Source organism: Myotis yumanensis, unplaced genomic scaffold (genome assembly GCF_028538775.1).
Source record: "Myotis yumanensis isolate MYYU_CA2020_CCGP unplaced genomic scaffold, mMyoYum1.0.hap1 SCAF_7, whole genome shotgun sequence".
NCBI lineage: Eukaryota > Metazoa > Chordata > Mammalia > Chiroptera > Vespertilionidae > Myotis > Myotis yumanensis.
Genome location: NW_027223758.1, coordinates 70,415,469 through 70,485,943, shown reverse-complemented (window position 1 = coordinate 70,485,943; position 70,475 = coordinate 70,415,469). Strand labels below are relative to the sequence as shown.

Below are 70,475 nucleotides of genomic sequence, written 5' to 3'. Positions count from 1 at the left end.
GGATGTGACATACAGAGCGAAACAGCCTACTACCAAGCTACGGACTCAGGAGCTGGATTACTTGGGTTCAAGTCCCTTTTTTCACTAGCCTCTCCCCGTAGGCCCATATTCCCACTGGCTTCGTAGCAGAAATGCATGGGGATACCACGGGTTATCATAAATATTCAAGAGAAACATGGAGATACCTGTTGGTCCCACAAACTACAGCTCATGTTAATCACACTTTTAACATTAATTTGGGCTACATTCTTTCTGGTGACATCACATTTTTGCAAAGCTGGGTTTTCAGTGGTTGCAGTGATAAAAAGCAAAAAGCAAAAAAAAAAAAAGCAAAAAGCATGTAAAATCAGTGTAGAGCACGAAATGAGGATGGCAATGTCTCATCTGACTCTATGCTTTGAGAAGCTGCGCAGTGCCCAATAGACACACACATCCCAGTATCACGTAATTCTGGTTATTTAAGGTGGAATGATGTTTTTCTTTTAATTTATGTGAGTTATTTTTTCAAATGACTACTAAGTTAGGACATAAATACTTATATGTTGTTTGGACTAACTACCTAATAAACAAAACTACTAAGTATTTATTTAGGCCTTCAGGCATTATGAAAAAAATACTGAGCTACTAAGGGTACTGGGACCAGAGAAATTGTGGGAATCTCTGTTTTAGGCATTTTGCTCCATCTCTCTGGGCCTGTTTCCCTAAGGATAAATTGGGAATGACAATATATCATAAGGTTGTTGACAGGATTGAGTGAGGCTATATGCAGTATTTAGGACTGTATACATGTTATTACATAGAGAGGTCAAATCAGAAGATGGCAACATTACAGGGAAATAGACATGTCTAAAACACAGCAGAGAACAGTTTTCTAACATTTTCTCCTTTTACTAACACTGTAACTACTACCATATACCAAGTGGTTTATAAAGAGCATTGGACTGGGAGTCATGGGGATGTGTGTTCTAGCCATGGCTCAGCTTTGGAACCTTGAGCAAGGCACCCACCCCCCAATCCCATCTCTCTAAGCCTCAGTTTCCACATCTGTATGTTACACATTCAATTGTGACTGTGGAGTTGGGAGGGAGAGAATTAAGACTTTTCCTATGTGCACATACCAACAGGGATGTAATCACAGATAGGATAGTGCCTCCTATACCAGGAACAGTGCAGACAACAGGAAGTGGGTGATTAATATTATGCAATTGATATGCTAATTACAAACCATCTTTATCAGCTTGTGGCTGCAACTTCTCCAGGCTCCGGAGGCCATAATCTGAAAGAATGAGACTCTGGGCTTAGTCTGTGTTGAAGGTAATTAAGCACGTCAGAGTTACAAAACCACATGCTTCAAACTGATTCAGACCTTTCACTAAATTAGAACATCTAGGAATGTGTCGGAATAGTGAGGTTTTGCCAGCTGTATAATCAGTTCCGTATTCAATTCCTTAAATAGAGATTAGTTGATAACCAACCTACTGTTTTTAAAATGTAGTTTTGTCTTCGAAAAGAAAATAATAAAGCTTTCCTTTAAAAAGATCTCAGTTTTCATCAAATCAAATTTCCTTTGCCTTTTGCCTCTAGGGTTCCTAGGGACTCTGATTTTTTTTAATGCTGAGTTATTCCTTTATTAGATAGTCATTGAAATCGACCTCATTCCCATAGAGGGGTGATTATGGGCACAGAAAATGCATTCATTCCTTTTACAAGGCCGGTGGCTGACAGAAGTGATTCTGCTGGTAGCTTCAACAGAAATGTGGCATTTTATACAATGAACACTGAGTTGTTATAAAGCTGATTTTGGCATGTTTTCCTAAATGTAAAAAAAAAAAAAGAAGAAGAAGAAAAAGGAAAATGGAAAAAATGGTGTCTCTCGGATGAAGGACTCTATCAGTAGAGATAGGACTCCCTGGTCTAAATGCCCTCCCCTCCCTGCCCAGCCAGTGTGGCTCAGTGATTGAGCATCAACCTTGAACCTGGAGGTCAGGGCTCAATTCCGGGGCAGGGCACATGTTATGGGCTTGATCCCCAGTGTGGGGCCTGCAGGAAGCAGCCAATCAATGATTCTCTCTCATCACTGATGTTTCTATCTCTCTCTCCCTCTCCCTTCCTCTCTGAAATCAATAAAAAAATATATATTTTTTTTATATATGTATAACATAATTTTATTGCTTCTGAATATTTTTCTCTAGAGTTTACACATTTTCAAAAAAAATCTATGAAAATTAAAGGTTTTAATTATTATACTCTAGGTGTTTTGAAATTGCTCATTTATGAATGATTTTTGTTTATTTAGATTTAATATAACCTCATCCATCTGTTACACAAGGGTACTTTCAGGCATTCTCTGAGGGTTAATAATGTTAATAAAAACTTATGTTATAGGAGGTTAAGTACTCTCCACATCTCTTCCATGTCACAAGTTAGGCTTAGTTGAGAAAAGTAATTGCAGACAAGGCTGGACACCTCTTACTATTCCAAGGATTCCACAGATCTCCCTACTGTGGTGTGCTATGAATCCTTACTGCAGTGAGCACTGGGACGCTGGGTAGAGTTTGAGATGTCAGATTATTTTGTCCTGTCCAATGGCAGGAAGGACCCCATCACTAGTGGCCAGCGGAGTATTGATAGCCCTGTCAGGCTGTTGTATTGCAGTTATTAAGCCTTTCACCTGGGGGTGAACTGAGATAAAACAGTTGGAAAGGGATGCACTGCCTTGTGCAAGCTCTTTGGCCTCTGCTGGGGTCCAGCCCCAGCAGGTCCAGGGGTCCCCAAAGGTGTGGACGGAGTCGGCGAAGAATGAGTGACATGGAGGCTACGTCAGTTGATCAGCATAGCAAGGTTCTCCCACCAGAGGTTCTGTAGCCAAGTTGTGGTGCCATGTTCTCTCGCTAGGTTCTCCAGCCAGGTTCTCCAGGTAGGTTCAGTCACCAGGTTCTTTAGCCAGGTTCTATCCAGGTTCTTTTGCCATGTTCTGTCTAGGTTCTCCAGTGAAGTTCTGTAGCCAGGTTCTGTCCAGGATCTTTTGCCATGTTCTCTCCCTAGGTTCTGTCTCTCTCGCTAGGTTCTGATTAGGATCTGATCATATATTCTAAAATATAAATAAATAGCCCGGCCGTTGTGGCTCAGTGATTGAGCATTGACCCTAGTCACTAGTTCAATTCCTGGTCAGGACACATGCCTAGGTTGCAGGCTTGATCCCCAGTAGGTGGCGTGCAGGAGGCAGCCTATGGATGATGTTTCTCTCTCATCCATGTTCCTATCTCTCTTCCCTCTCACTTCCTCTCTCTCTAAAGATGAATTTTAAAAAATTAAAAATAAGTAAATGTCCTCCCCTCCCTTACCAACTAATGAAAGAAGATGGATGTCACTCTCTGACCTCATCCCAGGTCTGTCTTCGAATCTGCAGCAGAAAACAGACCTACCAACCCATGGTGCCCAGATCCTCCCTGTGGGCACATGGCATTTAGACATTGTGACTTAAGAATGTTTAGACTGGCCCCAGCCGTAGGCAGCTGCCCAGGTAGCCTCGTACCTAGGTAAGTGTTACACTGCTGGGAGAACAGCAGCCGGAAGCTGGCTGGCATCCTGGGCCTGGTTCCTGCCAACTCTGTTGTTAACTATACCAGGATGCCCGCATAATTAGAAAAGAAAAGAGAGACGTGAGAGCTCAGTGTTTAAAGTGCAAGGTCTGTACACACGGGGATTTCTCAATGTCCTCATCTTTGTCATTTTGTCTGCCTTAGCGTGTGGTAGGGAAAATTAAATGAAATAATGCATGCAAAGCACCACTGTGCTGGTGGCTGGTGGTGATTGTTAGATGGGTACATAATCTAACCCACCAGAGGCAGTGGGGAAAGTGAACTAGAAGGGGTTATGCCTGAATTGTTTAAAAAAAAACCCACAAAGTATGTATGTTCTAAGTGCCTTAGACAGTAACTTAGGAAAAGAAAAAGTGTTGAGGAAAATTGCCAGCAAGAATTGCTATTCTCATTTTTAATTTGCTACTCTCATTTTAAATGGGGGAAGGGTAAATTAAGACTTTAAAATATATTCAATTCAATGAGTAAACATTAAACCAACCCTCCCGCCCCCCAAGAGCAGGAACTTTACCTTAGTAATATCACCTGTACTCATTTTAAGGCCTAATATTTTAAGCACAGTATCGTTAAAAAGTAGTGTTGGGTGGGTAAAGAAAAAAAGGGAACAGCTTATAATCCCCCAAATCTGAGACTTCCGGTATTAGATTCCTGAAAATTCATGACCATCCCCTTTTGTATTCTCTATACTATGCTACTCAGGGTCAAAAATACAAAAGAAAAATAAGCCATAATGTTTTCTTCCCAACAGAAGAAAGAAAAAAAAAAAAAAAGAATGTTTAGACTGAACAAAACAATTATCCTTTTGGCTTTTAAAAATCACCTTACCCCACCCTTTAGATTGACCACCATGACCTCACAGATACCTCTGGTAGAAGGGAACCCCTCCCACAGTTAGAGAGGGGTGGAGTCAGGACCAAGAGCATCCTTCCTTGACATTCGCCCCCCTGCCCCCCCACCACGCCGGCCTCCCCTACCCCCCAGTGAAAAAAAAGGAGACATATGTAATACTCTTTGTAATACTTTAAGCAATAAAACAAAATTTAAAAAAATAAATAAATAAATGTGAAAGAAAGAAAAAAAAAGAGCATCCTTCCCACAAAGCGGCTAGAGCCATATGGTCCAGCTTCAAATCCTGGCCCTACCACTTACGAGTTATGTGACTCTGAGCAAGTCACTTAAACTTTCTGTACTTTGCTCTTCTCATCTGCAAAGTAACAAGTGAGAATCAGTTGTTGACTTAATAATAAAGTGCCTGGAATAGAGGCTGAACATATTATTTGATGAGAGCAAGCTGCTGGGGTTTTGTCTTGTGTGTCTGCCGACGGACGGTCCGCCTTTACTCCAGCACTGTCAGCATGCCTGCAGCTCAGGATGTCTACTGCCCCGTGAGCCTCCTGCTCACTTTCTAACTCTTGGGCGCTCCTGCCTTCTGCTCCAGACAAAAGTCTGCCAGGTCTGATGCTGCTCAATAACCCTCTGATTTGCCCCAGTGTGTCGGTCCTCCTGCCTTCTCCAGGAGACTGTTTGAGACCTGCCTCTCCCACCAAACCCCTGATCTTCACTCTCAACCCATCTCTCCTTCTTAATGAAAATAATGCCAACAGAACCCCCTCAAGCTCCTTCCACATCCCTCAATCTGCCCTACTCCCAGCCACACACCCTCACTGCCCCCTCCTCCTTCCTGCCAGGGTGGAGAAGTTGCCATCCCTTTGCCACCTGAGGCTGGTTCTCATCCCTGGAGGGGCCTGCAGTGCAGTTGGGCATGCTGTGCATTGCACATGGGCCTCTAGCCAAGGTGTCAGTGGGAACAGAAATCCAATCCATCTTTGTTTTCCAAGTCCTACACCCAAACATGAGATGCCCAGACAGGCATGCATTTTCTAATTCATCCACCCAGATTGGCCCATTTTTCAAATTTGAACGAAAGTATCTTCTAGACAAGTGTGAACCGTGGCCCCTGAGCACAAAACCTCAGACACCCCTGCTCTTTCAGAGCCCTTTCTCCCTCAGTCACCTCTTGCTTAGCCTCTCCTTCTCTACCAGGTTCCACCATCTCTACTGATGTCCTACAGCGAGCATGGGCAGAAGACAGCATTAAGGAAAACTGGCCAACAATTGGCAATGGGGCAAAGAAATGACTGTGCCCCTTCAGTGTTGGGTGTGCCAAGCACCCATGATCTGATTCTCTAGGAACTATGGTGTCCACTCTGGTAGCCATTAGCCTCATGTGGCTACTGTGCACTTGAACTGAGATGTGCTGTAAATGTAAAATACATATGGATTTTAGGGACCTAGTAAGAGAGTAGGAGTGTCAAATATCTCATCAATACAACATTACACGTTGCATTAGGATCCTAGAGCTGCCATACCAAAGTGCCACAAATTGGGGGCCTTAAAACAATAGAAATGTATTGTCTCACAGTCCTAGAGGCTAGAAGTGCAGAATCAAGGTGTCAGCAGAACCATGCTCCTTCGGAAACCGGAAGGGGAGAGCCCTTCCTTGACTATTCCCAGCTGATGGTGGTGGCTGCCAATCCTTAGCATTCCTCGGTTCCAGTCTCTGCCTCTGTTGTGACATGGCATCCTCCTCTCTTATAAGGACACCAGCCATATTTACTTAGGGGCCCGCGCTACTTCATTATGCCCTCATCTTAGCTAATCACATCTACAAGGAACCTATTTCCACATAAGGTCGCATACCGAAGTACTCGGGGGTTAGAACTTCAACATGTCTTTTGGGGGGACACAATTCAACCCATAACCCATGTTCAAATGATACTATTTCGAATAGATTGAGGTAAATAAATCATCGAATCGATTTGAGGGCTCACAGAGTATTTCTATTACGCTGGGTACGCACTGCATTTACTACAGATTGGGTTACTTTAAAGCACAGACATTAACCCTAGAAAACCAACAGTGAACAATGAATTTTATCCTTTAGGGATGTAAATGAAAAAGATTATAACACAAAGCTTATAGATTTCTTTTATCCATTCTTTAGCAATAGTATTGTAATATTCGTCTTTTAAGTGTCTATCAATATTTCTGTCTTTCTGAAACTTTTTTTAACTCTCCTTACCATCTTGCTGGTTTCCTCATTAAGGAGTTAATTAAATCTTTGACACATGCTCACTTTATGGAAAGTTAAGTTTTTAACATTCTGGAAATAATACATTGTCCTGGGATTCTGAAAACAATGGAGCCTGAACGGAATCCTCTTTTCTTCCTATCCCCATTTCAAACTATTGCCTTTTCTAAGCAAGAGCTGGTTCCCAAAGAAATCCCCCCTGTGGTGCTCCCTTATTCCTGGACAATTACCTAGTGAGCAGTGCAGAGGTAAGAACCAAAAGTGGCCAATCCCAGGAAAGCTGGGCTTTTGAAGGCCCCGCGTGAGCTGCTGAGCCTTCCTGACCTTTTTCTTAAAGCCAGGAAGTTGCTGACAGGGGCTAAGTTACTTACCTCAAGGATGGGAGAGTTCAGAGAGCCCAAGGAGCAAAGAAGCCTCCTTTGGGTGCCTAAGCAGGGGGCTGACAGCCTCCCATGAACCACAGGTACTCAGGGCCAGAGACCCTGCTCCTCTGCCCATCTTTAAGGATACTTCTCAGCCACATCCACACCCAAGAAATAGACAGCAAAAGACGCCAGAGGAGGATGAGGTCAAAGGGACAGGACGCATGGTCACTTAACAGAACTGCAGCTGGAAGAGAGCAATTAACACATGAATTTTTAAAATGAGAGCAAGTGTGGCCGGTGAGGCTCAGTGGTTGAGTGTCCAGCCATAAACCAAGAGGTCACCAGTTCAATTACTGGTCAGGCTCAATCCCCAGTAGGTGGTGTGCAGGAGGCAGCCAGTCAATGTTTCTCTTTCTTTCTCCCTTTCCTTTCCTCTCTCTCTAAAAATCAATAAAAACATATCTTTAAAATAATAAAAATGACAGCAGGCTATAAGACAAGCCAAACTCATCACAAAAAGAATATCTGAAGCTTAAAAACAAAAACTCTGAGCTTTAAAAAAAAAAACAGTAGACGAATTAAAGGAAAGGATGACATTTTTCAACCCTGAATCAGAAACCTGGAAGATCAAGTATGAGAAATATCTTAAAGCTTAGAGAAGAAAGACAACAAGATAAAAGTCATGAGGGAAAAGATAAAAGATTGAGAAGAAAGATCCAGGAATCCTAACATGCACAGAATAGAAGTTCCAGACGGAGACAAATAAGAGTAGGAAGAGAGGCAACAAATAGTTAAACTCATACCAGAAGAAAATTTCCCTGAACTGAGCAAAGATCTGAGCCTATTCACGTCCACAGAGACAAAAGGACTGCCTGGCTAAGAAATTATTCATGTGATAGGATGGAAGAAAGACACACAAGGATATTCAAGAACTCAAAGGTGAGCCAGCAGACAGACAACGATGTGTCTGAGCTACAAAATGGTTGCTTCTTCTGCCCTCCAAATCTCCCATAAGAAACTCTCTTTTGTGGTGTTGGGAAAATTGGACAGATATATGCAAGAAAATGAAACTAGACCACCAACTTACACCATACACAAGAATAAACTCAAAATGGATAAAGGACTTAAATGTACGACAGGAAACCATAAAAATTCTAGAAGAATACAAAGGCAACAAAATCTCAGACATATGCCAAAGCAATTTCTTCACTGATACAGCTCCTAGGGCACTTGAAACTAAAGAGAAAATGAACAAATGGGACTACATCAAAATAAAAAGCTTCTGCACAGCAAAAGAAACCATCAACAAAACAACAAGAAAACCCACTTCATGGGAAAACATATTTGCCAACGTCATATCTGATAAGGGCTTAATCTCCAAAATTTATAGGGAACTCATACAACTTAACAAAAAGAAGATAAACAATCCAATCAAAAAATGGGCAAAGGATCTAAATAGACACCTTTCAAAAGAGGACATTCAGAAAGCCAAGAGACATATGAAAACATGCTCAAAGTCACTAATCACCCGAGAGATGCAAATCAAAACAACAATGAGGTACCATCTCACACCTGTCAGAATGGCCATCATCAACAAATCAACAAACGACAAGTGCTGGAGAGGATGTGGAGAAAAAGGAACACTTGTGCACTGCTGGTGGGAATGCGGACTGGTGCAGCCACTATGGAAGACAGTATGGAGTTTCCTCAAAAAACTGGAAATGGAACTCCCATTTGACCCTGTGATCCCACTTCTAGGAATATATCCCAAGAAACCAGAAACACCGATCAGAAAGGATATATGCACCCCTATGTTCATAGCAGCACAATTCACCATAGCTAAGATCTGGAAACAGCCTAAGTGCCCATCAGTAGATGAATGGATTAGAAAACTGTGGTACATCTACACGATGGAATACTATGCTGCTGTAAAAAAGAAGGAACTCGTACCATTTGCAACAGCATGGATGGAACTGGAGAGCATTATGCTAAGTGAAACAAGCCAGTCAATGAAGGAAAAATACCACATGATCTCACTCATTCATGGATAATAAAGACCATTACAAACTTTTGAACAATAATAGATACAGAGGCAGAGCTGCCTCAAACTGATTGTCAAACTGCAGTGGGAAGGCCAGGGAGGGTTGGGGGACAGGAGGGAGGGGAGTAAGAGATCAACCAAAGGACTTGTATGCATGCATATAAGCATAACTAATGGACATAAGACACTGGGGGTAAGGGAGGGTAGAGGATTGTCAAGGGCGGGGCGGGGGGGGCGGGGAAGGACACTTATGTAATACCCTTTGTAATACTTTTAGCAAAAATAAAAAATAAAAATAAAAAAAATAAAAAACAAAGAAACTCTCTTTTGCCCTAACCGGTTTGGCTCAGTAGATAGAGCGTCAGCCTGCAGACTCAAGGGTCCCAGGTTCGATTCCCATCCCCAATGTTTCTAACTCTCTATCCCTTTCCCTTCCTCTCTGTAAAAAAATGAATAAAAAATATTTTAAAAAAGAAAGAAAGAAACTCTCTTTTGTGGCTCGCTTTAACAAGAATATATTAGTAAGGGAATTTGTGGAATGCGGTTTAGCCTAGCCAAGTTCATATATTGCAAAGCCACCAGACCCATCCAAGGCTAAAAGAACTGAATAGATATAATTAGTCCCATCTTGCCTGGGTGGCTTTTAGTCAATGAATGACTGGCAAGGTAGTGGCCATTTCTGCCCAACAGGGGATTCCCCGAATAGGCAATTGTTGCTTCCAAGTTCCCCTGTCAAGCTGGTAAAGACAGTATTAAAATTACATCCTCATGTGATGGATCAACCTGGTCAATCCTACTTACTCCAACTTCCATTCACAGGTGCTACTCCACAATAAGTATTTTGTACTACTAATTTTGTCTCAAGAGTTTCATCTCAGAAATGCCAATCCATATAATATAATTTTAAAGCAGGTATTAAACTATGTTCAAGGACTTAAATGAAAATATGCTTCAAAAAATGAACAAATAAAAATTTTAACAGATAAGTTAAAACTATAGAAATGAACATTCTAGAACTAAAAATAAAATATCTGGAATTTTATTTAAAAGTTCGCTGAGTGGACTTAACAACAGACTGTTGACAGAAGGGTCAATAAACTAAAGTTACCCAATCTGAAGAACAGAAAGAAAAAGACCAAAAAACAAAACAAAACAATTGTAAGAAAATCTTACTTATCTGTAGAGTAATATGAAAAGGTTTAGCATATGTATAAGTGGAGTTCAAAAAGACAAGGAAGAATGAAATAAAAAAAAATTTTTTTGAAGAAATAGTGGCCAAATTTTCTCATTTTGGTGAAAGTTAAAAATTCACAATTTCAAGAAGCTCAACAAACCCCAAGCAGGAAAAAATACAAAGAAAACCACATATAGATACATCATACTAAATTCCTGAAAACCAAAGATAAAGAAAATATGTGGCCCTGACTGGTTTGGCTCAGCGGATAGAGCGTTGGCCTGCGGACTGAAGGGTCCCAGGTTCGATTCCGGTCAAGAGCATGTACCTTGGTGTTTCTCTCTCATCGATGTTTCTAACTCTCTATCCCTCTCCCTTCCTCTCTGTCAAAAAATCAATAAAATATATATTTTAAAAAAAAGAAAGTATGTGAAAGCAGCCAGAGAAAAAACACACATTGCATACGAGGGAACAAAGATTTGAATGACTTCTGACATCACATCAGAAATATATAATGGAGGGCAAAAGACAATAAAATAACATCTTCAGAGTGATAAAAGAATAAATGTCAATGCAGAATTCTAAAGTCAGTTAATACTTCAAAAATGACTATATTTGCTGCATAAAAAATTACTACAGCCTGGCCAGTGTGGTTCAGTGGTTGAGTGTTGACATATGAACCAAGAGGTTGCTGGTTTGATTCCTGATTAAGGCACATGCCTGGGTTATGGGCTTGATCCCCACTAGGGGGGTGGGAGGGTTGCAAGAGCCAGCTGATCAATGATTCTCTTTCATCATTGATGTTTCTATCTCTCCCTCTCTCTTCCTTTCAGAAATCAATAAAAATATTTTTTAAAAGAAAAAAAATTACTACAAACTTAGTTGCTTAAAAAAACACAACATTTATTATCCCATAGTTCCTGTGGATCAGAAATCAGAGGATGGCTTGGCTGGGTCCTCTGCAAGGCTGCAGTCAAGGTGTTGGCCGGGGCCCAGTTCTTACATGGAAACTCAATTAACAACAATGAATCCTCTTACAAACTCACTCAGGTAAGAGGAAGAATTCATTTCTTTGAGGCTATAAGATTGAGGCCATCCTCAACAACTAGACACTGCTTTCAATCTCTTGCCCTGTGGGGTCCAATTGTTTCAGGTCATCTTGCTTGCTTGCTCAGAATCATAAAATGAAAGAGAAACTCTAGAGTGAGCTATCAAGACACAGTTTTATCTCATAGCAAAACCATGGGAGTGCCATGCCATCACTTTGCCGTATTCTACTGGTTAGAAGCAAGTCCCAGTCCCGGGGGGGGGGGAGGGGGGGGGGGGCGTTATTAAAAGGCATGAACACCACAAGGTCGGTCATTAGGAGTCACCTCAAAGTCTGTCCACCCCAATGAAGGTGAAATAAGAAACAGATGAAAACTAAGAGAATTCATTGTTGGCAGACCTGCACTACAAGGAATACTAAATCAAGTTCATCGAGTGAAGGAGAATGGCATAGACAGAAACTCTTCAAAAAGGAATGATAATCCCTGAAAATGTTAAATATGTAAATAAATATAATTAAAGTAATCTTAATTTCCAGGAAGAATGCATCTGACTAAAGTAAAAATTATGACACTGTATTGTAGGGTGTATAAAATATGTAAATGTAATATACATGGTAAATGTAGCATGAAGGTTGGGGTGAGGGAATAAATTGACCTATATGGATATAAGGTTCATAAATTTTGTATGAAGTGGTAAAGTATTAAATCTAAGTAAAATGTGGGGAAAGTTAAGAATAAATAGTGTAGCCCTAGCTGGTTTGGCTCAGTGGATAGAGCGTTGACCTGCAGACTAAAGGGTCCCAGGTTTGATTCCAGTCAAGGGCACATGCCCGGGTTGCGGGCTTGATCCCCAGTGGGGCCTGTGTAGGAGGCAGCCAATCAAGGATTCTCTCTCATCATTGATGTTTCTATCTCTCTGTCCCTCTTCCTTCCTCTCTAACATTAATAAAAATATATTTTAAAAATAAAAAAAGAGAATAAATAGTGTAATCACTAAGCAACTACTGTGAAAAATGCAAAGATGTATAGCTAAAAAGCCAATTTAAGATAAAATTCATGTGGTGAAGGCCTGGGACGGGTGGGTGTGAGATGGAGGGGGTCAATGGGGAAAAAAAAGGGAGGACATCTGTAATACTTTCAACAATAAAGATAAATTTAAATAAATAAATATTAAGATAAAGTTCTAAAAATTATTTATTTAACCCAAAAGAAAACAGAAAAAAGGAACAGAGAAACAAAAATATGTGACAAATAATAAAATGATAGGCCCATATCAAATAATATCTATAATTACAGCATCTGTAAGTGGACTAAACACTGACTAAAAGGCAGAGAACGTCAAAATGGATTTTTTCAAAAACAAAAAAAGAACAGGCTATCTTCTGACTACAAGACACACTTTAATATAACAATACAGTAGGTGAAAGGAAATGGATGAGAAAAGATCTATCATACAACATAAAATCAGGGTATAAGACAGCTGGAATGAAGGCTATGTTATTTCAAATAAAAAAGACTTCAAGACAGAGAGTATTAGAAGAAATAAAAAGGAACACTTCATGATGGTAAAATGGTCCATTTTCATCAGGAAGACATAAAAATTATACTTACACTAATGATAATGAACAAAAATTGAAAAAAATCTAACACTCCTCTCTAGAGATTGCTAGAACTAGATATTTTTAATCATTAAAAATATAAAAAATGTGGATAATGCCATAAACCACCTTGATCTAGTTTACGTATTTATAGAACATTACTATACCCAACAATAGAATACACATTTTTTTCAAATTCTCATGGTACATTCATAAGATGAGCCATAAAATAAATCTCAGTAACATTAAAGTAATACAGAGTACATTTTCTGACCATGGCAGAATTAAATTTAAAATCATTAGCAATTGGATATGTAGAGAAAAACAAATTATTTGGATATTAGGCAAACATTTTATAAATAATCATTGAGTCAATGAAGAAATCACAAAGGAAATTTTAAACCATGCTCTGTGAATAATAAAAATACAATATGTAAAATTTTGTGGGATGCAGTTAAAGTAATGCTTAGAGAGAACTTTGTAATTTAAACTTTTATATTAGAAAATAAAAGAGATGCAAAATAAATGACCCAAATTTCTACCTTAAGAAGCTAGAAAAAAAGAGCCAAGCACACCCAAAGGTAGTAGAAATAAGGTATTTTTTTAAAGAGTATAAATCATCTAAATGAAAATAAACAACAGAGGAAAATAACAAAGCCAAACGTTTGTTATTTGCAAAAGATTAATAAAATTAATAAACCCCACACTCAACTGACCAAGAAGAGAAAGAACAGAAATTACCAATAACAGAAACAAAGGAGACAGATTTACAAATCCTACAGCTATTAAAAGAATAACAGAATACTATAAATAACTTTTTACTAAAAAATTATTTAGACAACATTGAAAAATGGACAATTCCTTGAAAACTACAACTTATCAAAATTCACATAAAATAAATCTAAAAAGCCATATACTTTAGTATTTATATTTAAATCTTACAATTAACCCTGGCCAGCATTTCTCAGTGGTTAGAGCGTGGCCCATGTACACTGAAGGGTCTCGGGTTCAATTCCCAGTCAAGGCACAAGTTTATATTTCTCTCTTTCTCTCTTCTGTCTCTCTCTTTCCCTCCCCGCTCCCTTCTACTCTCTTTAAAAATCAATGGAAAAAATATCCTCAGATGAAGATTAACAAAAAACAACACACGCACAAAAAAACGTACAACTCAATAATTTTTTAAAAGCAGATTTTAAATGGTGAAAGGTTTTAAGAAACATTTCACAAGAGAAAATATATGAGTGTCCCATATGCACATGAAAAAGTGTTCATCATCATCAGGGAAAAGTAAACTAAAATCACATGAGAAACCTTTACATATTCACCAGAATGGCTACACTTAAAGACTGACACCAACTGTTGTTAAGAATGTTAGTGTGACCGGAACGCACACGTTTTTGAGAGGAGTGTAAAATGGTACAATCACTTTAGGAAAAGATCTGACCAATCCTTATAAAGCTAAACATACTAGTACACCCACCCTATGACCAGCAATCCCACTCCTAGGTATCTACCCAAGAGCAAGGAAAGCACGTGCCTACAGAAACACATGTACACACGCGTTCAGAGCAGCTTTTTCACAATAATCAAACGTAATAATCTCACGCAGTCTGTTAACTCCTCTCTCTATCCACTGCTTCCCACTCATTCCCCACAGAAGCACAAATCTGACCACATCACTGACATAGTTAAAACCCCTTGAGGGTTCCCCATTGCTCGTAAGACCAAGATCCAACTTTTAATCTGGACTGTGGGTGGAAGGAGATGCGCAGCCTCCCCGAACACATCGCCTCCACCCCTTGCCTTTGCAGGAATTGCTGTGGGCCAGGCCCAAGGTCTAGGGCACTAAGCTGCTTTGTGGCACACACTGAGAGCTGGCACACTTAGCAGGGTTGGTGGCTTCCCGGCATCAGCGAACTACTTTCCAGGTGGCTGAAGGAGATGGGGAGTCTGCTTCTCACTGCAGTGGTCGGCAAACTCATCAGTCAACAGAGCCAAATATCAACAGTACAACGACTGAAATTTCTTTTGAGAGCCAAATTTTTTAAACATAAACTATATAGGTAGGTACATTGTTATTAACTTAATTAGGGTACTCCTAAGGCTTAGGAAGAGCCACACTCAAGGGGCCAAAGAGCCGCATGTGGCTCGCGAGCCGCAGTTTGCCGACCACTGTCCTAGGGTGACAGCCTGCGCTCATCACTCATCCCTCTGACTCTGTCCCTCTCAAGAGGTTAGGGATTGGGCTGGTTGGAGGCTACTGACCACAGAGGGGGAAAGCCTGGCTTGGAGGTGAAGCCCACTTTTCTTTAGCTTTAGGGAGGTTTCGCTCTGCCTTTAGAGTCCCCTATTTTAATTCCTGACTCCTCAATAGCAGAGCTTGGGACCAAGCCAAGGGTTCCTTTGCTAGTGATTGTCCTCTACACATACATACATGGTATGGCTCTAGGTACAAAGAACTGTTCTATTTCAGCTTATTAATGGGGTATATATTCATCTCCCCTCACCACCAAGCTCCCAAGCCAGATGATGAGCCTGAATAGGCTGAACAAAACTTTAGTAAGGAGAAAGGAGTGTGTAAGGCTGCTGATGTGAGGGGCCACTGCCCCTTAGAGGAGCCCCAGAAAGTGGCCGCACTCTGCATCTGGGCCCACCTTTGGCTTTACGTGCTGCTGGTCCTGCATGTCACTCCCTGTGTGACCCTGGCGTCAGTCTCCCCGTGGGTAAAGACAAGGCGACATACCCGGAGCATGGCAGAGGGGCGATGGGGACGCTGCTGCTTTCCAGAAGGTTCCAAAGGGAATGCTTCCTGGAGAACACTCGACTCAACTGGGTGACTCCCACATTTACATATAAATTGCTGCCTAATGGCTCTGCCCTTCTGTATCTTAGCTCCAGGTCCTAATGAGCTGGGAAAATGGTCCTGTGTGAGGAACATGAAGCTTCCAGGCTGAGGAAGGGAGACAGTGCGGTGCTTCCCTCACTGCGCCCTGGGGAAGGGAAGGAGAGGGGACATGAAGCCCCCTCCCTACGGGGACACCTGTCTCAATGTCTCAGAGAAATGGGGGGAGAAAACATTTTTGTAATAGTTTGAAATAGATGGAAACTCAAGCATGAAAGTATGTGAAATGGACTACACAGTTTGTGAGAAGTGACTCATAATTCTATTTGTTCTGCCCGGCATACACAAGGCAAATTTCTCATCCAGACAGAAACTAAAAATAAAGATGAACCAGGAGCGCCATCTGGGGTGAGAACTGTCACTACCTCTGCCGCTCAGAATCAGAGATCTTTGCAGACAACTGGAGGTATGGGATGCATGATATCAAGACACACGCACACATGCGCACACATGCACACGCACACTACTGGCTGCCAGGCCCCTCTTCAAGCATTTTACATCCTTCTATTTAATTTTCACAACCTGTGATGTTCTGATTCCCATTTAGGAGTTGAGAAAATTAAGACTTGCCCAGCTAAACAACTGGAAGGCTTGGGATTGAAGCTTAGGTCTGATTCTAAGGCCCAGATGCATTTACACTAAACCACTGAATATCTCCATGATAGCAGCAGTTCTTCGCTGAGGCCTGTGGATAGAATTCAGGGGGTTTGTGAACAGGGGAAAAAATGCATCTTTATTTTCTCCTAACTTCTAACTGAAATTTAGCATTTCCTTTCCATCTGACTGTGAGCAACAAACCAGTACCTGGGAATTTATCAATAATAGAAATCACTGATATTTTCATATCCTATTACAGTTGTTGCTGATATCTCAAAATGTCATTTATGTTCATCACTATTTCAACATGTCAGTAGCTATTAGACCCACCACAAGATATTGTCATTTGATGTGTTAATAAAGCAGCACTGTGGCAGCCAGGTAGCTCCCCGAGAAGAAAGCTCTGCTATGCAGCATTTGCTGATTCCCGTGGTGTAAATGCTACCATTGCCAACTTCAAGGATGGCTATGTTTAACAACTAGTTTTTAGATTTCCTGAAAATTTAACAACCAGTGCTTGGAAGCAGGGACGAGATGACTCCAGCACACACACCATTAGCACAAGAGCCGTTTCCGGGATCTGCCTGCCCTGTGTTCACCTCTCTTTCCTGAAACTCTCTGTGGCCTTCAGTATAATTATGTTAAACAAAACAAAAATAGATTTTAAATATATATATATATATATATATATATATATATATATATATTCCTTAACATGCCAAGCACATTAATAATACTTCACATGACCTGTATCTTTTCATCTACCAGTGATGCTAACATAAGGCAGGAATCATCGGAATGGCTCTCACTGGGGAGCAGAGGGGAATGGGAGTTCACCCTGCGGACATCTGGCATTGTCTGGAGACATTCTTGACTGTGTCATTGGGCTTGCTACAGGCATCTCATGAGCAGATGCTGCTAACCACCCTACAATGCACAGGACATCCACACCACCCAACAAAGAATCACCTACCCCCAAATGTCAATAGTGCTGAGGTTGAGAAATCCTGTCTTACTATTAGACCATTTCAGAGATGGGAAAACTTCCACCCAGAGAGGTTATTCTGCCAAGTTCACAGAGCTATCGTGTAGTAAGTTCTCAGGGAAGACTAGTTCCTGCTCCCTGATTTCCCCTCACCAGATAGAAGAGCTTTTGAGAAGAAAAGCAGCCTGCTGGGTGAGTCTTGGCAATGCGTGTCTCATGGAGGTTGAGGCATCACATGTTGGAGGATCCAATCCCAGCTGCTTCTAAAGAGGAGACTTGCCCCCAGAAATGATTCTCAAGGTGGGTCATCCATGAGCCATTGGGCTGCCTACAAAATTCATTTAAGGTAATGAAGTGGAAGGGGGGTGAGGACCACTCTTCCACAGATATTAAACACCTACTCGGTGCCAGTATGACTCCAGATGATGGGGATAGCGTAGGGAACAAAACAAAATGCCTCTTGCCCTCATGAAGTGTACAATCTGGTGGCGGGGACAAAAAAAGCAAATTTTAAAATGGGTTAAAATAGGTGATGTGAAGGAAGCAAGTGAGGTGCTGTGATAAATACTTTTGGGGGACTTTCTCTAGACACTGTGGTCAGGGGAGACTTCCCTGAAGACATGCCATGTGGGCCTGAAGGGGAGACGCCAGCCACAGGACAGGAGAGAAGGAGCAATGACACAGAGACGGGCAGGTGACAGGGCTCTGCAGAGGGAAAGAGAATGACCTGTTCTATCATCAAGAGCAGGTCATTGTGCCCGATCTGTGTGGCTCAGTGGTTGAGTAAGACCTATGAACTAGAAGGTCATGGTTCAATTCACGGTCAGGACACATGCCCAGGTTGCAGGCTCGATCCCCAATGGGAGGCAGCAGGATGCTGGAGGCAGACAATCAATGATTCTCTCTCATCATTGATGTTTCTATCTCTCTCTCCCTCTCCTCTCCTCTCTGAAATCAATAAAATATATATATTTAGAAAAGAAGCAGGTCATTGTCACTGGCGCGCACAGGACAGAGGGGAAGGGAAATTCAGAACCTAAGAGTAAAGGGGTCAGCTGGGGTCACTCCACCCTGGGCTTTGTAGGACTGTCCCACAAGCCTGTGTGCTCAATACTCAGATCAGGTGTGACACCAAGGCGATGAGGCTGGACAAGGAAACCTGGGGGGGGGGGGGGGGGGTATAGTCACCAAGATGGATTTCTGGCCTCTTTTTTGCTCCCCTACCCACCTCCATTAACCCAACACCTCTGCTGACCCAAGATTCCCAAATGCCACCAGAACACATGTGAGAGTGTGTGAGTATACAATAATGTTGATGATCAAATAATCAAATGGTATTGGGGAAATCTTCAGCTCCAAGGTCAATCACAGCACTAGGGAACCAACTCACCCGGCTCTTCTACTCTTCGCTGAGAAGGTTGCATTAATAATTAGTCATCAGGTGGCTGCAGCCCACGTATGCCTAATCACTGCACTGTTCAACGGCAGCAGGAAGGGCTGGTGCTCCAGAGCTGGATTAGCTTTGCTGAGCAGGTTAACAAATTCGGTACCAAGCGCTGCTTACAGAAGCCCAGAATTCTGAAACAGGGGGCTCGGCTCAGAGGGCAGAGGATGGCAGGCGATTGAGGAAGCAGGAAGGTAGAGACGGAGTTGGGGGGGAGGGGGGGCGAACACAGATACGTGGCACTCAGTCTGAGTCTGCAGCTATGCGAAGCTTCACATATACCCATTATGTTGTTTAATCCTTCCAACAGCCCATGTGGGGGTACTATTTTCCCCATTTTCCACTCAGGGACTTTAGACCCAACAGGCCCAGGACTGGAATCCAGATCTCCCCTTTCCTCCCTGAAATTCCCACCCAAAGTTTGGATTTCACCACCAGTAATTCAAAGGGCTTCTTTATCCACTCAGAACTTAAGTGAGCAGGGGAGCCACCCATGTAGCCCAGACAAATACAGCCGATGTGGAGAGGTAGTGCTAACCAGGAGAACCTGCTGGAACTCTACAGAAATAGTGGATGCCCAGGGGGTGAGCAAAGGTATTGGGAACGTGTGGACCCATCTAACTGTACAAAGGGGAGAATGTGTTAGAAATGATCAAATGGACCCGTCTGTTTTTGCATCCCCATGAATCGCGGTACTCTGTGTCCCTTCACCTCACCACTCCCTCCCTCCCTGTTGAATCAAGGACATTTGCTACCTTAAGAGGCATTCAGACACCACCTGCATATGGAGGCTATAGTCTGGTTCTGAGTCTAACTGGAGGCCATCGTCTTAAGACCTGGCCTTGGGAGGAAAGGGAAAAAGCGAGTTTCTTAATTCCAGAACCTGCCGTATCAGGTTCGGGCTGGCACAGCTGGGTGGACACGTACACTCTACACAAGATGGGGGAGAAGGGCGAGGGAAGAGAAGAGCCAGGACTAGGGTGAGACTCGTGAGGTACAAAATACGTGTGTGCCAAGAAAGTCAGTATTCAAGATAAAGACTGTTTAATGCAAGAATATTTTTAAAATAAAAATGAATGCCAAAAAAATCTATGGTGAACAAGGTCAGTGTTACTGTTTTTTCCTTTTGCGTCAGGCTTCAGTCTGGCTCAGCTCACTCTTACTAGTACTGATCCTGTCTTGATTTAAAATTCCACTATTTTATCCATCATGGACCTTTTGCATGCACTTGTTTTTTTTTCAAATATCACATGAAGATGTTATCGGACTGCTGTGGGTTTCAGTGCCCCATTAAATGCTGCGCTGGGCAGGGGGGCTTCACTCCCCCAGCCCCAGCGCTGAGGAGTAGGTGTGAGGGGAGGAGGTTCACTAGAATTCAGCCTTGGGCAGTGCCCTCGGCTCTGTCTCTTGCTTTAACAGTGTTAGGATGGAACAGGCCCAGGGAGGCCCCTTCTTCCAGCCTCCAGCCTCTCTCCTGTGTCTCATCCAGTCACCACCTTCAGAACCTCCTCCGGGACCAGCCAACACACCGGGTTTTTTCCTACCTTAACTCCCTATTGCCAAACAACCATGAGCTCCCAAACTCGTCAGAATTATTCCACCGAGTGGAGGCTGCGGTCAACCGCCTGGCCAGCCTGCATCTGCGGGCGCCTGCACCTACCTCTCTCTGGGCTTCTGTTTCAACCCAGACGATGTGGCTCTCGAGGGCGGGGGCCACTTCTTCTGCGAGCTGGGGGAGAAGCTTAAAGCTACAAAACCAGCATGATGGCCACCTTCTCTTCCAGGACACGCTGAAGCCTCCCCAAGATGAGTGGGCAAAAGTCAGGACGCCATGGCAACCGCCTGGCCTTGGAGAGGCACCTGAGCCAGGCCTTTGGGAGCTGCAGGCCCTGGGTTCTACCCGCGCAGCCCCTCCTCCTGTGGCTCCTGGAGAACCACTTCAGGGTGAGGAGGTGAAACTCATCAAGAAGATGGGCAACACCTGACTCACCACTGCAGGCTGCCGGTCCCAGGCTGGGCTCACCCTCCAGCACGACCAGGAGCCTTTGGAGCCCAGAGGCCTTTGAGGGGCCCCTCTGCATCCCCTGGTTTTTAACCTGAGCTTCTCCCCAAAACTACTAGCCATTCTTTTAACCACCCTGAAGCCCTCTCCCATGCATTGGACCAAATGAAACAATAAAGCCTTTTGCAGAAAAAAAAATTATTTTTAATTAAATAAATTCAGCCTTGGATACACGCTAAGGTTAAATGAGATCGCAGATATTAAGTGTCTGAACCAGAGTAGGCCTTCAATGCATGTTGTAGTGGACTCTGACGAGGCCTGGCTCTAATCCCCCAGCCAACTATTTCAGGGCCTGCCAGCCACCAGGACCTGTATTTCTTGCCTGAGGACTATCTTGGCCACCAAGCTACAGCGGCTGAACCTGCTGGATAATTAGTACCCCAAGAGCAGGAAGAAAAAGTAATACCCCAGAGCGGCCCTCAACCAATGACCCACAGGAGCCAGTGTATAAATACCCCAGCTTCCTTACCCTCCGATGGGGTAATTTTGAGACGTATGTGTTACACCATTTCCCAGGGCCCCAGGTGAGGCTAAGCTCCCTCGCCCACATGTCACTGGCTTGACAGCACACCTCTAAGCTCCGATCCTTCCTCATCTCACCTCCTTGCCCTCCTACTGGTGTTTCCCAGGATCACCTTCCAAATACACTCCATGTACTCGAATTCTTGTCTCAGGGCCTGCTTCTAGGGCAACCAAAGCAAGATACACGTGTGTCCTTTCTCCCTCATTCTCGCCTCTGCGGATACCCGGAATGTTGCACACACACTTCGAAGTCTGAGCATGCTGTGCAAGGAGAGACCCCTGACTCCAGCACGCTCTTGGGAGGGAAGTCGATAGCGGGTAACTGACAGCCATTGCTGGGAGGCCTGCATCTGAACTGTGCTTGGCTGTTTCTATAATGTCTGCACCTTGTGCTGAGAAATCATTGGCAGACACCTTTCCTAGCCATTAATTCTTTACAGCTGACACTGAGCCCTTGGGGCAAACACTGATTATTACTGCCAGTCTGACCCTGCATTCAGAACAGCAAGTATGACTCTCCCGTCTCCCTCTCTACTCCTCTTCTGGCTGCCCCTCACCCGCCCCAGAGCCCAAGGGGCCAGCGAAGGCTGTGTGCGCCGAGTGGAAGAGAGGAGAAATGGCCCTAGTTCCAGAGGGACTAAGGATTGAAGGCCATGGGGTTAAAAATTAGGGAAGGTGGAGTTTTCTCATGCTTTCTCTTTAGAAAATGTTTTTTCAGCACCCACACTTTTTCCCATGAGCTCCAGGAACACCTGCAAGAACCTTATGCAGCAGGGATATGATGATGATGCCCATTTTACAGGAGAAAGGCACTGAGACGTGAAGTGTCTTACCTGAGGAGACAGAGTCTCTCCTTGACTAAACGGCAGTCAGGCTCCTCGGAACTTTCTTCCCAACCAGGCCCTGACTCTGGGGCTTCTGTGTTCGTCTCTGCTAATATACACCATTTTAGCAAGCATCCCGCTACGTTGGTTTAGCCAGAAAACCCCACCCTTGATGTCTGATCACCCTCAATATCTGATTTGGTTCCTCATCCTTCACCTTCTCCCAGGTAATGTCTAAGTTTCCATCCACTGACTCCTCCCCCACCCTGTTTTTGGGCTATAAATGACTTTTCCTTGTTGTATTCGAAGCTGAGCTCAATCTCTCTCCCCTACTGCAAAACCCCATTGCAGTGGTCCCTACACATATCGCAGTAGTCCCCTGAACAAAGGCTGCCTGACCATTTTTTTAACAAGCAACATGAGTAATTTTTAACACAGGTCACATATAGAGGAAGTCGATTTGGACCCAAGTCTGTTTGACTCCAAAGGCCATTCTCTTCCCTATGTTCTCTTCCTTCATATGTTCTCTTCCTCCAGAAACTTTTCCTGAGCACCTACTATGAGCCAGGCCCTCTGCTGAGATCAGAGGAGGACAAGTCAGAAACATTTCTTCCCCCGAAGCCGGAGAAATAAAAACCTTCCCGTTCTGCTCATTCTCTACACCAGGGGGCAGCACCTACTGTTATAACATTTGTGTACAGGCTCTGGGCTTCCAGCGGCAGAACTGAAGAGGTGCGACAGAGACCATCCAGCCGTAAAGCCAAAGTATTCCCTGCCTGACCCTTTACAGAAAAAGTTTGCCGGTGCCATGCCAGGCACCGAAGATGCACCACCTTAGCTACTTCCTAACTTTATGAGGCTCAATCATTTTACAGATGAGGAATGAGGCTCGGGCATGAGATGACTTGGCACACTGCTGGAAATGTGGAAAGGTAGAAAGTTCCAAAGCCCTCTAGACTCAAGACCCACTTGTGGGAAACACATAGTGACTTTAACAGCCTTAGGGGCACAACCAGGACCAGTGGGTAGACACTTCAAGGTTGTAATGTTTTACTTTCTATAAAGAATTTACTCACAGTGAGACGTCCAAGAATGAACTTGGTCATTTGGTTAGGAAGTGAAGTCTCCATCAAGGAGGTGTTCAAATAAGGGCAAGGTAACCTTTGGGTGAAGCAGAGCCTGGCAACTCCAAGGTTTGGATTGGGGACCTTCAAAGATCATCTACCTCTGAGCTTCACTGATGCATGGATGAGGAAGCCCAAGGGAATTTGTCTACCGCTGTAATCACACCGATGGCCACCAGGTGGCACAACAGAGCCACACCTTAGGCACCAAGAAGCCATTTTTAGCCTATAGAAACTTAATCGGGGAAACAACAAAATTAGCAACTTATTGATTGGAACAAATTAGCATTCATAGGCAAAGACTATGAATCAAATCCTCAGTAGAGCTTTAGTCCCCAGCATGACCCCGAGGGATCGGGATCAAGTAAGTTACACGTTTTTGAAAGATGTATTACCCTTTGAAATACTTTTTCCATCAAAATATGGCCAGAACCCCACAGCCCCTTTCAAGTCATCCACCCTGACCCCTGACTTCTCACACAATAGATTCATTTTGCTTGTTTTTCAGTTTTACATACATGGAATCATACAGTACAACTCCATTGGGGCTTGCTTAATTAAATAGTCACATTGGTGAAATCCATGATTCTCCTGTGGATTGTTGCTCATTCTCATTGCTGTGTACTAACTAGTGCGTGGTGTGAATAAACCAGTTGATTTGTTCATTCTCCTGTGGCAGGCATGGGGGTTTCCAGTTTGGGGGCTATTACACATAATGCTGTATGAATTTCTAGTACATTCTTTATGGAGAGGGTATATACATTTGTTAGATATGAAATTGCCGGGTCATAGGGGTAGACACTTGCAGCTGCTTCTTCAGTAGACAAATTTGCATTCCCACTGCTGATGTATGAGAATTCCTGTGGCTCCATAGCCACACCAAAATTCTCCGTCCGGGTAAGTTTCGGTGGAGGAAATGTGGGATCTGCAGTGTGCACTCCTGTACCCATCTGGTGGGCAGGAGTGAATGGGCACGAACCAGGAGGAGGAAGAGTCCATCCTACCAGTACACCCTGATGAGCCCTTCAGCACACTGATACCTGCTGAATGGAGGTCCTCTCTTCACATGCTCTGAATGATTACCAGGATGGTGCAGCTCTCACTGGGCACTGACTGTGTGCCAGACCCTTTCCTAAGTGCTAAGCATAAAACAGTGAAAAGCCAGACATCCATGATCTAATGAAGGCTAGGTCTGAGTGGGGCTGAGGGAAGATAGTAAATAAATATGTCAGGTGATGAACATTCTATAAAGAAAATTAAAACAGGGTAAGAAGATATAGAGTGCAGAGAGGATGCTATTTTAAAATTGGTGGTTATATCACCACACACGTGTTAGAAAGGCTATTATCAAAAAGACAAGACACAGTCATCAGGGTGTGGCTCAGCGGTTGAACGTAGACCTATGAACCAGGAGATCACGGTTTGATTCCTGGTCAGGTCACATGTCCGGGTTTCAGACTTGATCCCCACAGAGGGGTGTGCAGGAGGCAGCTGATCAATGATTGTCTCTCATCACTGATGTTTCTATCTCTCTCTCCCTGTCCCTTCCTCTCTGAAATCAATAAATATATATATATATATATATATATATATATATATATGAAAGCCAAACTAATAGAAATAGAGTTGAATGGTGGCTGCCAGGAGCTCAGGGGTTAGAGAAATTGGGAAATGTTGGTCAAAGAATACAAACTTTAAGGTATCAGTAAGTTCTGGGGAATCTAATGAGCAGCACGGTGACTATAATTAACAATACTGGCCCTAGCTGGTTTGGCTCAGTGGATAGAGCATTGGCCTACGGACTGAAGGGTCCCAGGTTTGATTCTGGTCAAGGGCACATGCCTGGTTGTGGGCTCGATCCCCAGTGATGGGTGTGCAGGAGGCAGCCGATCAATGATTCTCTGTCATCACTGATGCTCCTATCTCTCCCTTCCCTTTCTGAAATCAATAAAAATATATATATTTAAAACAATACTGTATTATGTACTTGAAAGTTAAGAGAATAAATGTTAAATGTTATCACCACACACAAAAAAATGGTTATTATGTGAGAAGTATTGACTAACCTTATGGTGGTAATCATTTTGCAACATATACGTATATCAAATCATCACATTGTACACCTTAAACTTACATATGTTGATATCAATATCTCAAGAAAGCTGGGGAAAAAATAAAACAAAGTGAGTGGTTAGAGGCGTGATAGATGCCTGAGCAGAAACCAGAAGTGAAGGAACAAACCATAGAAAGAGATCTCCAGACACAGAGAGCCAGCGTAAAGGCCCAGCGGCAGTGTATTCCATTGCTGAAATAGCACCCTAGGGCCCATAGTTTTACAAGTTGGTCCTCTTGTTTGTCAAATAGATTTATAGGAGTAAGGTGGCTGGTCATGACTCTATCAACTTTTTGCTTGTCAGCTGACCACTACCTACTTGAAACCCTTTCCTCTCCTGGCTTCTGTGACACCATACTCATTTCTTTCCCTACCTTTTTTTATTATTATTGATTTCAGAGAGAGGAAGAGAGGAGAGAGAAACATCAATGATGAGAATCATACATCAGCTGCCTTCTGCACGCCCCACAACCCAGGCATGTGCCCTGACCAGGAATCAACCATGACCTCCTGGTTCATAGGTCGACACTCAACCACTGAGCCACACTGGCTGGGCACGTTATCCTCCCACTTCTGGTTGAAAACTCTGGTTAATCCTTGAACACTTAGAACACATGGGAAGCCCATTCTCAGAATCACTGTCAGAAGCAACAACACATCAGGGAGTGATTCTGCACCTCGGAAGACATGTGTCAACACCTGAAGACATTTTTTACTGTCACAACTGGGGGAAGGGGAAGCTACTGGCATCTAGCAGGTAGATGAGTCAGGGAGGCCACTACACATCCTACAATGCCCAGGACAGCCCCCAGCAACAAAGGAGTATCTGGCCCCAAACATCAATAGTGCTGAGGCTAAGAAACCCTGTCTAGATGAATCCTATACAGGGGTTTTTCAACAAGGGTTTGGATTAGCTTGGCGACATTTAATCCAATATTCCAGCTGGAATGTACTTTCAGTTTGATCACCTCAGACGATTCTTTCAATCATTTAATTCACATTTCTTTCAAACTCTGAGAATTTCCAAATTCTGTTTCTGGAGTGACACCTACTATAATCACTCCACTCTATCAACATACTTGAGTTGCCATGTTCTCCCAAAACCCATTCAAGATGAGACAGCCTCTGGAATGCTGTATTTTTCAGACATATGACAGCAAAACCTATCCGAATCCAGCTTTCACTCACTCCAAATCACATGGTGCTTGGGAACTTCTTTTGGTTTCCAGCTAACATATGTATGAATATCCACTGGACTGAAAAACGACAACTGTAGGCTCAAGGTCCTTTACAATCTCGGTAACTATGGATTCGAAGTTAACTCTCTTCTGGATCAGACTGAATTGATTCACTTGTTCTTGCTGATAGACTCCTATAGTTACCTCCACAATTTTATTTTTTTAAATGGTTGGTGAATAAAATTCTTTTTTTAAAAAAATATTTTTTATTGATTTCAGAAAGGGAGATAGAAACATCGATAATTAGAGAGAATCATTGATGGGCTGCCTCCTACATGTGGCCCACGGGGGACTGAGCCCACATCTAGGCCATGTGCCCTGATCTGGAATCCAACCAAGACCTCCTGGTTCAGGTCGACACCCAACCACTGAGCCACTCCACAATTTTAGAATGAGCTGTGGAGTGATCTTTATCTGCCACAATTGTAAGTATCTAAAGAAATGAGCTGCCATGCTGTCCCTCCATCATTTCTCCTTCTTTAGGTTGTTCTTCTAAAGTATAGAGGTAAGTTAGATCACCAGCAAGACTCTACAGAATGCTGATGGCCGGTTTCCTCTAATGTAGCCAGTGCTATTCAGATTGGGTTTTTTTCCTGTTACTTAAATTTATTGGGGTGACACTGGTTAATAAGATAAGTTTCATGTGTAAACTTCTATAATACATCATCTGTATAATGCATGGTGTGTTCCCCACCTAAAATCTAGCTTCTGTCACCTCCTCGGGTTTGTTCAGAGTAGCCACTGGGCTCTGGGCAAAGAGGTGCGAGGACGTGAGGACAATGTCAGCTGCATCTTTCTCGGAATAAATGAAATGCAGAAGGGGAGGCGGGGACACCCCACCTACATATGCATCCTTTAGTAAGTCCTACCCCATCACCTTCCCCGGAAGGATGTTCAGTCCCACCAACACTATGTGAGTGCCATTTTCTGGATCACCTCTAGCCAATAATGAACTTTAAAACTTTGAAATACTGACAATTTGATGGGGGGGGGGAGGGGGGATGTTATCACACTGTTGAATTCTCCTTTCCCTATTGTATTCCACTAATTAAAAAAAAAAAAAAGACATACCACCTATGCATCTTCTCTCATTTTAAACGGACGGTACAGTCTCCACCAATAGATGTCAGTATTAGCACTTGCCGTGCTCAGTGGTGACAACCTACAAGCCTCCCGACTTTGTAAAAAGTTCCAGGGAGGGGAGGGGAGGTAGGGGGGGGGATCCCGTTCACCCAGAAGCTAAAGAATATCGAGCTCGCACTGCTCCGGAAGAGCTAGAATATGCGGAAATACCTAACCAGCCAGTATCACCTCAGCGGTCTTCTCTCTCAACTTCTGTGACACCACGCTCTCACGGTTTCCCCCCCCTCTCTAGTCTCCTTTCCCGCACTTAAGTTTCGGGGTACTCGGGCTCTTCGCCTCCCCACTTAGTCCAGCTTTAAATGGCATCGCTAGTGGATAAGGCGCCTTCCAAACCAAGGGGGAGGGATGGCATTGGGACAACGAACCCTCCGTACGGGGGAGGGATGTGCGCACCTCTGCAGGAGGGCTGCCAGGTCCTGCCCAGGCTTCTTGGGCCAGAGGCTTTGGCCGTGTTCCCTTGGCGAGCGTGGGACTGCCACGCACATAGCAAAGTGCAAGTGACTCCAGCTGCCAGTGCTCCCAAAACCACCCCAAAGAGGAACAGAGGAACGTGCAGGGACAGGGTGAAGGCTGGTAACGGCTGTGAGCGAAACCGGGAGAAATTGAGGACCGGAGGGAAGTTCGCTCGGATCGCTATCCCGGCCGACTCCCAACCTGGGATTCTGTTAAATGAGCACGTTTCCCCGCCCCCCGCCCCCCCCCTCCCACCCCCCGAGCGGGAACCAATCCTTGGTTCTAATACGCAGCCTCGTTTTAAAGAACCAATCGCCAGGCCACAGAGACCTATTATGACAACGATGAGAACCAATGAAAAGGGGGGATTCTCTAGCCGGCCTCCCAAGCGCCAGTCCCGAAAAAGTCACCCAGGGGGAGGTTTTCGGAAGGTACGAAGCGGGAGATAAGGTCGCGTCTGGGCGACGGGATACTACGCTTACAAAGAGAGGTGGAGAGGAGTCTGTGAGCGCGTAAAAGAGCACTTCCTAGAAGCCTCGCAGGCGGCGGACCCACACGTCAGCCTCGAGCCGAGGGCTCCAGCGCGGAAAGGGGCGGGGGGTACGTGCTGCGCGCTGACGTAACACGCCAGGCCCCGCCCCGCCCGCCCGCCCTTATAGCGTAACACTGGCGCGCGCGCACACCATTGTGTGGCTGGATTTGGCCACCGCTGCCGTGGAAGGCGTGTGTCTGGGGTTTTGCCATCCCCGCACCCGTGCCGCGGCTTCTGCCTTGCGGTTTGCCGTTCGACAGTCAGCCCTCGGGGCCCTCGCCCGCCACGGACATGCCACGCGTCTACATAGGGCGCCTTAGCTACCACGTCCGGGAGAAGGACATTCAGCGCTTTTTCAGTGGCTATGGCCGCCTCCTTGAAATAGACCTCAAAAATGGGTGAGTTTGACCGGGGTGCCTGCGTCATTTCATAACGCTTCGAGCCTTGCGGCGGCGGAGCACCTTTAGACGAAAGAGGCGGTCAAGGCCGCGGCGCCGCGTCGCACAGCCTCCAAAATGGCGGCGGCGCGGCGCGGAGGGGGCGGGGGCCGCGTGCGCGTGCGCGTCCCCGCCCTAACGTCGTCCCCGGCCCCCGCGCCGCCCCCTAGGTACGGCTTCGTGGAGTTCGAGGACTCCCGCGACGCCGACGACGCCGTTTACGAGCTGAACGGCAAGGACCTCTGCGGCGAGCGCGTGATCGTGGAGCACGCCCGGGGCCCGCGCCGGGATCGCGACGGCTACAGCTACGGAAGCCGCAGTGAGTCCTACCCCCGCGCGCTCCGCGCCCTTGGGACCGGGGGGCGGGCGCAGGCCTAGAGGGGGCGGGGTGGGGCGTCCCGACCCGGGCGGGCGCGGCAGGCGGGGTCGTTTGACTCGGGCCGCCCAGGGACCCGCTGCCTTCGCGCCAGCCCGGGGCACCCCGGGACGCCGGAGCGCGGAGATTGGGTCGTGGGGCTTGCCTAGGTAGAGTCGGGGTGCTTGGGGTTTCTTTGCTAAGTTGGGGGCGGGTGGCTTGTTCTGGGCCCCTGTCAGCACTGCCGTGGGCCCCGCCCGCTTTGGAAGTGAGGGGTGGCTGTATTTGTTGTATCCCCCCTGCTTACCTGCCAGTGCATTAGCTAGAAATGGGGATGTCTTAGCCTAGAAGTTTGGAGCAGGCTGGGGCGGGGGTGGGTTGGGGTGGGGATGGGGAATGGGGAGGGGTTCTGAGTTTAGGTCTTAGAGTTGTTAAAATTGGCGGGGCCAAAGAAAACGCTATATCGAACTAATGTGGTACATGCCACGAGTAGCGCTAAACAAGCTTTATGGCAGTGCTGCATTTGAACTAATGGGGGCATGTTATTGGGAGGAGGTGGGGGGGTGGTTATGTTAAATGTTTGATGTTGAAATTGTTGCATGTTGAATTCAAACTTTTTAACAAGTCCTTGATGTTTCAATTTAAAAGTGACCAATGGGGCTGAGGCTGTGTCCACTGAGGCTAAGATGACTGCCTTTCCTGATTGGCCTTGGCTTTTCCATACATTGTGTGACCCTTGCCCTATGACCCTTTGGCTGACCTTACCGGAAGCCATGACGACAGCAGCCTTTTGCCATTAGACGCAGGGTGATGGTGAGGATTCCAAGGGTTAGACAAAACTGGTTAATCTGAACTAGGTGACTGTTACCTTGCGTGTTTTGTGGCCAAACCACCACCAAAAAGCTCACACTGTGATGTAAGTACTTAGTGTAACTAGTAAACATTTTTGTAAAATGTAGAAATGCATGTAATCGGTTAAGTTTTATATTTTACAATGTTCTGTAAAATAAAACTTAGCGAGGTAAATTGAATAAAGGAGCAGTCACTCTCTAACAGATTGTAGGAAAAGTTTAGTTGAATTTAGTCTATTTGGCTTGCCCTTAATTTAATTTGTGGCAAATCACAACTGTATCAAAGGTTTAGCAATATAATAGCAAAGTCCTACTCCAGTAAATAAAAGTTGATATGTTTGTACTAACTTTCAGAAACTTGTGTCCCTATCATTACAAAGCATCTAATCGTTTTCTTCGTGTGATAAAGGTGGTGGAGGTGGATACAGCAGTCGGAGAACTTCTGGAAGAGACAAATATGGACCACCTGTTCGTACAGAATTCAGACTTATTGTAGAAAATCTTTCTAGTCGCTGCAGTTGGCAAGATTTAAAGGTATGTGCTATAATTAGAAATAAAAGTGATAGGAATGTTTAAAAGATAGGTAGGCTCTTGTTTCGCTTTATTCCTGAAAGTCAGGCATAGTATGTATAGATCTTTAGATTTCTGGGTCTGACCTGTCTTGTTGCTTTTTACAGGATTTCATGAGACAAGCAGGTGAAGTAACCTATGCGGATGCTCACAAAGAACGCACAAATGAAGGAGTTATTGAGTTTCGCTCCTACTCTGACATGAAACGTGCGCTGGATAAACTAGATGGTACAGAAATAAATGGCAGAAATATTAGGCTCATTGAAGATAAAGCACGAACGAGCCATAGGCGGTCTTACTCCGGAAGCAGATCAAGGTAACTTGAAGAATAGTGGAGAGGGAAGGATATAATGTTTGCCAAGAACAAAGAAAAATTCAAATGAGAGTATCTTAATTGATACTTAATTGAAATTAGGTCAGTTTTGGGCTGCATCATTGGGTTCTTTTCCAGATGTTTTGACAGTGGATTTAAATCGTAGTAAGCAATTACATTTTGTGTTGGTCTGTTTATTGTTCTTTGTAAGTGGCACAAACCTGTTGAGATTAAATTTTTGTTACGGTTCTTATAGGTCACGGTCTAGAAGGAGGTCACGAAGTAGGAGTCGCAGGAGCAGCCGCAGTAGATCTCGAAGTGTCTCAAAAAGCCGCTCCCGGTAAATAATGTTGGGTCTTGATGATGCTGTATTTGTTTATGGCGTATTTGTGTGTTCTGGCAAGGTACTGAAAGAAAAATCTGGCTTTTCTTGTTCAGATCCAGGTCTCGGAGCAAAGGTCGATCACGTTCTCGGTCCAAAGGCAGGAAATCTAGATCAAAGAGCAAATCAAAGCCCAAGTCTGATCGAGGCTCCCGTTCACGCTCTCGAAGCAGGTCTAAGGATGAGTATGAGAAATCTCGAAGCAGGTCTCGATCTCGATCTCGTTCCCCCAAAGAAAATGGAAAAGGTGATATAAAGTCAAAGTCTAGATCGAGGAGCCAGTCTCGTTCCAAATCTCCCCTACCTGCTCCTCCCTCAAAGGCTCATTCTGTGTCCCCTCCACCAAAAAGAGCTTCAAGATCTCGTTCTAGATCTCACTCAAAGTCAAGGTCACGGTCCAGATCAAGTTCCAGAGATTAACCCAGAACTCTATGTTCTTTGCACACTATTATGGAACACTTTCCTACTTGCTTAGGCAGTTACTCTTCCATGTTTGTACTTGGCCTCTTTTGTAAGAGGAATCTCCTGAAAACAAGGGCACACAGAAATTTGATTTGTGGCCAAATTTGATGAAAAAGATGGGGTTCTAAAGAAATGGTGGCATGAAGACCTCCTCCCTTCTTTGTAGAATTAAGATAACTTTGATTTTATAGCTTTTGAGCTAAAATAACTTTTGTAAAGATTAAGCTCATTTAGATTTTTTTTTTTTAAGTATTTCAGCAGGATCTGCTGCAGGGGTTTTGTTGTTTTGTTTGCAGACTTTTAAATTTAAACAGTTTCAAGCTTTGGATACTTAAGGCTTTAGAGGGAGAACCCATTTTTCAATTATGTTGGCTTTTTATAAAGCCTGAGTTATGTAAGATTTCAATAAAAGTTTGCTACCAAGATGATTGCCTTATTGAATAGGTCGCTATTACTTTTAATATTGATAATCTACTGTTTGTGGAAACAATGTAAATTCTACTCAAATGTAAAACAAGGCAAGCCTCAGACCAGCAATAAATTATTCAATTTCGATAAAAAAAATTTTGTTTTGTTAATCAAATTTGCCAAAGTTACTGCATCTGCCCATTTAACAAGTTAGGTTAAAAATAAAATATTTTATAGTCAACCTGTTATGCAATTTTGCCTAAATTAATGGGTTTTAAATAATAAAACCTTATTTTCTTTGATAATTTTTAATTTAGATGTTTATAAGGAATGGTTGGGTTGTTTGTTTTTTCCAATATAAACTGCAGAATTTCAGAGAAGAAACTGGTGCCTGTAATTATAGTTCATTATGTTGCTGATTTAGAAGAACAAAAGTTCATGACTTAATGAAGAGGCAAGCCTCCACTGCTTTTCAGAATTTGGTGTGTGAGGACAAGTTAAAGACTTGGCTTTGACCAAAGTTCTCTTGTTTTTAGGGAAAGAACAAAAGTTTTTAGAAGGAGAGGGTGGGGGATGCTACAAGGTGAAATTTGACTCTGAAAGTATACAACATCCTCATGTTAATGTTATATCACATGATATAATAGGCAGCTTTATCCACGTTGTTAGCTGCCCCATAGTGGATATAGGTGAATTCCTACATTCGTAAATTTTTATAGTAATGGCAAAGACCAGCTTATTAAAAATCTAGTCTTATTCCATACCTATGGAGGACCTCCATCTTTAGATAGCTGAACCATTATAGCATTGGCCTACTTGAGAACAGTCGACTGATGAAATTAGTTTCTTGCCAACTTGTGAGTTGAGTCCAGCAATCTACGACATGCCATATAGTGACCTGTGACTAGATGGTGTATTAAGCTGATAGTGAAAGAAGTGGGCAACATCTTGATTCCCCTTTATTTTACCTGACTGTTTATTAACACACCATAGTGCCTTTATGGCCAGTTTGAGTCCTACCTGCTCCTGTGTTACCATCTTTCATCTTTGGTATCTTTCTCCCACTTTGTTAACCTATTTTATGCTTAATCTCAATAAAATGCTTACCGAGGGAAAGGCTTGTTTTGGATTTATTGTGTATTCCCACTTAGTGCCAAATTCTTAGTGTCAACTCTAGAATTAGAGTTGCTATTTCTGACTTGACTATGAGAAAAAGGATCTAGTTTTCAGTTCCCCAGAAATGGTTTGGGGATCAGCTGAGTCATTGGCCCATTTTGTGCTTAAGTGTCATCCATGAAGTGGTAAGGATAAACCATTTGCTAGCTATTAGGAAGGATTAAAAGTACTAAATCTTTTTTGTATTAGCCCTGTCTTATTTCTCAAGGGTCCCAGGTTCGATTCCAGTCAAGGGCATGTACCTTGGTTGTGGGCACATACCCAGTGGGGAGTGTGCAGGAGGCAGCTGGTCGATGTTTCTCATCGATGTTTCTAACTCTCTATCCCTCTCCCTTCCTCTCTGTAAAAAATCAATAAAATATTTTTTTTTTAAAGTAGTAAGTACCTGGACTATAAAGTATCTCTCCTTTAGGACCCACTTACACTCACTAAGGTAGTTGCTGCTGATAGTATCAGAATCTGCCCAGACTTCTGTGGTCATAATGCCTATGTCCTTCAATAAAGCTGTTCATACCATGAGTAGTGAGTGTTCTAGAAACATTGGTTTTTACAGAGTGGGAGGGAGGGGAGATAGAGATTGGTAGCCTAGGGATCGAACCTGCAACTGAGGTACGCACCCTTAACTGGCATTGAACCTGAGACCTTTTAGTCCTCAGCCAATGTTCTATCCACTGAGCCAAGCTCGCCAGGCCAAATTGCCTGGCTATTTTATAGCAACCTCACCAAAAGGCCTCCAGTATAGTACTTGAAGTGATGAACTTTGCACTTGAATAAAAAGGAATTGTGGTTTAAAAATCAGGAAATACCAAAGAACAACAGTAAAATCTACCTCTGACTCAGAAAACCAGGACTAATGGTTTATGCATTCTTTTGGTGATGCAAATCTAAAAAGATTTACATTCCAGATCCATTATGGCTTGTTTGAATTTTATAAAAGAAGTGATACTGAATATTATCTGTAATAATAAAAGGGTAATATGCTAATTAGACCGGACATCATTCCAGATGTCCTTCCTGACCAAGCTGGGGCCTGAGGGAAGCCAGCCTGGATCCTGGGTGCCTGTGGGCAGCCGGGTGGAAGGAAGGCCTACTCTTAAATGAATTTTCATGCATCGGGCCTCTAGTAGCTTATAATAGGATGCTATTTTGTAATTAAATTTATATTATTCACTTTCACATTTACACCCACTTTTTTTTTTTTTTTTGCTTTTTACACGCACTTTAAAAGTCATTTCTAAGGAAGTATTAGATGAAGATTTATAAGCAGAGGACTTCTTATAAATTATTAAAGCATCAAAACTGCCTATTTCAAAACTCAATTCCTCAAGTGAAAAAAGCACTTAAGAAATCAGGATAAAGAGGCTCAGAAAGTATAAACAGACTTTTTAAACTTTAAAAATCTTAGAGTATTAAAAAAACTTTATCTTTTTCCCATTCAATTATGTATTGTTTCATTTACACATGGTTGTGGTGTGTTTTTTTTTATCTGTGGTGGTCGTTTTTCCTGAGCCATCTTAACTTGGGTTGCGGGAAACGAGTTAAGTCGGCTCGCGTGAATTGCGCGTACTCCGCGGGAGCCGTCTTATAACTCGGCTCGCGTGAATTGCGCGTACTCCGCGGGAGCCGTCTTAAACTCGGTTCATATAGATTTGCGGTGGAGTGCGGGAAACGTGTAAACTCGGGCCGATTGTAACTGCATGTTACCAAATATTTCATTTCAATCGAACCCATACTTCAAAAGATATAGGCATTTTAACGCGCCATCTTATATTTTGGCGGGAAATTCACCCGCAACCCAAGTGCTAAAGACATCTTGCTTTTTTATCTCAAAATTTATTTCCTAGGACAGGATTGAGTAACCTTTTTTCTGCCAAGGGCCATTTGGATATTTATAACATCATTTGGGGGCCTACAAAATTAGCCTGTTATATTTGGTCAAACAACTCACCCGTAATGCCTCAGCAGGGCCAGAACAAATTTTGAGGGCTTTATATGGCCTGTGGGCCAGATGTTCCCCACCCCTGTCCTAGGAACAGGGACATTCTCTTACAACTATTAGGAAATTAGCATTGATGATATACTGTTGTATAACCTATAGTCCATACCTATAATGTTCTTTATATTTTTCCAGTGTTCCTGGATCATTTGCTGAATTTGTTTTCATGGCTCTTTAGTCTTTAATCTGAACAAATTCTCAACCTTTTTCATGACTATGTCATTTTTGAAGAGTAAAGGACAGTTATTTTGTAGAATTTCCCTCAATTTGGTTTTTTCCTGATATCTCATGATTGCATTTTTGGCAGGAATACCAAGAATGAGACTGTCCTCGGTGTGTCATATATAGTGGCACATTGTAATAACCTGGGTCACTTACAAAGTCATTGTTTCCTTTTTTAATCAGTCATTTGGTAGGTAATAACTATAGTAAATTAAATACTCAGGTCCTTACCCAACTCACCCACAATTAACATTTTTTTATTTTCTAAGTTACATTCTATAAGAAAGTGCTTTCTGTAGGGGAATAGACTGTTTTAAAGATATGGTCAAAAGGTGGGGGGGAGGGGGGTTGTTTATAGGAGGAGAAGGAACCAGCCATTCTGGAGTTTGAGAAAGCTGCCTAAGGGGGAGCTTTGAGGACATAGATTGTGCCCCATTACTGCGGAAAGCAGGAGAGTGATTTCCCTAGCATAGGGCCAAAAAGGGAGCTGGAGGCAGCTTTTACTTAGATGCAAGGAATATGCAGTAGAAAATAAGCTGTGTCCTCAATCTGTAAAACAGCACCTTCTAATATTGTGGAGTGAGTGCTATTATCAAAGGGCTTGGCACAGCCACTGGTTAATTAGGAGCTGCCTTTATTAAAATACAGAATAGTCAAACGCTAATATTCTGGTCCATTGAGAAAAAGGCAAAGCAATTGATGAGTATGGTGCCCAGGTCTTAATATCCACTACTACAGTGGAACCTCACTTCAACATAATTCATTCCGGAAGGCTTTTTGAAAACTGAAGTATTTTTTTTTCATTAGAAAGAATGTAGCCGAAACCGGGTTGGCTCAGTGGATGGAGCGTCGAGGCTCAGTGGATGGAGCGTCGACCTGCGGACTGAAAGGTCCCAGGTTCGATTCTGGTCAAGGGCTTGTACCTTGGTTGCGGGCACATCCCCAGTAGGAGATGTGCAGGAGGCAGCTGATCGATGTTTCTCTCTTGTCGATGTTTCTAACTCTCTATCTCTCTCCCTTCCTCTCTGTAAAAAATCAATAAAATATATTTTTTTAAAAAAAGAATGTAAATTGACTTAACCTATTCTAGACCCCTAAATGATGCCCTGTTTTAACCTTTCTTATATACAGTACATATGTAATGTATTGTTTAGTCTATAAATAAACACACTACAACAAAAAGGACATGTAAATGAAAATTTAACAAAAAGGAAATTAAATATCCAGTAAAAAATGAAAATTTAATAAGCAGCAACAAAAGCAAAAAAAAAACATTCACACACAATACCTTGAGATGGTGACAGCAGTAAACAGACGCATACTCGCACATTCTCACCTTTGTAGCCTGAGAGATACGTGACTGACCATGCAGGTAACAGCATGAGGGTTTGTCCAGTTGAAAAGCGAATTGTTTGAGATAGGAAACGTTCGAGAAAGGAGGTTTGACTGTACTTTAGTCATTCATGAACAGCCTTGAGTGTACTATTTAATACATTGTTGTTACTACTAACAACAAATTTCAAACACCAGCTAGAGAATAGTAGGAACCTCCCACATACTCAACCAGCTTTAACTATCTATATACCTGTCCACTTTACCAGATAACTTTGAAAGAAATCCTAGACATTACAGTTGAAGATAGTTCATTATGTACTTATAAAAGACATCTTAAATCTCAATTTATTGGGTTTCTGTTTAGGTGTCTGGTTTTGTCATAGTGGCAGCCATTGATCTTTGTCTACATCCATTAAACTGTGAAGCCATAATTTTAAACATTTTTCAATCCATTGCAGTTCTTATTGATCTTACCTTGTTGCATCTTTGGTCAGTGGGAGTCAACTCAAGTTGCCTCCTGAGTTCTTCTGAAACAGCCCTAATAATCTTTGCAGCTTCCTTGACTCCTTCTATGGTAAGATTTCTAGGCTCATTGTTTTTTGTGTTTGTTTGTTTGTTTTTGTTTGTTTTTAGAGTTTAAAGTGAAAGAGTTGTGAAAGAGTTTATTAATGAAGTCCAGGCTCATCTTTTTAGTCCCATACCTGGAATTAGTCATTTCTGTAAGGAGCCCTGCTGACTTTCATTTGGAAATGGCATTTAGCAACCACAATCTGGGCCGTTGCGGTGTTCATTGCTACTCGTTTGATCATAGGCCTTTTCAGTGGACAGAGCCAGGGAAACCATTGCCTGAATCTTCTTCAGGCCGCAGAGATCATGTTACTTACTGCTCTTGTGAAGGTCCTCTTCAGGGTAACCATCCTTTTGACCCTGCCTCAGTGCAGCAGTTTTGAATCAGTTGTCCTGTACTCTGATTTGTGAGTATCCCTCTTACCGAGTGGGGCCCACTAATAGACACAGCACTCCCAGTTTGCACTAACCTGCTCAGAGCAGAACCATAGTATATGGCCTCCCTGCCCTAATAGATGTTTCCTCACTTGAATTCTGGGCCAGTTCTGGCAAAAGGGTGAGGATACTATTTCTTTAATACTCCTGCAGAATCTCTTCTGTACCTACATAAGGTTTAAAGCAGATAGTGTGCCATCTTGCCCTAGATAATAGGAGTAGAGAAGGAAGGAAATTCAGAGCCTAAATTTAAATGTGATGACAGCATTATAATTGGAATAAGCAAATAACATCTTAAATTATAGCTTTCATCCACCTTAGCTAAGGTGACTTTGCCCTTGCAGACCTAGCAGGAACCGAAGCCCAGATAGTTGCGGCTGTGATTGTAATAAGATGATTGATGCTCGTAGGTCTGTTCAGGAAGCCCTCAAAGAGTGTAGCACCTTAAATCACCAGGGTCCAAAGTCACATTCCGTACTGCCAGAAATTTCGTGTGTGTGTGTGTGTGTGTGTGTGTGTGTGTATATGTGTATTTTTAATATTTTTTCTACATATCCCCATTTCTCCTCCATAAGCAGAGTACTTCCCATCCCTTGATTTCGACCATGTAATTTTAGTAGGCATGACATATTTGGTAGATGAAATATCTAATCCCTGAAACCTGTGAATGTTATCTTACATGGTAAAAGGGACATTGCAGATGTGATTAAAGTCTGGGAGTGTGATTATTCTGGTGGGCCCAGTGTAATCACAAGGGTCCTTATAAATTGAGAGGCTGGGTGATCAAAAATCAGAAAAAGTGTGAATTCGGAAACACAGAGAAATTGGAAAGAGCCACAAGGCAAGAAAACAATTCTCTCCTAGAGCCTCTGAACGAGCACAGCACTGTCTACACCTTTATCTTGTCCCAGTGAAACCCATTTTGGATTCTGATCTCCAGATAAATTTGTTTTAAGCCTCCAAATTTGCAGTAATTTGTTACTACAGCTAGCTACAGGAAACACAACATGACTAAAGGCTTAAGAAGCACAATTGGGCTCAGTCTTTTGCATCTCTGCCACCAGCTCTTTAGAAGAGGATCAGTTACTTGACCAATTTTACTATTAGTTTTTGTGGTAGGCAGAATGATGGTCCCCCAAAGATGTCCATATTGTAATTCCTGGGACCTGTGAATATGTGCTGTTACATGGCAAGGGGGAATTAAGGTTGCAAATAGAATTACATTTGCTGATCAGCTGACCTTGAAATAGGGAGATTATCCTGGATTGTTTGGGTGGGCCGGATGTAATCACCAGGGCCCTTAAAAGATGGAAAAAGAAGGCAAAAGTCAGTCACAGTGATGTGACATGAATAAAGCTGTTACTGCCCATTTCTGGCTTTAATGACAGAGGAAGGGGCCATAAATCAAAGGAGGTAGAAATTGGAAAAAGACAAGAAAACAAATTATACCACCTCCAGAAAGGAAGGCACTTCTGCTGACACCTTGAGACCTAGTGAGACCCATTTTGGACTTCTGGCCTCCAGAAATACAAGATAATAAAGTGATACTTGTTTTAAGCCAGTAACCTTGTGGTGATGTGTATTCAGCAGCAATAAAAAACTAATACTTTTTGTTGTTGTAATCCTCACCCAAAGACATTTTTCCATTGATTTTTTTTTTTAAGAGTGGAAGGGAGGAGGAGAGGCAGAGAGAGAAACATTGATGTGAGAGAGACAACGTCAATTGGTTGCCTCCCACACATGACCCGGGGTTGAGCTTGCAACCAGGTATGTGCGCTTGACCAGAATCATATCTCAACCCTTCAGTCTGCGGGCTGACCCTCTATCCACTGAGCCAAACTGGCTAGGGAAAACTAATGCAATTTGATCGACTGATTCTTTTTCATTGGGTGCCTCAGCATCATCGTAAAACATGAATTCTAACAAATACGTTGAGAACAAGGTTCAGATATTTAGTACAGTGGGGGTAAGGGAAATAGCTGGGCTCTGGCCCTCACTGAGACAAATTTTTCTCGTGGTTACAAATATAGGTATCAATTCCCAAAGCCAAATAGAAATTTTGTTAGTCTCTGATGTGCTGGATAACGTACACCCACTCCCAGGGGTAAGCGGTACCTTAAGCTAACCATGTTTGATGGAATGTGGCCCTCCCCTGCCTTCCCCACCATGGGCTCACAAGTATATAGTCTGGGGATGGGGGGTGTCCGGTCTTTATACAGGGGATTCAGTTCCAACTCCCATTATCACATGACCCAAGATTCCATCATCTGTCATGAGTGTGATGAAACAACTCCCTAGCAGCTGGTTCCTGCCTCTATCCAATAGCTACCGCCAGGACAAGGGAGACATCAGGCCTCCTTGCTCTGTTCGCCTCTCCGTTTCTGGCTCCTGCTGATTTTCCCTTCTTACAAATTCAGCAATGAATTTACTTTCCTCCTTTATTGGCTTGCTGGCTTGCTTCCTTTCTTGTAATACTTTATCCAGGATTTGGGGGTGTTTGTGTTAGAAAGGGTTCCCTATTAGCAAAGTCTGCCATGTTGCTGAAACCAGAAGTGTTTTCACACTTACATAAAAGGCACATCCTGATGATTTTCCTAAAACACATGGATTGCCCAATGATGAATTAGAATCTGTAGGAACAGAAAGGTGTTACAAATAAGTTTTCTCAGTGTTTCTAATCATCAATATGTATATTTCCATTGATTTTTAGAGAGTGGAAGGGAGGGAGGAAGTGGAGAGAAGAAGAAACATCAATTAGTTGCCTCCTGCTCATGCCCCAACTGGGGCTGCAACCGAGGCATGTGCCCTTGACGTGGAATCAAACCCGTGACCCTTCGGTCCACAGGCTGGTGCTCTGACCACTGAACTAAACCGACCAGGGTTCTAATCATCAGTATTTTAAATGTTGGGGGTCCATTCTTGGTTAGGGGGTTAACTTAGAGAAGACACTAGGGGCCAAAGGGTTGGACTTGTTCACTTGCTCCCTGAGGGCACACTGGACCAGCAGAGCAAATTCTGGCTATAGGAGGCAGACCTTCTCCAAATCACATTAACTTGGGAAGGGCTCTCCATCCCTGAAGGTGTTCAAGCAAGCCCACCAAAGGTATGAAAACCAACGTACTGTTAATGAACAGAAAAACGGTATCTCAGCAGCTCAAATCCATGCTCATTCCAGGGTCCCCCAGCTCATACTGGTCTGTCTGAGTCACTACCTCAAGGGTGCATGTTGTTGAGAAGCCATATGTTTGTGTAGCTCCACCACTTCTTTTTTAATCATCTGAAAACCTAAAATAAACCCTTTGGAATCTAGAACAAGCACAAGTCTGTGTAGAGATGAGAGAAAAATGAGCGGATGGTTGTGTGTATTGATGTGTAAAAAGAAACCTATTGTTATGGCAACCAGCATCCTCAACTGATGCAACCCTGTTCCCAATAATATATGATTAAAAATTGACATTGCAGCGAGGAAGAACACATGCAGTGCATTGGCATAGCAACCAGGATAGTTTAATGCTGCATACATTAAACCTGATGACCACAACAATTTGGGGAATTTTGCCTACAATTGATAAGGAACAATTTCCTCATCTGGACTTGAAGTCAGGAACCTGTAGGTCCATCCTGTGGCCACCACCTTAATAGATTCGATTAAATCATTGGTGCAGGAACAGGGGCTGGGGCTGTAGAATGTACCAAGAAGCGCTGTGTTTTCACCCGCATGCGCACATCATTTAGTCAACAGATATTTATTGAGCATTCACTCAGCATCCCGCTCTGTGCTGGGAGTTAGGGATAAAAAAAACGAATGTTTCTTTCCTTGCTTCTTCGAGCTCTCAGTTTCTTAACCTCTTACATTACACAAATCCATGTAAATGCCACAGGAACCAGTAAAGGGAGAATTGACTAGTTAACTTGTGGACGCGGAGAGATAGAACAGCCAAGAAAATTGAAGCACAGAGGAGGGGTGACTTGCTCCAGGCAACACAACCACAGGAACGATTACTTGAGAACCACCATAAGCCACCAAGTAGGTGACAGTTTTTACAAATGGAGGATAAAGTGTTGTGCCTCAGGCCACACTCTCAGTCAAAGGCAGTGGAGTCATCCAAACGCAGGAGCGGCTTAATGCCGCCTTTAACCCAGGCAGGGCCGGTCAGAGCCCACGCCGCGCGCGGCCTCCTTCCCTTGGATCGCAGTCCTTCGCCTCTCCAGGGGCCTTCACGGATGCTCCTGGGCTCCCCTTCTGCAGGTGGGGCGGGGAGGGGAGGCTGGGGGCAGGAGCGGTGGAAAGGAGTTGGACAGCGAGCAACCGGCCGGGGCGCTTGCTCGAGTGCAGCCTCGCTTCTTTGACCCACCTCAGCCCGGGGGCTCTCTTCCTGCTCCGTGGTGCGTGCGCCCCCCGGGCGCTGCTGGCTGTGGGTGACAGAAAGAATCTCCAGCCGCCCACCCGCGCAGCAGTCCGGCGCCAGAGGGGAAGGGACTAGAGGCCCACGCGGCCTGGCCGCGCAGGAAGGCAGGCAGAGGGCGCGGGCACTGCCGAACGCGCGGGCCCCACGACCCCCAAACCTGCGCCGCGCGCCGTCCGCACCCCGCGTCCTGCAGGGAGGCGGGCCCGTCCCCCAGTGCGCGCAGGCGCGTGCCGGGCTGGGCTCCGACCGGAGTTCGGCGCTGGGCGGCCACTGGCTGGCCTCGCAGGTAGGGAGATCGCAGGCCAGTGGGCTCGGACCCCGGGTGCGGGACTGCCGCGCAACCCGGCCCCGCCCCGCACAGCGACCGCCCGGGTCTACGGCCCGCTGCGCGGCTCCGCGGGCTGAGGAGGCTCGGGGGGCGGTCGCTGAAGGGGTCTGGGCGGACAGCGGCGGGCCCTGCGGTGCGGGGCTGGGTGTCCGCCGGGCCCACTGCGGGCCGCGACCTGTGGGTCGGTAGAGAGGAGGCTTCGTTTCTATGAAATACAACCAATTAAGACTTTTTCATTAATGGAAGGCTGTAGTAGAGGGCGGGGCTTGGGTTTTCTTCGGAAATGGGTCATTTGGCAAACTTTTTCTTCCCTTCCGTTCATTTCCGATTTTTATAACGGAAAATTGGGTAATTATTGTTTTCTGCCATAGAGGGAAAGAATAAAAAGAATTCCGCCATTTTGGCGTTTTAAAAAGTAATCGTTCTGCGAGGCTCACGGATCAGCGACCGCCGTCTCTACTAATCCCGGGAGGACTCGGATGGAAGGCGGGCGACGGCTCCCTCCCCTGGATCCCGCTCCCATCCCCCCCCTCACAACATTCCCCCCCACCCCCCACCCCCGCGTCCGGCCGTGTGTGTGTGTGTGTGTGTGTGTGTGTGTATCTGTCTAGGGAGGCTCTTAACTCCCAACCCCCAACGCCTAGACCGAGGGCATTTATTGAGCGTGTTGTATACGAGGAGGCCTTGCAAGGCAAAATGTGGGGGAAACTTGGCCGACAGAGAGACCAAGAAAAAATACACACAGCACATTTACTCAGTAAGTATTTCTTGAGCATCTGCTATGTGCCAGACACAGCTGTGCGCTGGGGATCCAACGATTGTTTTAGGTCAGGTTCCCTGGAAACAGACTCTGAGCGGGAGGCTTGAGTGTAGGTTTATTGGGGAGCCCTTGGAAATATCACCCCTACAGGAGGGTGATTGGGCAAAGAAGCTGAACTGACTGTGTAGTCTCAACAGAGGCCTCAGCCTGTCCCAAGGGAAGCTCTGGGGCTGAGATGGCCTTGCAAAGGTGTCCCAAATTGAGTCAAGGGGGCCGGGCCTTTATAACTGGTATCAACTGGTCAACTGGATAGCCGCTTCCAGGAGAGGGCGCTTGGTGGGGCAGCTCCCCTGGCTGAGGGCAATTCCCAGAGAAGCTGACAGCTGAAGGCTATCAGTGACAGCTTTCACAGTAGCTGGGACCTCCCACTTTATCCCCTCCTCCCCCGGCCTCTGGGCAGCACAGAAGGAGAAAATAGTATTCCAGTCCCTAAGGCAAGAATGGCTGAGCCATTTATGTATTTCAGTACCATTTGTTTCTTATATTATTGACCAGCCTTTACTCCCACCTCTGTGACTCATTCTCTCGGTGACTGTTTGTGGAGTGCAATCTCTGGATCAAGTTCTCTGCACCTCAGGTCCTTCGTTCTGGGTCTGGGGGAGACGGAGAAGTTAATGCATAGATTGTGGTGGAGTGGGACACAGGAGAGAGGGTGATTAACTGTGTTTTGGGGGTGGACTCTGGGAGTCACTCGAGCTGCATCTTGAAGGATGATTAGGAATTTTCCAGAAAGATGGGAAAGGCACCAAGCAGAAGGAACAGCAGGTGCAGAAGCCACAGAAGTGAGGTTTTGAACGTGTGACCCAACTGCAGGGGTAGGAGTGGACGGATTCCTTGCACCTGGCTTAGGCCTGAGAGCCGCATCAGACCAGTTGTGCTGCTGTGTGGATCTAGCAGGGCGTTGCTTATGAACATGTTGTGTGAGCTTCAAATATAGGGGTGGTAGCGGAAAGGAGGGTGAATTCAAGTAATAGAGAAGGCAGTTCCAGGCTTCAGAAAAGCTAATGGTCTAGTTAGGGAGAAAGACCATAGAAATAGTAGGTGCTGCTAGCCAAGAGCCCACAACCACATGCAATGGGTCCCAACACACAGGTGCACAGGGTGACCCTCTCCTTCCTGCACATGCAAGGGCTTGTCTTCTAGAATTATTCTTTTTCTCCTATACTGTTCATTTCTTCTTCTGAAGGTTCATTTTCATCAGCTACAAACCTGCTGTAACATTTCCTATTTTTAAAAGCAAAACAAACAAATAAACAAACAAACAAAAAACTCTTCCTTGAGACCACATCACTCTCCAAATACCATTTCCATGCTCTCCTTCACATTCCAACCCCTTGAAAGAGTTATTAGACCCATTGTCTCTATTTTCCTACAGGACCAATCCTTATTGTCAGTTTCCCCACTAGACTGTAGACTCTGTGGCAGAGGTGTCTGTTTTGTTCACTGATAAATCTGCATTGCCTAGAAGAGTGTCTGGCACATAGTAGGTGCTCAATAAATATTGAACTGATCAACGATTTCTTGTTTTGTTTTGTTGTATTTTTTTCATAAAAAAATTTCTCTTTAAAACCCACTCTGTCCAGGTTTTCGTGTCCATAGCTCTTTGAAGTGGCTCTTGCAGTTTCTGATGACCTCCTTATTGCTAAAATGGCCAGCTCTTAGCCTGCATCTGACTGATCTGGCAGTGGCATCCAACACCACTGAGCAGTCCCACCTTCCTGAAAAATTGCCTCCCGTGTCCTCCAGAAGCCCAGACTCTTCTGCATCCCTTCTCACCACATTGCAGATTCCTTCTAAGTCTCTTTTGCTAGATCATCCACTTCCCATCCTATAAATCTTGGCATGCTCCAAGGCTCCCACCTTTTTCTTTATTCTCAGTCCTAAGGTTTTCAAGGCCATCTCTTCATGATGATTTTCAAATGTTATCCCCAGCCTCAACTTTATCCCTTATTTCTAGAATATACGCTTCATGAGAGCATTCAGTCTTGTTGGAGATTGTATTCCCAGAGCACAGAATGGTGCTGACACCTAGCTGGCCCTGCAGTGTGTGCTGGAGAAAAGGCAGCAAACCTGAGCAGAAGGGCAGTCCTCTCAGTCCCTCCCCTGGATAGACCTGAAACATGTGATAGGTTGGAAACAGAATGGGATTCTTTCAAGAGTAACCACAGTCACTTTGAATGACTGACAATGTTTTGCATAAACAGGTTGACTCTATTGAAAAGAACTTAAATGGTACAGATAGTATGTCAGCTGTGCGAAGCAAAATAATAGGAACTGAAATTCAGGGAATTGTATTTTATAAGTGTAAAAGGGAAAACAGACCTTGGTTTGAATGTTGCCTTAATTAATCAGGTTACGTATCTTGCCTTTGCCTACCTGAGTATACACACTCTATAATATGGAGCATGGGCTCTATTTTAGGAAGGAAATGCTGGAAAATAAATAAATTCAAAAGAACATCAGGAGGGAGGGTGGGAGAGACAGCAACCATTGTAAGCTGATTTTGCAAGCAAGCAGCTTACATGTTATTAGGCAGAAGCTACCAAGTTCCCTGGAATTTCTGTTAAAATGGAGTGGATTGGTATTTTTGTGTGTGTGTGTGTGTGATATATATAAATAGAATGTGTGCCAGGCACCATTCTAAGTGCCAGGGATATAGAAGTGAACAAGACAGATAACATCTTTGCCCTCATGGAGCTTACATTTATATGGAGATGACTGATCAAACATAAAGATGTAAATGAAGATCATTATTGATAATAATGAAGAAAATAAACACAGTAATGAGATAAGCAGTAAAAAAGGGTGAGGGGTGGGCTGCTACTTTGAGAGGTTAGGAAAGACCTCTTCTGATGAGGTGACTACTGAACTGAGGCCTGGAGGATGGGAAGAAGGCAGCCAAGCAGACAGTTTTGGGAAGAGCATTCCAGGTGGAGGGAACAGCCAGGGCACAGGCTCTGAAGTGGTATGTCAAGCAATAGAAGGAAACCAGAGCCCATCCAGGGTGGAGAACACAGGGAAGAGGGTGGGGGATGAGGGTGGAGAGGAAGACGGGTTAGATTCTATAGGGTAAAGCATTTTGATTTTATTTTAAGGGCAATGAAGAGCCATTGAAGAATTTCGGATAATAAATAATGTTATCTACACTTTAAAAGCTCTCTCTTACTGGAGAATAGACTACAGGGGGACAGGAGAGAAAGAACAGGAAATGGGTTAGGAGGCAGTTTCTAAAACCAAGGAGAGCTGATGGTGGTTGGGACTAGCATGGTGGCAATGGACATGGAGAGAAATGGTCAGACTTTGAGGTGTGGTTTGAAGACTGAGCCAACAGGCAATTAAAATATGTATAAAGTTGTGCTTTTCAATACAATAACTATGGCCACTTATTTAAATTAAATTTAAATTAAATAAGGTTAAAAATTCTATTTCTCAAGTCACACTTTTCAAGTGCCCAGTAACCACATGTAACTAGTGCCTACTGTGTTGGACATTCCATCATCACAGAATATTCTACCGAACAGTGTTGGTAAGACAACCAGGACAGTGGCTAACACATTTTAGGAGTTAAGTAATGATTAATATTAAGTATGTTTATGTCACTAAGTCTTTTGTTCCCCTATATTTACCTGTTCAACCACCTCTTTATGTTTTTTAAATATATTTTTATTGATTCCAGAGAGGAAGGGAGAGGGAGAGAGAGATGGAAACATCAATGATGAGAGAAAATCATCGATTGACTGCCTCCTGCATGTCCCCCACTGGGGATCAAGCCCACAGCTAGGGCATGTACCCTGATGGGAACTCAACAGGCAACCTTTTTGGGTACATGGGATGACACCCAACTAACTGAGCCTTACTGGCCGGGGCTATTCAACAAATGTCTGAGTGCCCACTGTGCTTGGAGAGGGTGTGGTAGACAGGTGGCATAAAAGAACATGATCAGGCAAGACCACCTCCTGGGGAAATGGACCTGTACAAATGAGGGAGAACCTGGTGCTTGAGGGCTCCAAGACCCCAGATGGAGAAGGGAGTGATTCTATTGGGGATGGAAGTGGGGGGTTGAGAAAGATGGAGTTTGGACTAGGTTTGGGCTCTGTCATGAAGACAGAACCTTGGCCTGAGACATGCTCCCCAGAGTCAGTTCTGTATGTCACAGTTTACGAAGCACCCTCACACATGCCCATCTTACGAGGAGGGGAAGTGCAGGGCCTGGCCAGAGCCCTCACCGGGTGACCTGGTTATAGCCAGGAGTCAGACTTAACACTTAACATTATGTTCCTAAAACACCCTACTCCCCTCCGGCTCACACTTTTCTCTGAGGGTGGGCCTCCCTGATCACCCTGGGGGCTGTGTTCTGGTTGTAGGCCTACCAGGATGGAGGGGCATGCTGAAATGGAGATGCTGAGAACCCTGAAGGGGCCCTCTACAGGGGAGGTCAGCGTGCACCTGGTGGCCAGGGGCAGCCCAGGTTCTGGCCCTCACCTGCCCACTACTGCCTTCATAATTCCAGGTGGGCCAAGCCAGGGGTCTTGGGAGGAGGAGCATCCCCATGCCTGCCCAAGCAGGTGTGGATCCCGGGGAGGAGATGGTACTTTCACCTGCCTACACATGCATGGTGGTTTTGGGGTCGAGCCACCAGGCTCACCTGTGTCGTATCTGACTGGGTATCTGTTCACAGCCAGCTCTGCCACCCTTGGCCTGCCCAGCAGTTCCCTGGATGTGCCCTGCTTTCCACGGGAGCCGATCCATGTGGGCTCCCCGCAGCGAGTGCCCGGCAGCGTACCTGTCATGGCCATGGCCACCGTTCTGCCGCAGTTGAGCGCAGGGCCGGCGGCCAGCTCCAGCGCCAGTACAGTGCGGCTTCTGGGGTGGACCGAGGCCGAGGGGGCCCCGCCTCCTGGGGGCGGCCTACGGGTCAGTGTCTCTGGGGATTGGCGGGGTCCAGCCTCAGATGCGGTGGGGCTTGCGGGACCAGAGGTGGAAAGTGAGGGGAGCTGGCGGGGATATAGGCTCAGTGGGTGGGGCTTGGAGTGAGGGACTGGGGGCTCGGCTTGGAGTCACGAGGGGTTCTAGAGACGTGGGGAGTGGGGAGTGGGCTCTGGGGGCGTGGCTTGGGCGGGCCCCAGCGGGACGCTGGGGGCGTGGCCTGGGTGGGCGGGGCCCAGCGAGATGCTGGGGGCGGGGCTTGGTGGGGCGGGGCCCAGCGGGATGCTGGGGGCGTGGCTTGGGTGAGGCGGTGGGAGAGGGACCGTGACACTGGAGGTGGGTCCAGGGCCGGGACCGAATCACCGAGTCACCGTCCTGAGAGCCTACCGCGCTCCAGTGCCGGCTACCGGAGTACGCGCCACGGAACATGGTGGGAGCCGAGCAGCCCCCGAGCCCCGAGCTGCGTCGGGAAGGTGTGGCCGAGTACGAAGCCGGCCAGGCGCCGGCGGGAGGCGGCGATGCGGGCCCCCAACAGCCGGGTAGGAGCCCAGACCTGAGCGGGGGCCCTGCGCGGGTGGAGCCACGGTCGGGGGCGAGGCCGGGTTCCTGCAGGTGCGCCCAGGGGTTGGTCGTAGGTGGGGAAGGCTTGGGGGGGAGGGGGGCGGTGCGGGGCGGTGGCCGGTAGAGCAGCCCGAGGAGGTAGGACCAACGAGGAGGCCAGGGCCTGGGGGACGTGGGCTCCGCAGTGGGAGGAGCCTGGGTGTGGCTGGGATGGGGTGGAGGGCCTGAGGCCCCTTTGGCCCCCACAGCGGACCTCCCCCACGACCCTCCAGGAGACCCCCCGCAAGACCCCCCAGAGAATGGTGCCACCTGTCAGTGCCAGGCGTGTGAGCCTCAGCCAGGCTCCCGTCCAGATCCTGGCTCCTCCAGGGATGGCTGCCCCCCGCTGTTTCAGGAGCGGTAAGGCACAGGGCTCACCCCTCCACTTGCTCCGCTTTGGGGTCCCAAAGTCCCATTTCTGCTTATGGCTTCGGAGAGGGGCTGGGTGGTGCCTGGTGGGCCAGAGGTTCTTTCCTTCAGGCTGCCCCTCCCTCAGGTCAGTCATAGTGGAGAACTCCTCGGGCCAGAAATACTACACCAGCACTTCCGAGCTCCTCAAGCCCGTGAAGAAGAGGAAGTACAGGGAGTACCACAGCCCATCAGAGGAGTCGGAGCCAGATGCCACGGTAGGAAGAGGACCGTGGGAGCGGAGGGGGAGGCCAGAGGCTATCCCTCAATCCCACTGTCCTCTCCATCAATCCAGGCCATGGGACTGGGCCAGAGAAGACACTGAATGACTCACTCATCACATTTTAGGGTCTCATCCTGAGCCAGGTCCTGTGCCTGGCTGGAGGGGAATGAATAAATCACGCTGCCCCTTTTCTGGGGCTCCCATCTCCGTCTAGTGTCAGGGCTAACACTCTCCCGTCAACCCGCACCCAGGAGAGCTGAGTAGACAGATGGTGAGCTCCGTCCCGGGAGCCCAGTCACTAGGCCAGAGGCCAGGGAGCACGGGGCTCTAGTTGCAGAGAAGCTGGAGGAAACAGCATGAGAGTCCAGTGGGCAGTCAGAACCAGCACAGGCAGGTGTTTGTGTCCTGTCCCCCTCCCTGGGAATGAGGTGAATTATAGTCCGGTCGTGTAGCTGGTGGTGGTGGTGAGGGGGGTGTTCATGTGGTTCTGTGTCCATGTGGTAAGAAGTTGTCTGCTGGAGCTGCATTCCTTCTGGGGGCCTAGGAGAAATTCCACCTGTTTGGGGCAAAACACCATGTGGCCAGAGAGCCAGGCAGGGGCCGGGAATAGCGACCAGGGCTTCTCTCAAATGCATGAGGACAGGACGCTGGGCTCAGACTTGCCTTCCACAGGAGAAGCGAGAAGAAAGGAAGGATCCGGAGGGACAGCCCACAGCTAGCATCCCAGAGAGTGAGGAGTGGAATGGCAGCCAGCCTGGTATGCGGCCTATGGATATGTATTCAAGTATTTCGTGTACGTACGCACTTTTGGAGGCGTGAGGCTGGGAGAGTAGGTTACAGTTGTGATGCTGTGTTGTACATATGTAGATAAGCATCCGTTAGTGCGTGTGAGAGAGTATGAGAAAAAAGCAATGTTTATGGTTTGTGTATTAGTACATGTGTGTTCTTTGTTGGGGTTATCTCATCTGTTTGTTTAGCCTCTATCCCGTTGTAAGTAGGCCTCGCTGCCAGGCTCAGGATCCAAAGACTTGAGTATCACATGGCATTGCTTCCTTTTGGTGGTATGAGCAAGTCTGTACCCGTCATTGGTCTGACCTTGCTGTTTGGGCCCCCATTCTGACCCTTTGGTTCTAAGAAAAAGGGAACAAAGTCCATTCATAGCCAGCTCTGGCCCTCAGGCCTTCTCCATCGCCATCCCCATTCCCATGTCAGCCTGTGTCTCCTGTCCACAGCGTCAGGGGAGAAGAAGGAAGGCTGGTCCTGGGAGTCTTACCTTGAGGAGCAGAAGGCCATCACCGCCCCGGTCAGCCTCTTCCAGGACGTGAGTGGGACAGCTTCCGCCTAGGAAATGCTTGTATTCCCAGTTGAGGACTCACCACCCAACTCAGGCCTTCTGGTGTTTTCTGTGTCTGACATCTCTTAAAGGGATGGAATGGAAAGGGGAGAGCCTGGTTGGGGACCAGAGTAGAAAAGAGCCCACAATAAGGGATGTCCAGGGTGGGAAGAAATAGGGAGTTGGAGCCAGGCTCCCCCATCACTGGGCCTGCAGACTTTTGAATTCTGGTGCCTTCTACTCAATTCTGTATATGGATCTTTAAATGACTTGGATGAGAGAGAACCCTTAAGTCCAGCCCTGACTTAATGCACGTTTTTCAAGGGACCCGGGTGCTATTCTGTCCCCCTCAGAATCCCTGCACTAAAGACCCCCAAATAAGTTATCCCTTTGGTAGTACCGGCGGGTGGGGCCTAAAGGCAGCTCCTCCACCCCAAGCCCACTAGGCCAGGATAAGGCTGGATGGAAGCTGGGTCCTCTCCAATCTGTGCGTTGACAGTACCAGGCAGTCACTCATAACAAGAACGGCTTCAGACTGGGCATGAAGTTGGAAGGCATCGACCCTCAGCACCCATCCATGTACTTCATCCTCACCGTGGCCGAGGTGAGCCGAGGCTCGCACCACCGTTCTGATGGTGTCTCTCAGGACAGACTGATGGAGCCTGCCAGGGGCGTCCGCGGCTCGGGCTCAGATGAGGGAGACACGCTCCTGCCCTCAGAAAACACAGTCTCGTGGGGGATTGAGGTGGTTGCATCGAAAGACGAAAAATGAACAGAAACCAGAGGAAGTGTGAGGGTGGTGATGGTGCTACGTGGGTGTGCACTTCAGTGCTGGGCGAACTGGAGGAGATCCCGAGGGCAGGGGCGTTGGCATGAGTCCAACAAGGTGCTGGTCGTCTTGGAGCTCACAGTTGTGTGGGAATCAGCCAGGTAATCATATCAGTGACACCCCACAGGCAGGGGACCGACTTGAGCAGAGCAGAGAGGCCCTGAGGGGGCAGGAGAAGCTTCACCGAGGAAGGGGCTCCTCTGCTGAGCCTTGAGAGACGAGTTGCGAATGGCTAGGGTGTCCCAGGCAAAGGGAGCAAAGTGAGCAAGGACGCTGGGGTGTGAAACAGGCCGTGTTCACGGAGCTGCCGTTAGCTCAGTGAGGCCAGAGCAGAGTGTGTGACTGAGGAGCAGTGAGAGAAGAAGCAGAAAGAAAGGTCAGGGGGGCCTTGAGCACGCCTGAGCCCTGGTAGGTGCCCATGGCATTCTGTCTAGGTCTTAAAGGGCAGGAGGATGCCACCGGATGTGCCTGTCTTGTACCCAGAGCTCAGAGCTCACAAGTACATGAACTTTCCTCATTGCAGGAGAGTATGGCACAAGGTTCAGGATAGGCGGAAACCAGGGAGTGAAGGGAGGTGGGGAGCCTGCTAGCATTAGAGCCCCGAGATGACCAGGCCGGGCAGGAGAGGTGAAGGCAAAGGAGTGGGTGTCTGCTGGCATTAGAGTCCCTGTGATTCCCTCTCATGGGGCCAGGTGTGTGGCTATCGTCTCCGACTGCATTTTGATGGGTATTCTGAGTGCCATGACTTCTGGATCAATGCCAACTCCCCTGACATCCACCCTGCTGGCTGGTTTGAGAAGACTGGGCACAAGCTGCAGCCCCCCAAAGGTAAGGCCTAGCTAGGCTGGTCACAGTGAGGCAGGGGCCCTCAGGCCCATCCCTTCTTCCCCGTGGGCTCCCTTCCCTTCCCCATTGCACAGCCAGCCTCTCTCCACCACCTCCTGCTGTGACGTGGCCCCAGGGTTCTGCTGTGCCCTTGCTCTTTGAGTGTCCACCCGAAGATGTCCTGCTTCGGCAGTGGGTCCCTGGGCAGGTTCTTGAGGGCTGTGGGGTCCTCAGGCCTGCCCGATCCTGCTGCTTCAGTGTGGGGTGCCCTGGCCGCGGCCCAGCCTCTGTCTGCACGGCGCTCTGTTCATCCCCGTGCGGGGCCTAGGTTACAAGGAGGAGGAGTTCAGCTGGAGTCAGTACCTGCGCAGCACAAGAGCTCAGGCTGCCCCCAAGCACCTGTTTGTGAGCCAAAGCCACGTGAGTGCCCCTGAGCCAGAGTGGACACCTGCCCCGGGGACAGCGTCACGGCAGCGTGCCCAGGGTATCTGACTTCCCCGAGGAGAGCTCCTCTTCCGGTGCTCTCAGCTCTGTTCTGGTCTCTCCTACCAAACGGGAGGGGCACGCTGGGCAGGCCAAGGCCAGAGGGAGAAGCTGGGCATAGGTTCTCCCCTGTTCCCTCTACAGAAAGCCTCTTCTTCGTCCTCTCGGAGGCCCCGCTCACTGTCTCTGCCTGGTCTCTGAGATGTCACTGTGCTTGTCTCTTTTTTATTTATTTCTCTCTCTCTCTATTTCAAAAATATTTTTATTGATTTCAGAGAGGAAGGGAAAGGGAGAGAAAGATAGAAACATTAATGATGAGAGAGAATCATTGATCGGCTGCCTCCTACACATTCCCCCACAGAGGATCAAGCCCACAACCCAGGCATGCGCCCTGACAGGGAATCAAACCGTGACCTCCTGGTTCATGGGTTGATGCTCAACCATGCTTTGGTTTGCTCTGTAGTTTCTGGTGTGAGGTCCGAGCCTCTGTCCTGGGAGCTGCCTTTCCCAGCCTTTTGCCCAACATCAAGGCTCTCCTATTTAGTCTCAACAACTCACCCTTGTCTTTTTCTCTGTTCAAGGCAGCTGGCAGCTTTACGCAGCAGTTCACATATCTCTTAATCCCAAGCAAATGGTCTGAGAGATATAGGGGACCCCCATTAAAAATATCACCATATCAAAAGTCCAGGGTTCCCCAACATTTAAGGGAATGTGAGCACAATGCAAAGTGTCTTTAAAAGCATGTTGTGATGTACATATTTTGTAATGACCTGTTTTGTTGTTGATGTAGCAACCATTTGTAAAACATTCCAAATAATTCCACAGTTCTCAAGCAAAAAAAAAAAAAAAAAAAAAAAAGTCCAGGGTTCCCCTGGGCCCAGGACCCTGCCATGCCATTCAGGCAGTTACCCGCCACCTCCAGCCCAGCCCAGAGACCATACTGCACGTGCCCAAGTGACTGGTGGGGGTCTGCCCGCTCTTGTGAGAGGGGATGAGACTTGTAAGTCATACTTTTTCCATCCTGGCCCCACCGTTGATTAGCATTGTGGTCCTGGGCAGATTGTCTGACTTATCAAACGGGGATGATGACAGCTGTCTCGTTGGGTAGGGCAGGCTTCGCTCCACCTGCTACACTTGGGTGAATGTGCACCTTCCTGCCAGTCACTCATCATGCCATTATGAGGCTTCCTCTGAATGCTCCTGGGGGGCCAGAAGTTCCTGAGTGGCTCTGGGCTGGGGATTATGATTCTGCCTGTTTCTCCCACCCCCTAACCCCAGCATGACTCTTAGGGAACCCACCCCTTCCCTTGCCAGTGGCCTCCAGGCTGGCACTAGCCTGCCTGGCCTGGCCGTGGCAGCCCCTCTTCTTGCCCCCAGAGTCCCCCACCCCTGGGCTTCCAGGTGGGCATGAAGCTGGAGGCTGTGGACCGTATGAACCCATCCCTCGTCTGTGTGGCCAGCGTGACCGATGTGGTGGACAGCCGCTTCCTGGTGCACTTTGACAACTGGGACGATACTTACGACTACTGGTAGGGGGAGGGCCCAGACTTGGCTGGGGTGGTGAGGGGATGGTGAGGGGAGGCAAGACTTTGAAAACTTAGACACATGTAGCCCCTGCCCAGCCCTAGCATTCATATTTGTTCAGGGGGATAATTGGTTGTCCTGTGGATTTGATCTATGTATATCATAAGAAACACATGCAATATATATATTTTAATCCTCATTCGAGGATATGGTCTTTTTTGTTGTTAAGACTTTAGAAAATATTAAGTGCATGTTTCATAAAGCTGCTGTCTTCTAAGGATGCTAGAATGCCTCTTAGATATGTTTTTTATTGACTTTTTAGAGAGAGAGGAAGGGAGAGGGAAAGAGGGAGAAACATTGATCAGTTACCTCCTGTATGTGCCCCTGACTGGGAACTGAACCCATGACCGAAGGGTGCATGGATGATGCTATAATCACTTAGCCACACTGGCCATAGCCACAATGCAATATGAGAGGTATCATCTAGAAATACCAAGGTTAAGATGAGCAGACCCCTGTGATTCATGGTTTGCTCTTAGATAAGATGGTGGTGGTAGAGCTTTCAGTTAATGCTATAGTTTTCTGACTTTCTCACCAGCCATCTGTCTAACTCTCGCTAAGTAGGGTGTACCCTGACGCCATGCTGTTGTAGGCAGCAGGCTCAGGGCCTCCAAGTTTCACTTGGGACAGTGAAGTATATTCTTGGGTTTCAGGTGTGATCCCAGCAGCCCCTACATCCACCCGGTTGGCTGGTGCCAGAAGCAAGGAAAGCCCCTCACACCTCCACAAGGTGACCGTGCAGCCTGAGCACACCCCTGCCCGGGCCTGGCCCCACACCCCTCTCCCCAGGTCCTACACCAGTACCCCCAGGAGCCTCAGCCTCTATGCCTGGGAGTAGAGAACCCTTTAATTTTAGGAGAGTCCTGTTCAACGCTGACTGTGTGAAGGTTTAAGGCAGTGGTTCTCAACCTTCTTAATGCTGCGACCCTTTAATACAGTTCCTCATGTTGTGGTGACCCCCAATTTCATTACAAATTGAACATAATTAAAGCATAGTGATTAATCACAAAACAATATGTAATTATATATGTGTTTTCCGATGGTCTTAGGCGACCCCTGTGAAAGGGTCGTTCAACCCCCAAAGGGGTCGCGACCCACAGGTTGAGAACCACTGGTTTAAGGGAAGAAAGTTAAGGGACACTCCCTCCCCAACAACAAGGGTGCAGGATTCCAGAGTGAAGGAAGTGTTCCCTTCCCTTTCAAGTATTGCATGGGCCCACATACAACAGGTTCAGAGGGGGCTGGGTTGGGGCTGGAGCCACAGGGCAGTGGAGAGGAATGGGAGCCAGGGTTCCCAGATAGCCTGGGAAACGGGGAGGTGGTGATGTGCTTGCTAGCACCCCTCTGCCTCCCGAGCCCCCGCAAGAAGCTGGCCGTGGTGATGCAGGGGTAGATTGTCCTCCATGGGCCTCTGTCTCTTTCGTGCTCCTGGTTCTCCTTGGGGGCAGGGAGCTCTCCCAGTACGCCTGAGTGCCTAGACATTGCTGTTCTCCTCTCTCCAGACTACCCAGACCCTGATAGCTTCTGTTGGGAGAAATATCTGGAGGAAACTGGGACCTCTGCTGTGCCCACCTGGGCCTTCAAGGTGGTGAGTTGGCTCTCCTGCCCCGAGAGCTGAGCTCAGGAAGTCGTGGAGCCCTTGGGCAGCTAGAATGTGCCCCTGCCCCCCCCCGCCTCCGACTTTTGCAGGCCCCAATTTTCCAGGCACAGCACTTGGACTCCCTTCTTGGGGGTCTCAGCACTGCTGTTCTGGGCCTCGGCCTGAAGGCTGCTGTCCCCCTGCAGCGACCCCCGCACGGCTTTCTTGTTAACATGAAGCTGGAGGCCGTGGACCGCAGGAACCCATCCCTGATCCGTGTGGCCAGTGTGGAGGATGTGGAGGACCATCGGATAAAGGTGGCTCTGGGACCCTTGGGCTGGGGAAGTGAACAGGCCGATTGGGCAGGAATTCTGTAGATTCATTCGAAGTCAAGGGCATGGCATGAGCCAGACATAAGGGAGGCTGGACGTTGTGGAGAAGAGAGCTCTAAATTTGAGGCTGAAGATCTTGGGTCTCATTCTAGCCTCATCTGTGACTGACTTTTGTGTGCTTGAGCAGGTCATTCCCCCCTCTGAGCCTTAGCACCCTCATCTATGAAATGGCCTGGTAATCCTAGATCTGTGTGAGGATTGATGGGAGATGCCCATAATTTAATGATGAAGCCCTTGGGGCACATGACGGCCAAGACGGATTATTGTGGAGTTGGCCCCTTGGTTCTTCCAATCCAGGATCTTGCTTCTGACAGGCTCCGGGGATGGGGAGAGCCTCCTGGAGCCTGCAGGACCTCCTGGCTGAGCGGGGCTCCGCGAGGAATGCCTGACTTCCAAGGGCCTTTCCTCCCCAGCTCCACTTTGATGGCTGGAGTCATGCCTTTGACTTCTGGATTGATGCCGACCACCCGGACATCCACCCCGCCGGCTGGTGCTCCAAGACAGGCCATCCCCTGCAGCCTCCTCTCCGTGTGTACCCCGAGGGCACTCTGATCCTTTCCTACTGATGTCCAGCCCCACCCCGAGCTCCTACACGCCCCCCCCCCCCCCCCCCCCCCCCCCGCTTTGATAGCATGCCCAGGTCTGACACACAGGACTCTGGAGGCCTCAGTGAGCTCTGAGACCTCGCACCCTCCCTCCCTTCCTCTGGCTTCCTCAGTTGTTGGGTTGGGGTATTGAGGTGTGAAGGGGAAACTCACTTGGAGATGTGCTTAGGAGCACACAGAGTGTGTTTGGCGTTTGCTAAGGAAACGCTGACTCTGTTAAATAAAATCTGGGCCCTTACAGGCAGGGGTTAGAGGTCAGATCATTGGACTGCTCAGTTCTCACCCTCAGGATCCCCCCTCCAGCCCTGTTTCCCTGCTGCTGCCACATCTGTCTCACGTAGGGTGTTGATCCTTCTCGGTTGCTCTCCAAGCTTGGGCAGAGCCTAAAAAAAGTTACCAAAGTCTAGGGGATGAAACAGGGAAACAGAATAATGTCAATCTGCCTGACATGGCTCTTAAGGTACAGCTGGGCCCACACCAGCTCTGCGTTGGATATTCCCCCGCGGAGACAGAGGGCATGGCCTGCAGGTTTCACCAAAGTATATGAGAGCCAAACCCCTCATTCCCTACAGAGAGGTAAATATCCAGTAGCAGGAAGTAGTGTCACAGCCTAGCTCGGGGCCCTTCTACCTGGGGAACTAATTCCCAGGGCTGACTTCCCTGCTCTCCATGCATCCCACCCCCACCCCTACCCCAGGACCTTATGCTGACTCTTGTTCCTGTCCCTCCAGATCCCAGAGAGCTCGGCTCTGCCTCCCCTGAGGGCTGTTCCCCTCTCAGCTATCGGGGCCTGCCACACACGAGGACCTCCAAGTACAGCTTCCATCACCGGTGAGGGCAGGGCTCCTGCTGAGAGACCCTCAGACACTGCTCAGAGGGTCTGTGTGTGGCCAATCAGAGCTCACTAAAGACCCTCTCTGAATGGGGCCAGGCTTGGAAAGGGCTCATGGGAACAAGCGGGTCAGCCCAACTTATGCCTTCTTCTTCCCCAGGAAGTGCCCCACGCCTGGTTGTGATGGGTCCGGCCACATCACAGGCAAGTTCACAGCTCACCATTGCCTCTCGGGGTGCCCCCTGGCTGAGAGAAACCAGAACCGGCTGAAAGTGGAGCTGTCAGACTCAGAGGCCTCGGCCCGTAAGAGGAACCTCTCGGGCTTCTCCCTAAGGAAGAAGCCTCGCCATCATGGCCGGTGCGGAGGGCAAGGGTGCAGGGCCTCTTGTCCTCTTGGGCAAGGCCAGGCACTGATTCCCTGCCATGGACCTGGTTCCTCTCTCTCCAGGACTGGGCGCCCTCCAAAGTATCAGAAGATTACACAAGAAGAGTTCGCGAGTAAGTCCAGGGTCATTTACCCCCACGTCCTCCACAAAGTGTGTACAATTGGTGAGATGTTTACAGAGAAGGAGAGCTGGTCCGGGCGGCGTGGCTCAATGGTTGAGCATCGACCCATGACCCAGGAGATTATGGTTCGATTTCAGGTCAGGGCACATGCCTGCGTTGCCGGCTTGATCCCGACTAGGGGATGTGCAGAAGGCAGCCAATCAATGATTCTCTTTCATCATTGATGTTTCTCTCTCTCTCCTTCTCCCTCTCCCTCTCTCTGAAGTCAATTAAAAAAATAAAAAATACTAACTAATCCTTTATAAAAAAGAGAGAGATGGGGAAGCTGGAAAGGTGGTTGTATCTCTTCGTTTGGGGAGCATGGAGCAGTGGCAAGAGTACAGGATGGGGCTCGAATGATCACAGGTTCCAGGCCCATTTCACCCATGGCCTTGCTGGAAATCTGTGGGAAAGGCACAGAACCTCTCTGGACCTCTGGTTCTCCACTGGGAGGTCAGATGATGCCCTAGCTCTGTTCTTCATTCTAGGCTCCCTGGGAGGGAAGCATGGCTTGTCACTGTCTAGCTGTGTGACCTTGAGCAAGTCACTGAACATCTCTGAGCCTCAGTTTCCTCATTTGAAAACATGAATATAACTGCCCTGGCAGGGTATCTCAGTTGGTAGAGCATTGTCCCGATACGCCAAGGTTTTGGGTTCGATCCTCTGTCAGGACACATACTAGAAGCAACCAATGAATGCATGGTAGGAACAACAAATCCATGTCTCTCTCTAAAAATAAATAAGTGATTAAAAGAAAAGAAAGAAAACATGAATAACTGCCTTTCACATGTCAGCTACCTGCAATAATAGTGGTTACTATTACTGTGGATAGGATTCTCTTCTTCTGAGAGAAGAGAGTGAGAGGCTCAGAGAGAGAGAAGTCATCTGCCTGAGGTCATTTGCCTTGTCAGGAGCAGAGCTGGGATTCAAACGCGGGTCTGAGTTCTGCTATGAGCTGCTGATGTAATAGACACAAAGCTCCTAACCTAATGTCAGTTCCCTTCCCAACCCCCTTTGTTTTAGCTTGGCTGTCATAACCAAGTACCACAGAGTGGGTGGCTTAAACAACAGAAATTTATTTTCTCACTCTTCTGGAGGCTAAAAGTCCAAGGTCAAAGAATGGAGGGGTTTGGTTTCTTCGGAGGCCTCTCCTTGGCTTAAAGATGTCTGCCTTCTCGCAGTGTCCTCACATGGTCTTTCCTCTATGCCTGTATGCCCCTGCCCGCCCCCCACCCCCCAGATCTTTCTGTGTGTCTAAAATCCTTTTTCTTACAAGAGCACTACTTGGATTGGATTAGAGTCCACCCTGCCTAACCACCCCTTTAAAGGCCCTTTCTCCAATTACAGCCACATTCTGAGGTACTGGGGGCTAGAGTTTTAACATATGAATTTGGGGAGACGCAGCTCAGCCCATAGCATGCTCCAAGGGGAGGCACAAGGGGACTGCACCCTCCCATTGCGTAATGAATTCATCTCACATCTCTGACCAGTGGCAAGGGCTGACACACAGCAGGGACACTGGGGATCTTGCCTCATTTGAGTTGCACATGGTTTTAAGTCAGGAGGAGACCATGAACAATCACCTGGTTCATTACACAATGTCTGGGCAGGACCCAGCCCATTCGAGTGCTCCAGGAACAGTCTGTGAACCCGGGCATTCTGAACCTCAGTGACCTCACCTGTAAAATGCTGATGATAATAGTGCCAATCTCAAAAGGTGGTGGGAGACTTAGCCGAGATGGTCACATAACCTACCGGAATTCTCGCGTGTCCTGATCTCTTGCCTGATTCCCTCCTGGTGTTGTTCCCTACTGTTTCCTCTGGGTGGAGACAGAAGGCGATTCCTGCAGCCTCAGGCCTGAGTGAGGAGGGTCTCAGAGTGAGGACTTTTGGGGGTGGGACTGCAGAGGGTACCTCTTCCACCTTCAGTGGGAATCCTGGTCGGCTTCCATTGCAGGGCCATGTTCCGACCACCAGAGGGCGAGTGCCTGTGTTCATTCCAGGGGTGTCCTGAGGACTAGGGAAGTTCAGTCTTCCCAGAGCCTGAGGCTATAGCCCTCCAGGGACAGGACGGAACAGAGGACAGGGCGCAGGCCTCGGACTTCTGTGCAGGGCTCCCTTGTCCTACCAGCTGGCTCTCTGACAGAGGGGACACGGGTCACTCTGGATTTTATTCCGGAGACTTCTCACACATTCATGGGAAGACCTCTTCAGTGTAGGCTCCAGGGTTCGCTGGCAAACAGCTCCTAGGTGGAGGCTGCCTGCCAAGGACAGGACTCAGCTGTGCTCTCCCTGCTCATAGGGCCCGCCCAGCCCCCTGAGGGTCAGTGTTTGAGAGAACAAGAGGAAACCGCAGAGGTTTCCTTGCCCAACCTGTTTGTGTACAGGCTGGGGAACAGGCCCCTGTTATGTGACTTGCCAGGGTTCAAGAGCAAGTTAATGAGGGCCCAAAAGGACTTAGGGAAAGGAGGACAGACACAGCGGGCTTCTTGCTGGGCGTCCACCCCTTGGATGCAAAGTATCTCGAGAAGGGGACCAGGATGCTGCAGCAGCTCTGAGAAAGCCTCCTTGCAGGGCCCCAGGGTGCAGCCTCAGAGGGATGGGGGTTGGGGAGGAGGTTGTTCCAAACAGCTGACCTGAGAGTCTGTAAAGCAAGGAAGCCACTTTACCGGAAGGAGCCAGCCCAGATGAGGCAGATCTGGACCACCCTCTTGGCCCTGCAAGGCTATCAGAAGGGGCCGTGGTCCTCGTGAGTGGCGTGGGTACAGGCTGGCTCTTGGGGCCAGGTTAGTCCCCAGCATCGGCCTGCCAGCCTCTGCCTCTGCTTTCCAGCACTAACGACCGATGTCATCCACCAGTCCTTCTTCATGTCATCCCTGTCGGCCCACCCTGACCGGTCCCTCTCAGTGTGCTGGGAGCAGCACTGCAAGCTCCTGCCGGGAGTGGCGGGCATCTCGGCCTCGACAGTGGCCAAGTGGACCATCGATGAGGTGAGGAGCTCGGCCCCTTCTTCCCCTCCCCTGCTCTCCCCTCTCACCAGGACAGCCTCGTTCAGGAGGCCTCCCGGGCAGAGCTGGAAGCTGCCCCTGACGCTGTCTCCTGCCCATCCCTCAAGTCCACAGTCCCTCCTCGCTGCCCGGCGGGGACTGACGGAGAGACTGTTTTATGGCCCGTCCTGGTGGATGGGGAGAGGGGCCGGCTACTAGCCCAACTGGAAATCTAGCGGGAGAGGCAGCCTGAGCCTCACATACCCAGTAACACAGAGATGCAAGGATCCTCTTAGGTTGATCAGAAAAAGCAACACTGTCAGAAGGTGCCAAGGCCATATAAGCCATCTCCCCCCGTCTCCCAAGCCCCTGTATCCTTGGCAACAGGCAGCATGTCTTCTTTGATTTCCAAGGTCTTCGGCTTCGTTCAGACCCTGACAGGTTGTGAGGACCAAGCACGACTCTTCAAAGATGAGGTAAGTGAGGTGCAAGTGCAGAGTGGGGACAGAGAAAGATCACCCACTGAGAGGCAGGGAGCAGGTGTCCCCACCAGTGCTGCCCCCACTGTAGGGAAGGTCCTCTGTTGTCACATCTGCGGAGGAGTAGTCATAGCCACACCTCTGGGAAACATCTGGTACGGACCGTGGCCCAGCTTGGGAACCCTCTGTATCCAGACCATCCCAGGAAGGAAGAAGCATCCTGGAGACGAGGTTCCATCCACCCCTCTGCCCTCTGCCCCCCCATTTTGTTCTCCAAACTTACCTTCAGCCGGTTAATTCAAGTGCATTTTAATACCTGATGGCACAGGTATTGCCATTCACTGCAAGGACCCTACCATACACTTAAAAGCAAGACCCCAAAGCTCCCCAAAGGTAAGAAGCAGCGAGTTGTAGATAAAAGAATGCTAGCTTTGCAGACAGTTGGGTTTGAATCCCAGTTCTGCCAAGTTGAGCTTTTTACTGTCCCTGAGCCTGCATCTTCTTATGTGTAAAACGGAGATAAAATAGATATAATGATGTCTACCTTTCCAGGCCACTGTGAGCATTGGCAATGACGAATGGATTGCTGTATCAGAATGTCTAGGATAGTTATACCCGAGTATATATACTATTATATCATTGTAGGAGTCCTATATATTAATATTATATATAATATTAGAGAGTAATATGTAAATCATATCACTGTACAAGAATAACTGATACAGTGGGGCTTCAATCAATGGTTGCTCTGACTTTGAATGTGCAGTCGTCCTTAAATGAAGAACTTTATCACGTCTCTCCAATTTGTAGAGTTTGAAACTGGAAGGGGCCTTTGAGTCTGTTTAGGTCTTCCTTCCAAAGAATTCACACATCCCCTTCACCCAGGAAGTGTGGTCTCCGTTCCCCTAGGTGCCTCCTCCAGGCGATGCCCATGAGAGAGAAGTCTGCCCCCTTTCCTGGGAGAATCTCTCTATCCAGCCTGCCAGCCAGTTTCTTCCTCAGGTCCTAGTTTGGCGGGGCTCCCTCGCTCCTCCCCATTCTGGGTCCTTTCCTTCTGGGTTGTGATCTTCTTATCGTAATGGGTGTGTCCAGGGCTGCACCTGTGTTTCAGATGCTCTCTGAACAGCATAGCACCTGGGCTGCTTCTCCAAATGGCTTTGGTTTCTGTTTTAAAAAAGACTTTCTTACTTTAGAGCAGTTTCAGGTTCACAACGAAATTGAGAAGACAGTACAGAGATGACCCATATGCCCCCTGCCCACATGCACAGCCTCCCGCTTCATCCACATCACTCAGCAGAGCGGGGCATTTGTTACAGTTGGTGAGCTGACATCTAGATGTGTGTACATGGAGATCAGATATACACGGAGAGAAAGGCACCCATCGTAACGGTGCACACCCACAGCTTTGTGGGATGTGTACACGCTGAACCCAGTACTTCAGTCAAGATATGAAGCGTTCCCGTCACACCAGAGAGTTCTTTCTCGGCCCCTTTTATCAGTCCCCAACCTCATGGCAGCCACTGTTCTCACATCCAGCACCACGGGTTCGCTTTGCCTGCCCTTGAACGTCATATAAATGGAATCATACAGCACGTACTCTTCTTTGTCTGTCTCCTTTCACTCAGTGTGATGCTTTCGAGGTTCATTCATGTTCTTGTGTAGACCCTTAGTGTGTTCATTCTTATTGCCACGCAGTACTCCATTTTATGACTATCCCACAGTTAACAGACATTTTCTCTCCCCCTCGATTTGAACCCTATATTTTTGTGAGTAAAACTTAAGATTGCACTAGCTTTATTATAGCCACATCACACCAGTTTTGAGTTCATGAAAGTCCCCAAGTGCTTTTATATCAATTATCCATTATAATCAAACCAAAATTTCCAGTGTGTTACTTGTACCACTGGCTTTTTAAAATTAATCTAATGAAAGACTTTACATTTCTCGCTGTTAAATGTTATGTTGGTTTCATGATCTCACTGTTTTAAATCTTAACTCTGTCACCTCTGATATTAATAAGACTTTCCAGCCTCATACAACTTGTACATTTTTAAAATATGTGTTTATTGATTTTAGAGAGAGAGGGAGCAAGATAGAAACATCAATGAGAGAGAAACATCATCAATCGGCTGCCTCCTGTATGCCCCTGACTGGGGATTGAACCAGGGACCTCCTGGTGCATGGGTTGACGCTCAATTAATGAGTCACCCTAGCTGGGCTACAACTTGTACATTTGATAACTAAGCCTTCTGTATTAATTTAAGCCAAGTCTTCACCACATGTGTTGATAAAACAGAGCAGAACCATGTGGCGCCCATTAGAGATCTTCCATTAGGTGACAACCGATCATAAACGAACGCTCTCTCAGTACAGTTGTTCAGCCAGCTGCTGAGCCACCCGAGAATTTGATCCTCTAGCCCATGCTGGGCTTCGCAGTGTCCCCGTGTTGGAAGAAGGGTTATCTCTCCCGGGAACATCTGCTGCGTGTCTCGGTTCAGCATGTTCTGTGATACAAAAAAGCAACGGCCAGAGCAAGGAGGTGTGCTGGTGGACCAACAGTACCCAGTACAGTCTCAGTGTAGACCTTTGTGGGGGCTGAGGATTGCCTTCTCCAAGGTCTGGTCCACGGCATCAGTCTCCCCAGGGAGTGGGTTCTCTCTGGCCGAACGGATGCAGCCAGGACACTCAGGGACACTGGTCAAGATGAATGGTGAATTGCTACTTCTGGTGGCATGTGGTTAGGACTCCGAGGCAGGTGTGTGTCAGGTGTAATGGGTGCTCAGAGGAGCGGGCAGGACAGAGAGGGGTCAACAGACTCTGCTGACCATGTAGCTGGTTAAACACGGGCAACGTCCTGCTCCCTGAGTGTCCCTTTTTCTTGGGTTCCCATGGGCCATGCCTCTCTGTTGTGATAGCATAGAAGTCTCCTTATCAGCTGATTAGATTTTAGCTTGGCCTCTGTTAAACATCCCACGTGTGGCTCTCTAAGGATCTTTCCAGGTTATGCCAATCTGGAGAAATTCCCTGGTCCTATCCACAGCTCTCGGGCTCTTGCTTAGGGTGGATCATTGCATTTGGTTCATTTTATTCATTTTCCTGTTGAATTTCTCTACCTTGACCATTTCCGAGATTATGGCTGAAAACTCCATATACAGCAGCACACATACAACATCTTGTATGTTCTTGAGTAATCCCATTGTCCCCTGACACAGTCCCAAACTACTAGTCAACAAACTCCAGTCTTTGCTTTGAAGAACCTAGACTCAACCTCAGCAGTCACAGTAGTGAGAAATCTCCAGGGGAGGCACAGGGACCACTGGAAAAGTCTTGCAGAAGGTGCCCTAGATTGGTCTCATTGCTTCCTTGCAGTGTCGTTCAACTTGTTGCAACATCCCGTGTATTTCCTGTAAACTGGAAGTTAGAAACAAGGGCTTGGTTAGATTCAGATGAAATCTCAAGCTCTCTCTCTCAGAGCTCATAGGTAATACTGTGATGCATTGATTGGAATGCCCGCATGTCTGTTAGCAGCACTGAGATTGACCGGTGGGTTCATGTGGGAACAGCAATAGCAGGTTTTTTGTTTGTTTGTTTATTTGTTTGTTTGTTGTTCTTTTTTTTTTTAACTATCAGAGGAACATTGCACATGGCAGGCTGGCTCTCGAGCAGTCATGCCTCAGCTTCCTCCTGGGTTTGCTTTTCCTGCAAGTCTGGTGTGTTGTTTGTTGTTCTTGTTGTTGTTTTAATCTCTACCTGAGGATATTTTTCCATTGATTTTTAGAGAGAGAGGAAGAGAGAAGGAAAGACAGAGAGAAATATCGATGTGAGAGAAACACATCGATTGGTTGCCTCCTGCATGAGCCCAGGCCAGGGCCAGGTCTGGGGAGGAGCCTGCAACTGAGGCACATGCCCTTGACCAGAATTGAACCCAGGACCCTTCGGTCTGCAGGCCTGCGCTTGAACCACTAAACCAAACCGACTAGGGCAGCAATAGCAGGTTTTTGAAGCCACTGTCAGTGAAGACTCAGAAAACATTATGCAAATACACACTGAAGTCCAGATCTGTCAGCAGAAAGAGTGTGTGTGTGTGTGTGTGTGAGTGTGTGTGTGAACATGGGAACACCAGTGGATATCTTTCTTTCCTTCTCTGTCCCCATTGCTATCTTCCTTTTTTCCTTTCTCCCTCCCTTGTCCTTTCTCCTTTTCCTTCTTCTTTCCCTCTCCCTCCTCCTTTCCTTCCCCCCATATATCCTTTACTCCCATTTTCCTTCTCCCCTCCCCCCTCGCCATGCATATGCCCACCTTCCTTCACTCCTTCCCATGACCCTCTCCACCTTCTCCGATTTCCACTTCCCTCGCCCAACCCTCAGATGATTGATGGCGAGGCCTTCCTTTTGCTGACACAGGCGGACATTGTGAAGATCATGAGCGTCAAGCTGGGTCCAGCCTTGAAGATCTATAACGCCATTCTCATGTTCAAAAACGCCGATGACACCTTAAAGTGACTGGCTCAGGGCTGGGCCCTCCTCCAACCCCAGCCAGGCCTCCCTCTGCACCTGATGCTTCCTTCCTGACCTGAGTTCCTCATATCCCACCTGTGCCCCCACTATGCTCTGCATCTGACCAGGGGTGGTTGCTCTTCTCTCCAGGGCTGCTTCTTACAAGGTACATGGGAGCAGAGGAGCCCCGGGGAGGATGGAGTCTTAGCCCCCAAGTCCTGGAACTCATCTGCCACCAGGCATACCAGTGAGGGTGTGACATTGCTGGGGGAGCATTACTGATGGAGTAGGTTAGGGGTACCCTGCTTGTGGCAGCCCACTTCTCTAGCCAACTTGTTTTGTCACCACAGGGTCTTGTTGTTTGCAATTAAGAACAGTCTGGTGGAGCGAGAGGCCCTTTTCGGCATCTCTCTGTGCTTTTCTTTCCTTGTCTCCTTTCCTCCTACCAAGAAGTGACCCTGCCACAAACATATTTACTCAAAAGTCACCTCCCCCCCCTGTCTTTTGGTTTTGCCGCCGTCATTCTGCTGCTCAGTTTTCTGGTCAGTGCCCCCACCCTGGCACAGCCAGACCCCACTGGCTCCTCCCTTTAAGTGGGTGCGCCTCAGACACATGTTTTCATAGGATCCAATGGAAGTCTGGGCTGCCGTTCCCCATTTTACCCAGAAGTGAGGGATTCTGAGCCAAAATGCCTTCTTAAACGTGTCCAGCTCTGGACCACTTGGCATTCTTAGTGTTCCACGCCTAGACCTGTTTCCAGCAGAGCGGGTAGTCAGAGCATTTCACTTCTGCAGCAGGGGTTAAGGTTCCATGGGTGTTCCCCATACACTCTCAGTGTGTCAGGTATGGGAGGAGGCAGCCTGAATGGCTAGGTGGCCAAGGCCAGCCCAAGAGTACGTCAGACAATCTTTGGTCAGAGGGGCAGCTCCACCAGGTATTGTGGCTCCCAAAGCTGGCAGCCATGGGTCTCAGCCAAGGTGTTGCCCATGGCGGGAGTCAGGGGAGCATGCGTGCCAGGCCTCCTGTCATGGGCATGTAGCACTCTCTCTGGTACACACACACACACCCTGTAACATCACCTCAGCCTGTCCCTCACATGCCCTGCTCTTGGGTTTTACAAAGAGGACTTGAAGTTGGGAGTCGGGAGAGTGACTTCTATCTTTGAGCTCTCCGAGTCCCTTAAGCCTTTCTTACCCCTCTCCATCAGTGTTGCAGTGGGGGGCCTGCTGGGACTCTGGGACTTTGACTTTGACCTTTCTGTCCAAGTGGGGGCCTAGCCTCCACTGAGCCACTGCCAAACCTGAAGCCTGGGAGCAGGCCCCACGGGGAGATGGGGAGCAGGGGCTGAGCTGGGCCTTCCCCAGACTGCTCTGCCAGCCATGGGAGGTGTGTGTGTGTGTGTGTGTGTGTGTGTGTGTGTGTGTATGTGTGTGTGTGTAGGGCACTCTCAGAAGTGTTTGACAGGGTGATGTGAGGCTCAGTGTTGGGAAAATGTCAAGGGCTATTCCTGTTACAATATGAAGCTTTATCTTTCCCATAGAAGAGAGAAACCCAAAGTTCAGGTGATTTGCTGTCCCTGCCCAGTAGGGGACCCTCTCACAAGGGACCAGACAGCTTTGCTCGGGCAGCCATTCAGCCCCCCAGCTGAGCTCCCACAGGACTGACATGCTCCTTCCCTTCCAGCCCTAAGAGGCAGCTCTGAGCACCACCTCCCAGGGGGGAAAGCAGGCAGGCCTGAGGGTTGGGTTTACAGAGGTCGCATTGGTGTCCCCATTGGCCAAGAGCCTCTCTATCTTGGTTGTTTGAGTGGTGGCAAAACTCACCAGTTCCTTGGCCTTCGCCTGTGAGACTGAGAGATGCTCACGGGCTCTGTGGTGTGAGGAGAAGGCAGCAAGTGCGCACAGTTGAGTGGGGCTGGGACGGCTTTGCCATGTGGATTTACTAACCACACTCTTAACACCTGCCTACCAGAAAGGCAGGATGGACCAAGGGCCTCAAAGAAAAGGGCCCTCAGGCCTCCAAACTTTGAGGCCTCAGCACTTTCTGCACCAATGTCCAACTCTTTGGAAAGAAACCAAATCACAAAAAAGGAGAAAGAAATCTGCCTCCTGTCCACCCTACTACCTCCCTTTCACCCCCATCCTGACCACAAATGAGATCATCGCACCTTGACCTGGGAGGGCAGTGAGGGGAGGGAGTTGGCACCGGTGCCCAGTGCCATGTGACCTCTGCCCGGCTCTCCAGCAGAGGTACCACTTACACTTTGGCCCAGCAGCCTCGCCCAGCTCTGGCCTAGGCCAGGGAGGACCTTTCTGTTTGGCTTCTGAAACAGAAAGAATGATCCCAGAGTTTGAAAATGAAACTCGTTTGCACTTTCATTCACATGCACTTTGGTGGAGTTAGGTTTTTGTATTTGCTGTGTGTGTGCGCGCGCACGCGTGTTCGTGTGCATGTGTGCACTCGTGTGTGTTCTTTAAGAGAATCTTCTGGCTTAAGATAAAGTGACTCTTGACTCATGAGGGAGGAAAAAGTTACAAACAAAGTGTGGTGTGCTTCATCCATCTAATGAAACAAATAAACTTGAACAACTGAACAATATGCACTCAGAATTTGTTCTATTTTCATGGTGAAATACCCAGAAAACAGAAAGAGAATATCAATAATACCCTGTCATTACTGCAGAGAATAAAGCATTGTCTCTGCTGGTAGGGGTCCTAACTAATCTGATTTTTATTCCCTTTTAAAGATAAGAAACAAAGAATAAAGATAAATGGGTATACTGTCTACATGGAGAAATATAAACAATGGGACCCTCCGAGTACAATGTGAAAAGGCCTGATCCTTGACAACTTGTGAATGGTAAGGGCAGACAATTCAATAAAGACTTCAGTTTAAAAAAACAACATGAAACTTTCAGGTGGGGAAATATCAAGTTGAACAGTTAGAATTTGTTAAGGTTCCCAGAGACTGTGTGAGCAGATAAGAAAAAGTGGCAGAAATGCCATGTTCAATCACATCAACCCCTTTCTTGTCAATATCCTTAATTCCTTTGACCTGCTGCTCTTCCATACCACTTGGCTAGAAGAATGTCAGCCATGGAGCTGTCTTCTCCACACCTTGACCAGGAACTTAGCTGACTGAGCAGACTGGTTGCCATGCTTGACTGATAGTCCCTGGCTCTGGTGTGAATCCTCAGGGCTGCCCAGGAAGCGGCTGGGTTTCTGAGGTCGTTAGCTTTGACTTCTCTTTTACCTCCTACCCCATTGCCTTACCTGTTATCTCAAGAGAAGTCTTCCCCATCTGTGTCACAGAGAAAACAGAAGTCATCAGAAGGAATGCCCCCACCTTTCTGCCACCTCATGTGCCAGTCTCCTTCCACCTACATCCATCCTTCCTTTCTTAACTATCACGGTAGAAGAGTTT

General features: G+C 47.0%; 2 protein-coding genes and 1 pseudogene across 10 annotated transcripts; 2 read left to right on the top strand and 1 right to left on the bottom strand.

Moving 5' to 3' along the window:
- The first annotated feature begins 29,018 nt into the window (after positions 1 to 29,018).
- SRSF6 (serine and arginine rich splicing factor 6) lies at positions 29,019 to 33,753 on the top strand. The gene is made up of 6 exons (XM_070420931.1): positions 29,019 to 29,257; positions 29,467 to 29,615; positions 30,912 to 31,036; positions 31,180 to 31,388; positions 31,642 to 31,725; positions 31,824 to 33,753. The coding sequence occupies exons 1-6, from the start codon at positions 29,151 to 29,153 to the stop codon at positions 32,185 to 32,187; spliced, it is 1,038 nt and encodes a 345-aa protein (XP_070277032.1). The 5' UTR covers positions 29,019 to 29,150; the 3' UTR covers positions 32,188 to 33,753.
- A 14,949-nt stretch (positions 33,754 to 48,702) lies between these two features.
- L3MBTL1 (L3MBTL histone methyl-lysine binding protein 1) lies at positions 48,703 to 69,640 on the top strand. Of its 9 annotated transcripts, none has more exons than XM_070420929.1 (20): positions 48,722 to 48,839; positions 49,249 to 49,390; positions 49,661 to 49,811; positions 49,948 to 50,077; positions 50,755 to 50,839; positions 51,315 to 51,403; positions 51,915 to 52,019; positions 52,937 to 53,072; positions 53,398 to 53,489; positions 54,930 to 55,081; positions 55,790 to 55,866; positions 56,639 to 56,724; positions 56,922 to 57,032; positions 57,521 to 57,635; positions 58,444 to 58,543; positions 58,705 to 58,902; positions 58,993 to 59,042; positions 61,923 to 62,080; positions 62,491 to 62,553; positions 66,924 to 69,640. In XM_070420929.1, the coding sequence occupies exons 2-20, from the start codon at positions 49,279 to 49,281 to the stop codon at positions 67,056 to 67,058; spliced, it is 2,145 nt and encodes a 714-aa protein (XP_070277030.1). In that variant the 5' UTR covers positions 48,722 to 48,839; positions 49,249 to 49,278; the 3' UTR covers positions 67,059 to 69,640. The 9 variants fall into 9 exon arrangements, with proteins under 9 accessions (XP_070277031.1, XP_070277030.1, XP_070277027.1 ...); XM_070420923.1 differs by having other exon boundaries at positions 48,779 to 48,839; positions 50,755 to 50,875; XM_070420930.1 differs by having other exon boundaries at positions 48,703 to 48,839; positions 58,705 to 59,042.
- LOC139014748 (small Cajal body-specific RNA 13) lies at positions 66,148 to 66,264 on the bottom strand (annotated as a pseudogene).
- Positions 69,641 to 70,475: the final 835 nt, after the last annotated feature.

What these genes read in the sequence shown, in the direction of transcription:
- SRSF6 (XM_070420931.1), top strand. Translation starts at nt 29,151, where the DNA reads ATGCCACGCGTCTACATAGGGCGCCTTAGCTACCACGTCCGGGAGAAG. An exon ending in GAAATAGACCTCAAAAATGG is followed by an intron (nt 29,258 to 29,466) that starts GTGAGTTTGACC and finishes GCCGCCCCCTAG; the next exon opens with GTACGGCTTCGTGGAGTTCG. An exon ending in GCAGTTGGCAAGATTTAAAG is followed by an intron (nt 31,037 to 31,179) that starts GTATGTGCTATA and finishes TGCTTTTTACAG; the next exon opens with GATTTCATGAGACAAGCAGG.
- L3MBTL1 (XM_070420930.1), top strand. Translation starts at nt 48,714, where the DNA reads ATGGCCATGGCCACCGTTCTGCCGCAGTTGAGCGCAGGGCCGGCGGCC. An exon ending in AGTCGGAGCCAGATGCCACG is followed by an intron (nt 50,078 to 50,754) that starts GTAGGAAGAGGA and finishes TGCCTTCCACAG; the next exon opens with GAGAAGCGAGAAGAAAGGAA. An exon ending in TCATCCTCACCGTGGCCGAG is followed by an intron (nt 52,020 to 52,936) that starts GTGAGCCGAGGC and finishes TCATGGGGCCAG; the next exon opens with GTGTGTGGCTATCGTCTCCG.